At 36.7% G+C, this 72,089-nt stretch overlaps 1 protein-coding gene across 20 annotated transcripts; it reads left to right on the top strand.

Moving 5' to 3' along the window:
- The first annotated feature begins 18,919 nt into the window (after positions 1 to 18,919).
- GPR174 (G protein-coupled receptor 174) lies at positions 18,920 to 58,559 on the top strand. Of its 20 annotated transcripts, none has more exons than XM_070784524.1 (6): positions 18,920 to 19,377; positions 34,365 to 34,457; positions 50,996 to 51,102; positions 51,901 to 51,957; positions 53,008 to 53,042; positions 53,888 to 58,559. In XM_070784524.1, exon 6 carries the CDS (start codon positions 54,434 to 54,436, stop codon positions 55,433 to 55,435), a length of 1,002 nt encoding a protein of 333 aa, XP_070640625.1. In that variant the 5' UTR covers positions 18,920 to 19,377; positions 34,365 to 34,457; positions 50,996 to 51,102; positions 51,901 to 51,957; positions 53,008 to 53,042; positions 53,888 to 54,433; the 3' UTR covers positions 55,436 to 58,559. The 20 variants fall into 20 exon arrangements, with proteins under 20 accessions (XP_070640625.1, XP_070640620.1, XP_070640623.1 ...); XM_070784519.1 differs by having other exon boundaries at positions 50,977 to 51,102; XM_070784522.1 differs by having other exon boundaries at positions 50,977 to 51,102; positions 52,906 to 53,042.
- Positions 58,560 to 72,089: the final 13,530 nt, after the last annotated feature.

Here is a 72,089-nt window from a genome sequence, read left to right as displayed (position 1 = left end):
ACCCTCTCCAGCATTTATTGTTTGTAGACTTTTGCATAGCAGCCATTCTGACTGGTGTGACATGGTACCTCATTGTAGTTTTGATTTGCATTTCTCTGATAATGAGTGATATTGAGCATCTTTTCATGTGTTTGTTAGCCATCTCTATGTCTTCTTTGGAGAAATGTCCATTTAGTTCTTTGGCCCATGTTTTGATTGGGTCATTTATTTATTGAGCTGCATGTGCTGCTTGTATATGTTTGAGATTAATCCTTTGTCAGTTGTTTCATTTGCTATTATTTTCTCCCATTCTGAAGGCTGTCTTTTCACCTTGCTTATAGTTTCCTTCATTGTGCAAAAGCTTTTAAGTTTAATCAGGTCACATTTGTTTATTTTTGCTTTTATTTCCATTACTCTGGAAGGTGGGTCATAGAGGATCCTGCTGTGATTTATGTCAGAGAGTGTTTTGCCAATGTTTTTCTCTAGGAGTTTTATAGTTTCTGATCTTACATTTACATCTTTAGTACATTTTGAGTTTATTTTTGTGTATAATATTTGAAAGTGTTCTAGTTTCATTCTTTTACACGTGGTTGACCAGTTTTCCCAGCACCACTTGTTGAAGAGATTGTCTTTTCTCCATTGTATATCCTTGCCTCCTTTGTCAAAGATAATGTGTCCATAGGTGCATGAATTTATCTCTGGGCTTTCTATTTTGTTCAATTGATCTATATTTCTGTCTTTGTGCCAGTATCATACTGTCTCGATGACTGTATCTTTGTAATATAGTCTGAAGTCAGGCAGGTTGATTCCTCCAGGAAGAAATAGAAAATCTTAACAGACCCATTACAAGTCTCTGCTTTTTTATATGTTGTCTAGGTTTGTTATGGGTCTTCCCAGTTGGTGCTAGTGATAAAGAATCTGACTGCCAATGCAAGAGACATAATGAGATGTGGGTCTGATCCTTGGATTGGGAAGATCCCTTGGAGGAAGGCATGGCGACCCTCTCCAGTATTCTTGCCATGGATAGAGGAATCTGGGGAGCTACAGTCCATAGGGTGACAAAGATTTGAATACAACTGAAGTAACTTAGCTCACACACATGCTAGGTTTGTCACAGCTTTTCATCCAAGGAGCAAACATCTTTTAATTTTATGCCGCAGTCACCATCTACAGTGATTTTAGAGCTCAGGAAAATAAAATCTGTCACTGCTTCCATTTTTTCCCCCTTCTATTTGCCATGAAGTGATGGGACTGGATGCCATGATCTTAGATTTTCAATGCTGAATTTTAAGTCAGCTTTTCAACTCTCTTCTTTCACCCTCAAATGGCAAGAAATTATTGTGCTATTGTTGGATACCTGAAGTTCGTAGCCATACTCTGAGAGTACTCTGAGAGTGGGCTTAGAACTTATTACAAATTATCATTGTGACTTCGTATAATAATGTTATTGATAATAATAATAATAGCTAACATAAATTTAATGCTTACTTAGTACTTTGCTTATATTAACTTTTCATACTGTTCATGGGGTTCTATGAACAGTAATAAATATATTAACTTAAATATGCCTCACAATATCCCCATACAGTAGACTCTATTATTATCCACCTTGTACAAATGAGGACATTCAGACCCTGGGAAGTTAAATTGTTTGTCTAAGATTACAGGTGGATCTCTAGAGACTTTGGTTTTAATTATTGTACTATGTGATCATTGTACCTCAAGTTTGGGAAGGATCAGAAGAATTAGTGAGCTCAACAATTTTTTCCAAATGTTTTTAAAGCTTTCAAATTATTTATTTAAATCACTTTTACATAGGAATTATATATATATAACATTTTAACATGGAACTCTTTGAGTTTTTTTTTTTTTTTTTTTTGCCAGTGTTCCTGCATTTCCAGATTCCTTCAAAAAGTGAAAATGAAAAAAAATGATAGAAGGGTTTTTAAAAATATTTTGGAATCTTTGACATGGCATAAGTTTTCTTCATGTGCTTAAAGTCTTCTGCAGCATCTCTGCTTTAGTAGGCTTAGGCTGACATAACAGAATAGACTGGGTGTCTTAAAAAACAGAAATTTATTTTGTCATAGTTCTGGAGCCTGGAAAGTCCCAGGTCCAGATTCTGGCAGGATTTAGGATTCAGTTTCTGGTGAGAGCTTTCTTCCTGGTTTGTAGATAGTTGCATTCTCACTGTGTCGTCACAAAGGGAGAGAGACGGAGACAGAGAGAAACAGAGAGAAAGGGAGAAGGTACTCTGGTAGCACTTCCTCTTTTTATAATGTCACCAGCTCTATTGGTGGAGAAGGCAATGTCACCCCACTCCAGTACTCTTGCCTGGAAAATCCCATGGGTGGAGGAGCCTGGTAGGCTGCAGTCCATGTGGTCACTAAGAGTCGGACACGACTGAGCGACTTCACTTTCACTTTTCACTTTCATGCATTGGAGAAGGAAGTGGCAACCCACTCCAGTGTTCTTGCCTGGAGAATCCCAGGGACGGGGGAGCTTGGTAGGCTGCCGTCTATGGGGTCACACAGAGTTGGACACGACTGAAGTGACTTAGCATAGCATAGCTCCATTGGATTAAGGGCCCATATTTTTAACTTCATTTAACTTTTAATATCCCCATCACAGGCCAGCCTCATCTCCAAATGTTATCACATTGGGGACTATGACTTCAACATAAGAATTTTGTAGATGCTTTGATTCACTGCACAGCAAATCCCATTATGAATATTCTAGCTTCTACTTTCATAACTTCTGGGGGACAAGGAACTCATTTGCTTGCCTAGGTTGTCTTTTTAAATTTTGACATAAATAACTGCTTGAATGTTTCTTTTTCTAACATTTAGGAAGCATATGTCTCTTGGAAATCTGCATTTATGGCTTCCTGATCTCCCTTTAGAATTGTGTTAATCAATCTGCTTATGTAAATAGCTTGGTTCTATAGCTGATGTATAGTGATTTCTGAATAAGATATTGTTATTCTTTTGTATAACAGCCATTGACTTATTTTAGGATAGAGGGCATGTGCTCCATTCCAAATTCCCAGATTCTGCACACTAAACTTCCTCAGTTCTTTCAACTGTCTTATCTGGTACCTTTTTATTTTGATAGATGTTCTCTTCTTATTGTAGTCTCGCCTCAAATTGGGGCCACCTGAACTTTATAAACAGTAAGTAGAGTTGACTAACTCAGAGTAGAATGTAAGTATCACCTCCATCATTCTAGATAGTTTATTTTCATTAATTCAGCCTAATATGGAATTTATTTTTTGCTATTGATGATGATTATTGCTCACTGCTCACTGATCCTGTGCCAAGTGTCAGCTGAAATTCCTCAGTCTTTTCTTCATATGATGCTACTTAGCCACGTTGCTCCTTTTCTCTAAGTGATTGATTACAATTTTGGATATAGAGTAAGGCAAGGGACTTTTCCTATTTAAAACTTATCTTATCAGAGCCATTCCTGTTTAGGATGCTCTTGGATCTTCAGTGATGAGCCTTTTCTGAAGCTCAACCACAGTTTCAAGTTTGCAGTAGGCATCTCATGCTATACAGAGAAATCCTGAGCCAAAGTGAGATATATATATATATATATATATATATATATATATATATATATATATATATATATATGGTTTCCTTGTTACATGATGCTGTCAGGTTATATCTGCCTACATTTAGTTACTTAAGCAACAACTGAAGTAAAACGTACGTCTAAAATGATGTGAAGTGTCTGATACAGTCCCATATTTAACTAGCTTTGTGACTTTGAGCGATTCTCTTAGGTATTTAAATCATCTGTGGTTCATTTTCCTCATGTATAAGAGAGTATAACAATATCAGGGCTTCCCTGGAGGCTCAGTGGTACAAAACCCATCTGCCAATGCAGGAACCATGAGTTCAATCCCTGGATCAGGAGGATCCTCTGGAGAAGGAAATGGCAGTCCACTTCAGTATTCTTGCCTGGAGAATCCCATGGATAGAGGAGTCTGGTGGGCTGCAGTCCATAGGGTCACAAAAAGAGTCAGACATGACTTAGCAACTAAACAACAAATAATAATACCTGCTCTACTTATCTTCCAGGACTATTATGAATATAGCATATCACCACTTGTGGATAGCCTACCTAAGAATAAAGCCAAATCAGAGGAAATAAGAGTTTAGATATGACAAAAAATATCTCTGCTTTGATAGTCTGAGAACCTAAGTGCAGCAATGCTTGAAGTCCTGGAAATTCCAGGTACATAAGCTAACACATTTTTTAAAAATCCAGTTTAATTGGGTTTCTGTCCCTTACATATGAAAGTGTCCTGAATAAAACATGTAGGGTAGGGCAGAGGATGATTTGATAGAGATAATAATTGAGATGATAATCCCTGAGAGTTCAAGTGTCTATGCTTCTTTTCCTTAGTCAAGGCATATGGAAGGTAGAGGAAAGGAATAGCAATGAGACACATGTGGAGGCTCCAGAAAGGGGGAAATGACTTTGAATTCATCTATTGAGTATTCTATTAATTACTTGACAGGGAGCATGGCCTTTTGGGACAGGGGACCAGGGATTCACCTTCTCCCTACATAGTGGCAAGGGGAGCAGCTTTTCACTACTATTCATTTACATTTTACAAAGTCAAATTTTTCATACAGAATGCCATATTCTCTAGGTTGAAGAATCTGTGCTTTATTCAACATTTCCTTTCCCTTTTTGTCATCTCTCCTCTTCTACCATTACTCATATCTGAAAGTACCAGCATAAACCTGAATTCAACACACTGAGGACCCCCTTTTTCACCAGTGACCCTCAGAAAGATAACATTGAGGGAGATAGAGATTAAGAGAGATTTATTTCTCATTCAGATCAGATGAGTCGCTCAGTCATGTCCGACTCTTTGCGACCCCATGAATAGCAGCACTCCAGGCCTCCCTGTCCATCACCAACTCCCGGACTTCACCAAGACTCACATCCATCGAGTCAGTGATGCCATCCAGCCATCTCATCCTCTGTCGTCCACTTCTCCTCTTGCCCCCAATCCCTCCCAGCATCAGAGTCTTTTCCAATGAGTCAACTCTTCACATGAGGTGGCCAAAGTACTGGGGTTTCAGCTTTAGAATTATTCCCTCCAAAGAAATCCCAGGGCTGATCTCCTTCAGAATGGACTGGTTGGATCTCCTTGCAGTCCAAGGGACTCTCAAGAGTCTTTTCCAACACCACAGCTCAAAAGTATCAATTCTTCAGCACTCAGCCTTCTTCACAGTCCAATTCTCACATCCATACATGACCACAGGGAAAACCATAGCCTTGACTAGATGAACCTTTGTTGGCAAAGTAATGTCTCTGCTTTTGAATATGCTATCTAGATTGGTCATAACTTTCCTTCCAAGGAGTAAGCGTCTTTTAATTTCATGGCTGCAGTCACCATCTGCAGTGATTTTGGAGGCCAGAAAAATAAAGTCTGATACTGTTTCCACTGTTTCCCCATCTATTTCCCATGAAGTGATGGGACCAGATGCCATGATCTTCATTTTCTGAATGTTGAGCTTTAAGCCAACTTTTTCACTCTCCACTTTCACTTTCATCAAGAGGCTTTTGAGTTCCTCTTCACTTTCTGCCACTTTCCGCCAAGAGTGGTGTCATCTGCATATCTGAGGTTATTGATATTTCTCCCGGCAATCTTGATTCCAGCTTGTGTTTCTTCCAATCCAGCGTTTCTCATCATGTACTCTGCATGTAAGTTAAATAAGCAGGGTGACAATATACAGCCTTGACGTACTCCTTTTCCTATTTGGAACCAGTCTGTTGTTCCATGCCGAGTTCTAACTGTTGCTTCCTGACTTGCATACAAATTTCTCAAGAGGCAGATCAGGTGGTCTGGTATTCCCATCTCTTTCAGAATTTTCCACACTTTATTGTGATCCACACAGTCAAAGGCTTTGGCATAGTCAATAAAGCAGAAAGAGATGTTTTTCTGGAACTCTCTTTCTTTTTCCATGATCCAGTGGATGTTGGCAACTTGATCTCTGGTTCCTCTGCCTTTTTGAAAACCAGCTTGAACATCAGGAAGTTCACGGTTCACATATTGCTGAAGCCTAGCTTGGAGAATTTTGAGCATTACTTTACTAGCATGTGAGGTGAGTGCAATTGTGTGGTAGTTTGAGCAGTCTTTGGCATTGCCCTTCTTTGGGATTGGAATGAAAACTGACCTTTTCTAGTCCTGTGGCCACTGCCGAGTTTCCCAAATTTGCTGGCATATTGAGTGCAGCACTTTCACAGCATCATCTTTCAGGATTTGGAATAGCTCAACTGGAATTCTATCACTTCCACTATCTTTATTCATAGTGATGCTTTCTAAGGCCCACTTGACTTCACATTCCAGGATGTCTGGCTCTAGGTCAGTGATCACACCATTGTGATTATCTGGGTCATGAAGATCTTTTTGGACATTTCTTCTGTGTATTCTTGCCACCTCTTCTTAATATCTTCTGCTTATTTTAGGTCCATACCATTTCTGTCCTTTATCGAGCCCATCTTTGCATAAAATGTTCCTTTGGTATCTTTGATTTTCTTGAAGAGATCTCTAGTCTTTGCCATTCTGTTGTTTTCCTCTATTTCTTTGCATTGATCACTGAATAAGGCTTTCTTATCTCTTCTTGCTATTCTTTGTAACTCTGCATTTAGATGTTTATATCTTTCCTTTTCTCTTTTGCTTTTCACTTCTCTTCTTTTCACAGCTATTTGTAAGGCCTCCTCAGACAGCCATTTTGCTTTTTTGCATTTCTTTTCCATGGGGATGGTCTTGATCCCTCTTTCCTGTACAATGTCATGAACCTCATTCCATAGTTCATCAGGCACTCATTAGACTTAAAATAATTTCCATGGAGCTCATCCTGATTATACTGTATTGGATGAGATTTTTAACTCTCTTGGCTTTAATTTCCTCACCTGTAAAATGAGGAGTTTGGACAGTTTAGTGGCTTGTAACCATTTTGGGGGATTACTATCTGAAAACTCTCAACTCACTAAGCTTTTCCTGCCAGGATGAACTTCCTGAGAGCAGATAATCCAAGGTGGCCCCAGTCTCATCCAAGTATCAGATTAAAATATGGACTTTCTCCCCACAAAGTTGCATGTATGTTTACACACAAAAATTTTATAAATACTTTCAGAGAATCCAGAACTTTCTGAAGTTCCTGCATGGCCCACCAGTAAAAACTCATGCACAGAAAGATGTCTAAGAATTCTTTTACTCCAATACTTTTTCTCTTAAGTGGTCAGCATGCTTGGCCCAAGGCAAAATTATGTGTGGACATAATTTCCATTCCTTTTCAGTCTTCCTTTCCTGTTAATTGTCCTGAAACTGCCAGGGTCTCTACTTAGAACAGATTTGCTTGACTAACCTACACAAAGTATGGAATATGAGGCTATCTATACATGTTATGCTTCTCAACAGAGTTTGCTTTTGCAAAAAGGACACAGAAGAGGAACAACAACAAAACATTTCTGAAATACTGACTTATCAGACCTGGTGGCAGATTTGTGAATGGGCTTTTGAGTGTTATAATATTTGCACAGAGTTTTACATTATACAAGATAAATGACTTTCTAGTCTGTTTATGGATAAGTGTGTTTCTTTCTCTGTTAGTCATTGTCCATGTGTGTATGTCTGAATACAGGCTGTATAATGTGATCTTGCTGGGCTTCAGCTGAATCCCTTATTACTAAAGGTCTAGTACAGTAGATATCCTTCTTAACTGTGCATGCATGTGTGTTCAGTTGCCTCAGTCATGTCTGATTCTTTGCGACTTCTGTCCATGAGATTCTCCAGGCAAGAATACAGGAATGGGTTGTCGTGCCCTCATCCACGAGATCTTCCTAACCCAGGGATAGAACCCAGGTTGCCTGCATTGCAGGTGGATTTTTTTACCATGAGCAGGTGGGGAAGCCCACCCTTCCTAACTACTTATGATAATTATAAGGACTTAAAATAAGAAACAATAAAATCACCTTTGCTTTGGATTCTGGTTAGACTGTAGATCTTTTACTATGTTCCCTTGGGTGCTGTTCTTATTGGGAAATCCAATGCTCGTTTACATCTAAACTGTTGATTTCAGTATAATATTCTTGGATATTTTCAAAGTAATAAAATAGGCTCCCTTCAGGCCCTAAACATGTCTTAATACATGATAACCACTATTACTTTTAACACTGTGTTCTGGATCATATATCTTTATTATCTAGATAAAGGATGAAAATTCAATGAACAAATTAAACTTTACTACTTTGGTTTTGTAAATGAGTATGATCTTGAATAAATTGGCTCTTATTATTTATTTCTCTGGAATAGAAACAACTTTCCACTAACTCCCCTCTACTTTTTTGCTAGATTCAGTAAACTGCTATAATGTGAATACTGTTTTATCCTCTTCTTCCATGATTAAATAAGAGACTCTACCCCAAAGAAACACAAAGATACAGGTATCTGATATAAATGAAAACTTTGGCAAAAAAGGAGGGAGTTGAGTAGATTATCTACCTTAAGACTGCTTGAAATTTTGGTATTTAGAGATATATTTCAGTCCATTTAGAATGACTTGGGAGTTCCCTAAATATGGAATCTCCTTTATGCTATAATCCCATAACACCTAGACTATGATAATTTTTCTTTTGGCCTTGAACATCTCATGAATGTGCACTTATAAGTACTTTTATTGTCTCTATATTTATAATAATTAATAGAATTTGGTTTAAATATTATACTTTGCCGACAGGTACCACTATATCCTGAGAATCAATAATGATATTCTCTCTCCTGAAATCTTAATTTCAAAACTCCAAATCAATCCTCAGCATTTCTTGACTATCAAAACTGTGTAACTTGGGGAAAGTTAGTTAACATCTCTGAACCTGTCTTTTTCCAATTATAAATTGGGGACAAATAGTACCTAAAATATAAGGTTGTTTTGATAAGTAAATAATGAATCTAAAACAGGTATTATAGAGCCTGGAACACTGCCAAACCTCAGATCATGAAATATCCTCTCCTTTCACACCAAAAAGTGTTTTACTTAAAGTAGGAATGAGTATAATTAGCATTTTAACTGATAACTCCCCCAGGAAAATAATTTAGGTACCTATTTTTAATATATTTAATCTTTTAATTGCAGATTAAAACACATTTTACTTATACATTTATAAATGATGATGTGTTATTTTCATGAATTATAATGTGTTAATTCTATAAAATTACATAAAAAGGCATAAAGCTTTCTGCAGAATATACAATGCTAAAACAAATGCTGGCAATGAATAAATCACAACCAATGAAAGTTTAAGCTAATGAAAAATCTTAGAAAGGGAGAACCTTTGGTATTTAAAATTGCAGATATGAAAAACAGATATTATATTAATGATAATCTATATTATACCATGTAATATTTTATGTACAACACAACAAAAATATTAAATTGAAATTTAGTAATTCTAGAATTGTGAGGTAAACTACCTCACAATGAAATATTTATTAAAAAGAAAATTATTTCCTTGAAGTAATCATAAAAGCTCAAACCTTTACTTCCACATTACTATATTTTATATTTCAAAATTAAATTTTTGAGAATGAATAAAGAATTATCTTGATCTGTAGATCTGTATCCTTAGTTTGAATGAGCTTGTCTTTCTTTAAGTAAATCTAACTCAAAATATCCACTCCTTATATGACTGAGTGACTAACACTTTCACTTTATATGCACACACACACATACTTACACACACATGCAAATACATAGTTGTTACTCAGTCAACAAGTCATGTCCAACTCTCTGGGACCCAGTGAATTGCATCACACCAGGCCTCCCTATCACTCACCATCTCCCAGAGTTTGCCCAAGTTCATGTCCATTGAATCAGTGATGCCATTCAACCATCTCATCCTCTTCTCCTCCTGCCTTCAATCTTTCCCAGCATCAGGGGCTTTTCCAATGAGTCAGTTCTTCGCATCAGCAAAGACCATAGCCCCAACTATACAGAACTTTGTCAGCAAAGTGATGTCTTTGCTCTCTAATACACTGTCTAGGTTTGTCATAGCTTCCCTGCCAAGAATTAATTGTCTTCTAATTTCATGGCTGCAGTCACCATGTGCAGGGATTTTAGAGCCCAAGAAGAGGAATCTGTCACTGCTTCCACCTTTTCCCATTCTATTTGCCATGAAGGGATGGGACCGGATGCCATGATCTTAGTTTTTTTAATATTGAGTTTTAAGCTGGCTTTTTTACTCTCCTCTTTCACTCTCTTCAAGAGGCTCCTTAGTTATTCTTCAATTCCTGCCATTAAAGTGGTATCATTTGCATATCTGAGGTGGTTGATATTTCTCTCGGCAGTCTTGATTCCAGCTTGTAACTCATCCAGCCCAGCATTTTGCATGATGTGCCCTGCATGTAAGTTAAATAAACAGGATGGCAATAAACAGTCTTTTCATACTCTTTTCTCAATTTTGAACCAGTCACTTGTTCCATATAAGGCTCTAACTGTTGTTTCTTAATATGAATACTGGTTTCTCAGGAGACAGGCAAGATGGTCTGGTATTCCCATCACTTTAAGGGTTTTCCAAAGTCTGTTATGATCCACACAGTCAAGGAAGGACTTTAGCACAGTCGACGAAACAGAGGCAATTTTTTTTTTTTAATTCCCTTGCTTTCTTTATGATCCAGTGAATGTTGGGAATTTGATCTCTGGTTCCTCTGACTTTTCTAAACCCAAATTGAACATCTGGAAGTTCTCATTTCATGTACTGCTGAAGCCTAGCTAAAAGGATATTGAGCATAACCTTACTAGCATGTGAGATGAGTGAAACTGTCAGGTAATTTGAACATTCTTTAGTTTTGCCCTTCTTGGGAATTGGGATGAAGATTGACCTTTTCCAGTTATGTGGCCACTGCTGAGTTTTCCAAATTTGCTGGCATAAAGAGTACAGCACTTTACCAGCATCATCTTTTAGGATTTTAAATAGCTTTGCTGGAATTCCATCATCTCCACGAGCTTTGTTGGCAGCAGTACCTCCTAAGGCCCACTTGACTTCACACTCCAGAATGTCTGGCTCTGGCTGAGTAACCACACCATCCCGGTTATCCAGGTTAACTTTTTTGTACAACTGTTTTATACAGTTCTTCTGTGTATTCTTGCCATCTCTTCTTGATCTCATCTTCTTCTATCAGGTCTTTACTGTTTCTGTCCTTTATTGTGCCCATCTTTGGATTAAATGTTACTTTGATATCTCACATTTTCTTGAAGAGATTTCTAGTCTTCCTCACTCTGTTGTTTTCTTAATTTCTTTGCATTGTTCATTAAATAAGGCCTTCTTGTCACTCCTTGCTATTCTCTGGAGCTATGCATTCAGTTGGGTTTACCTTTCACTTTCTCCCTTTCTTTTGGTTTATCTTATATTCTCAGCTGTTTGTAAAGCCTCCTTAGACAACCACTTTGCCTTCTTGAATTTCTTTAACTTTGGGATTTTTTTTTTCACTGCCTCTTGTACAATATTATGAATCTCTTTCCATAGTTCTTCAGGCACTCTGTTTACTAGATCTAATTCCTTGAATCTATTTGTCACCTCCACTGTGTATTCATAGGGGATGTGATTTAGGTCATATATGACTGGCCTAGTGGTTTTCCCTGCTTTCTCTAATTTAAACCTGAATTTTGCTATAAGGAGCTGATAATCTGAGCCACAGTCAGCTACAGGTCTTGTTTTTACTGACTGTATACAGCTTCTCCATCTTTGTCTACAGAGAATGTTCAGGATGGGGAACACATGTATAATTTTTTTAAAATTAAAACTGAATAAAAAAAAAAAAGAGAGAATGTAATCGATCTGATTTTGGTATTGACGGTTTGGTGATGGCCAAGTGTAGAGTCATTTCTTGTGTTGTTGAAAAAGGGTGTTTGCTATCACCAGTGTGTTCTCTTAGCAGAATTCCCTTAGTCTTTTCCCTGTCTCATTTTGTACTCCATGGCCAAAGTTCCCTGTTATTCCAGGTATCTTTGGACTTCCTACTTTTCCATTCCAATACCCTATGATGAATAGGACATCTTTTTTGGTGTTAGTTCCAGGAAATTTTGTAGGTCTTCATAGAATTGATCAACTTCAGTTTCTTCAGCATCCATGGTTGGGGCATAGACTTGGAATACTGTGATATTGAATGATTTGCCTTGGAAATGAACAGAGATTATTCTGTCATTTTTGGGATTACGTCCAAGTACTGTACGTCAGACTCGTTTGTTGATTATGAGGGCTCCTCCATTTCGTCTAAGGAATTCTTGCCCACAATAATAGATATAATGGTCATCTGAATTAAAATCACCCATTTCCATCCATTTTAGTTCACTGATTCCTAAGATGTTGATGTTTACTCTTATCATCTCCTGCTTGACTATGTCCAATTTACCTTGATTCATGAACCTAACATTCCAGGTTCCTATACAATCCTGTTCTTACAGCATTGAATTTTACTTTTATCATCAGGCACATCTACAACCGAGCATTGTTTTACTTTGACCCAGCTGCTTAATGCTTCCTGGAGCTTTTACTAATTGTCCTCCTCTCTTCCCCAGTAACCTATTGGACACCTTTCCATCTGGGAGGCACATTTTTCAGTGTCTTTTTTTTTTTTTTTTTTTTTTTTTTTGCCTTTTTATACAGTTCATAGGGTTCTTATTGCAAGAATACTGGAGTGGTTTGACATTTCCTCCTCCATACTTGGAGTAACAGGAAAATTTGGCTTTGGAGTACAGAATGAAGCAGGGCAAAGGCTAACAGAGTTTTGCTAAGAGAATGCACTTGTCATAGCAAACACTCGTTTCCAAAAACACAAAAGAAGACTACACATAGACATCTCCAGATGGTCAATATCAAAATCAGATTGATTATATTCTTTGCAGCCAAAGATGGAGAAGCAAAACAAGACCAGGAGCTGACTGTGGCTCAGATCATGAATTCCTTATTGCCAAATTCAGACTTAAATTGAAGAAAGTGGGGAAAACCACTAGACCATTCACGTATGACCTAAATCAAATATCTTACAATTATACAGAGGAAGTGAGAAATTGATTCAAGGCATTATATCTGATAGACAGAGTGCCTGAAGAACTATGAATGGAGGTTCATGACATTGTACAGGAAACGGTGATCAAGACCATCCCCCCAAAAAAGAAAAGCAAAATGGTTGTCTGAGGAGGCCTTACAAATAGCTATGAAAAGAAACGAAGAGAAAGGCAAAGGAAAAAAGGAAAGATATACCCATTTTAATGCAGAGTTCCAAAGAATAGCAAGGAGAGATAAGAAAGTCTTCTTAAGTGATCAATGCAAAGAAATCGAGGAAACGAATAGAATGGGAAACACTAGAGATCTCTTTAAGAAAATTAGAGATACCACGGAAACATTTCATGCAAAGATGTGGTCAATAAAGAACAGAAATGGTATGGACCTAACAGAAGTAGAATATATTAAGAGGTGGCAAAAATACACAGAAGAACTATACAACAAGATTTTCACAACCCAGATACACACGATGCTATGATCACTCATCCAGAGCTGGGCATCCTGGAATATGAAGTCAAGTGGGCCATAGGGAAGCATCAATATAGACAAAACTACTGGAGGTGATGGAATTCCAGTTGAGCTATTGCAAATCCTAAAAGATGATGCTGTGAAAGTGCTGCACTCAATATGCCAACAAATTTGGAAAACTCAGCAGTGGCCACAGGACTGGAAAAGATGTTTTCATTAAAATCCCAAAGAAAAACACTGCCAAAGAATGTTCAAACTACTGCACAATTGCACTCATTTCATATGCTAGCAAATTTATGCTGAAAATTCTCCAAGCCAGTCTTCAACAGTACATGAACAGTGAACTTCCAGATATTCAAGCTGGATTTAGAAAAGTCAGAGAAACCAGAGATCAAATTGCCAACATCCATTGGATCATGGAAAAAGCAAGCGATTTCCAGAAAACCACCTACTTCTGTTTTATTGACTATGCCAAAGCCTTTGACTGTGTGGATCACAACAAACTGTGGAAAATTCTGAAAGAGATGGGTTACCAGACCACCTGACCTGTCTCCTGAGAAATCTGTATGCAGGTAAAGAAGCAACAGTTAGAACTGGACATGAAAAAACAGAATGATTCCAAATCGGGAAAGGAGTACATCAAGGCTGTATACTGTCACCCTGCTTATTTAACTTATATGAAGAGTACATTATGACAAATGCTGGACTGGATGAAGCACAAGCTGGAATCAAGATTGCCAGGAGAAATATTAGTAACCTCAGATATGCAGATGACACCATCCTTATGACAGAAAGTGAAGAGGAACTAAAAAGCCTCTTGATGAAAGTGAAAGAGGAGAGTGAAAAATTTGGCTTAAAGCTCAATATTCAGAAAACTAAGATCATGGCACCCGGTCCCATCACTTCATGGCAAATAGATGGGGAAACAGTGTCAGACTTTATTTTTCTGGGCTCCAAAATCACTGCAGATGGTGATTTTGGCCATGAAATTAAATACACTTACTCCTTGGAAGGAAAGTTATGACCAACCTAGACAGTGTGTTAAAAAGCAGAGACATTAGTCAAGTCTATGGTTTTTCCAGTAGTCATGTATGGATGTGAGAGTTGGACTGCAAAGAAAGCTGAGCGCTGAAGAACTTATACTTTTGAGCTGTGGTGTTGGAGAAGATTCTTGAGAGTTCCTTGGACGGCAAGGAGATCCAACCAGTCCATCCAAAAGGAGATCAGTCTTGGGTGTTCACTGGAAGGACTGATGTTGGAGCTGAAACTCCAAACTTGGCTACCTGATGTGATGAGCTGACTCATTTGAAAAGACCCTGATGCTGGGAAAGACTGAGAGCAGGAGGAGAATGGGACAACAGAGGATGAGATGGTTGGTTGGCATCACTGACTCAGTGGACATGAGTTTGAGTAAACTGCAGGAGTTAGTTATAGACAGTGAGGCCTGACATGCTTCAGTCCATGGGTACACAAAGAGTCGGACACGACTGAGTGGCTGAACTGAACTGAATATTTCTTATTGAAATCCTGCCATTCTTAGTAGACTCAGCCTACTCTCTCCTTCCCCTGTAATACTTTCCTGAGTTCCATCCTGAATTTCCATTTCTCACTCCAGTCATTACCTTACTTCTGCTGTGAAATCTTGCAACCTTAAATGTGACATTATTAGACCCTTATCACATATATGTTGCTTCATATTTGTGGCAATTGCATAATGTCTTGTCTGGCTAACTAGATGCTAAAAATTTGTTCGGACGTGGTACCCTGCCCTTTGCTATCACTTGTTTCCCACACTTTCCCCCTCATTCTCTCCTCCCAAGCTGCATTTGATCCACTTGTCTTTCATTTAGCAATTTTGAAAATATTTGCTGAATGGAGTATGAGAGGGAAAGAGCATCATAATAAACTCTAGAGAAACCCAAAGCAAATAGAAACTTTTTAAAAAATAAACAAACACAGCATTACCCCCATATTCTGCCAGACCTTGGAGTACAGAATAAAAAGAAAAAGCAGGGGTAATATATTTTGGTCTATTGTCAGCATACCTGACTTAAGGAAAATTTAGATTAATTTACTCTCCCCCCACCTTTATTTTTCCCCAACTAGCTCAGGACTATTCTCACCATAGGTATCATAGTGTAAATTCATTAAAGACTATTTTTGGAAGCTTAGTTTTCCCATCCTGGAATCTCTTCAGTTTTCCTTTATGACTTGTTCCCACTATCTACTTCTGTCTTTTCAATTCTAATTAAATCATTTACACTAAGATTTTAAGTAAGTACATTTTTAAGTGAGCATCAGAATTGGAAAATCAACTTTAAAAAGAAGAAATGCTTACCTCCAAAGGGCTGGTGTTTCAGACATTAGTGAAGGAAGCATTTTAAAGTAGAGCCCTACAGGTTCTCCATATAGTATATCACACAGATATGTCCTGGTGTGAGACTGGACCTGCACTAACATACTTCTTTCTCCTATGGCCTACATGAAAAATGCCCTCTCTCTGATCTAAAAATCAAATCTTGGGAAGTGCTTTTAGCTGTCTCTTGTTCATCTTCCAGTGGTTCTAATGGTGGTAATGTGGTAGGGTGTGTGTGTATGTTCATTCACCAAGTCATGTTCAATTCTTTGCAACCCTATGAACTACAGCTTGCCAGGCTCTTCTGTCCATGGGATTCTCCAGGCAAGAATACTGGAGTGGGTTGCCATTTCTTCCTCTAGGGGATCTTCCCAACCCAGGGATAAACCCACATGTCCTGCATCTCCTTCATTGGCAGGTAGATTCTTTACCACTGAGCCCCTGGGGAAGCCCAGTGGTAAAGTATTAGGTGCCTAATACAGTATGGTGCTAAACTCTGGGGCTCCAAGGTTCCATCTTCAAGAGATTGTGGTTATGAATATTGGCTACAGGAAACAAGCCTCTTTTCACTCAGTCCTCCCTAAACTGAAAGGAAATGAGTGCTTACCTACAGTTCCTGGTCACAAAGGTTCTGAGGGAAATGGGGAGTGGGTGGACAGGATATGGTGAGTTAAATATCTCCAAACCTCTTAAGTAGTAGGGTATTTATTTCATTGTTAAGACTTTGAAGATTTAAACATAAAAGAATACTCTAGGCAGAGGTCATCCCTAGCTTGACCTCTCCTATTTCAAGCTACCTAAGGGACATCCTCTTGAAGAGATCTCTACTATTTCTCATTCTATTGTTTTCCTCTATTTCTTTGCATTGATCACTGAGGAAGGCTTTCTTATATCTCCTTGCTATTCTTTGGCACTCTGCATTCAAGTGGGTATATCTTTCCTTTTCTCCTTTGCTTTTCGCTTCTCTTCTTTTCACAGCTATTTGTAAGGCCTCCTCAGACAGCCATTTTGCTCTTTTGCATTTCTTTTCCATGGGGATGGTCTTGATCCCTGTCTCCTGTAAAATGTCACAAACCTCCATCCATAGTTCATCAGGCACTCTATCTATCAGATCTAGTCCCTTAAATCTATTTCTCACTTCCACTGTATAGTCATAAGGGATTTGATTTAGGTCATACCTGAATGGTCTACTGGCTTTCCCCACTTTCTTCAATTTATGTCTGAATTTGGCAATAAAGAGTTCATTATCTGAATCACAGTCTGCTCCTGGTCTTGTTTTTGCTGACTGTATAGAGCTTCTCCATCGTTGGCTGCAAATGATATAATAAATCTGATTTCAGTGTTGACCATCTAGTGATTTCCATGTGTAGATTCTTCTCCTGTGTTGTTGGAAGACAGTGTTTGCTATGACCAGTGTGTTCTCTTGGCAGAACTCTGTTAGCCTTTGCCCTGCTTTATTCTGTACTCCAAGGCCAAATTTGCCTGTTACTCCAGGTGTTTCTTGACTTCCAACTTTTGCATTCCAGTCCCCTATAATGAAAAGGACATCTTTTTTGGGTGTTAGTTCTAGCAGGTCTTGTAGGTCTTCATAGAACCGTTCAACTTCAGCTTCTTCAGCATTATTGGTCAGGGCATAGACTTGTATTACCGTGATATTGAATGGTTTGCCTTGGAAACGAACAGAGATCATGCTGTCATTTTTGAGATTGTATCCAGTACTAACCCTAACCCTGCATCTTGAGAAACCTGTATACAGGTCAGGAAGCAAGAGTTAGAACTGGACATGGAACAACAGACTGGTTCCAAATAGGAAAAGGAGTACGTCAATGCTGTATATTGTCACCCTGCTTATTTAACTTATATGCAGAGTACATCATGAGAAACGCTGGCCTGGAGGAAGCACAAGCTGGAATCAAGATTGCCAGGAGAAATATCAATAATCTCAGATATGCAGATGACACCACCCTTATGGCAGAAAGCGAAGAAGAACTAAAGAGCCTCTTGATGAAAGTGAAAGAAGAGAGTGAAAAAATTGGCTTAAAGCTCAACATTCAGAAAACTAAGATCACAGCATCTGGTCCCATCACTTCATGGCAAATAGATGAGGAAACAGTGGCTGACTTTATTTTTCCGGGCTCCAAAATCACTGCAGATGGTGATTGCGGCCATGAAATTAAAAGACGCTTACTCCTTGGAAGGAAAGTTATGACCAACCTTGATAGCATATTAAAAAGCAGAGACATTACTTTGCCAACAAAGGTCTGTCTGGTCAAGGCTATGGTTTTTCCAGTAGTCATGTATGGATGTGAGAGTTGGACTATAAAGAAGGCTGAGTGCAGAAGAATTGATGCTTTTGAACTGTGGTGTTGGAGAAGACTCTTGAGAGTCCCTTGGACTGCAAGGAGATCCAACCAGTCCATCCTAAAGGAGATCAGTCCTGGGTATTCATTGGAAGGACTGATGTTGAAGCTGAAACTCCAATACTTTGGCCACCTGATGCAGAGAGCTGACTTATTTGAAAAGACCCTGATGCTGGGAAAGATTGAGGGCAGGAGGAGAAGGGGACAACAGAAGATGAGATGGTTGGATGGCATCACCGACACCACAGACATGGGTTTTGGTGGACTCTGGGAGTTGGTGATGGACAGGGAAGCCTGGTGTACTGCAGTTCATGGGGTCACAAAGAGTGGGACACGGCTGAGTGACTGAACTGAACTGAAGTGAAGGGACATCCTTAGACAGGGTGTGTCCACTTTGGTACTTGAACACAGTAGTTGAGGGTCTGTGAGAAAAGATAGTAGTAAAGATTACAGTCATCCACTATCTATGCATGTGGCCAAAGGAAACCTAGTTTCAGAAAAAGGCTGCATTCACAAATAGGCTGTGTATTACCACAGTCTCAAAGCTGAGTGCAACCACAAGATTGAAAGACAATGCACTGTGGTCCTATAAATAGAAATGAGAATTTCTCCGTTAAGTGTAAAGCTTTGCAGACTGTATGTGTAGCCCATAGTGTTAGTCCTGCATCATTAATTAGAGAGAGAGAGAGAGAGAGAGAGAGAGAGAGAGAGAGAGAGAACATGCACAAATGTTAGTTCAAGCTGCCCGTGGAAAACGGAAATGTTCAGTGTTCAGAGTGGCTTGCATATTTCACTCTGACATCTCACTATCATGTTTTTCAATATGATAGTGGTTAGGCAATGCAGATAATTTTTTTCTTTTTTCTCTTGCTTTCTTCATTTTTCTTTTATTTTGTTTTCTATTTATGCTTTCTTTCCAACCTTTATCCCTCCTTTGTTTCTCTTGTGTCTTTCTTTCTTTCTTCTTTTTTTTTTTTTTGGTAGGGATTTGTAGTGAAGAAAGATTGGATTAGTTTTTCTCAGAACAAAGAGAAACGCTTAAATTGATCAGTAGCATCCATGTTGGAGTGGTTCATACATGAATTATTTGGATATCTCTGGAGAAAACAGAAAGAAGTTGAAATGGTAAGCTCCACTTTTTAAATGCATATTAGCTGTTATCTGTGCCTTTCACCTTTGATCTCTTCGACTGACCTCTTTACACCAGATTCTGGGCAAACTGTCAGATCTAAGGGTGGCATGGATGTAGTAAACCTGGACCATCCTTGTATGTCATTTCCTTGGTATTTGCACAAACAAAAATAATTGTACAGTTGGCTACCTGAGGTGGGAAGGAGGAAGAATCTTTGAACTTGGAGAAATATAAGTTTGACATAGAGAGGTTTTTCATAATGTGTTTCCATCAGTTGATACTGAATAAAAATAGCCTTATGGACATTCATGATTTAATCAACTCTGTATTAAGTAGAGTTGCTTATATGAATGTTCAGGATTGTTTTTATCTACTCTTTGCTATAACTCTTTGGAGATGATATTTTTACCTGCCAAAATATTACATTTGTGTCTTTTTCAAAATGAGCTATAATAAGAAAACAAGAAGACCCTTATCAACATGAATGTGTGTTCCTATTAGCTTGTACAAGTTACATATTTTCACTCTAAATTATAATTTAAATTATAATAAATGTTAGCTATAGAGAATTCTCTTTCAAACAAAACATTTCAGTAAGAAAAAACATATCTCTAATGAGAGGGGAAATAAGAAAGATAACAGACACAGTTGCTCATACATAAGCTGTATCTATGAGAATAAATAATCAGTATATTTATAAAGTCAACAACAGATAAAATAATTTTGAATTAAGTTTGCATTTTATACATTTATAATTGACAACTTATTTTGAAAAAATGTAAGTGAAATTGTTTTCTAGTATGCATGTTGTTTTTCTTTTATGCTCAAAGAGAAAATATTAATGAAGATACCTTCAAAATTTCAAACTCCCTGGGTTGGGAAGATCCCCTGGAGAAGGGACTAGCAACCCAAACCAGTATTCTTGCCTGTAAAATCCCACGGATGGAGGAGCCTGGCAGGCCCCAATCCATGGAGTCACAAAGAGTTGGACACGACTGAACAACTAACACACTCACACTCAAATTTTAAGTGATGAGTCTATCAATAGCATGTAACCACTAGAAATTGCATCCCAAGATTAAAAGAAAGGAAATTATATATTCTTATGGTGCAACAAGACCCAAGATTAAATTCCAAATGGTTTTCCTTCTCTCTTCTCTGCTGTTGACAGTTGTGTGCAAGGGCTTCATATTATAATGCTATAATATTTCCAAGGAAGAAAAAGGTTATAATTTTATTCAACTAGCAAAGCTTACATTTATTTTTTAGAAAGCTTTCTGTCATTCAGCAAAGAGTATATATTTCTGAGTGTTTTAGTTGCTGTAAATCTCAGATATGGTGGCAAAAGCACCAATCTCATAGATGGGATTTAAATTTTTTAGCCCAGGGAAAGATTCCATACTAGTGAATATTTGGAATACATAAATGCCATCCTCCAAGAAGTCTATGCCAGAGGAAGATTTTTTTAATTACAAAAATTTTCTTTGCACTTGTGAACACATGTACCACTCTGCCTTGCTAATGTTTACAATAACATTTCTGTGAGACAGGAACCATCTAGTGTATCTCTTCTGTTGGGGCCAGCAAATATAGTACAGAACATTGTAAAGGTGAATAAACACATGAGGGTCATTGACTCTTCCAAAAAGTTCACTGAATTTCCACCTAGGGATTCTTAGGAATGAATGAACTCAATTATCCCCTTTAACACTAGGTTCAGTTCAGTTCAGTCACTCAGTTGTGTCTGACTCTTGGCGACCCCATGGACTGTAGCATGCCAGGCTCCCCTGTCCATCACCAACTTCCAGAGTTTGCTCAAATGCATGTCTGTCGAGTTGGTAATGCCATCCAACCATCTCATCCTTTTGTCTTCCCCTTTTCCTCCTGCCTTCAATCTTTTCAAGCATCAGGGTGTTTTTTAATGAGTCAGTTCCTTGTATCAGGTGGCCAAAATATTGGAACTTCAGCTTCAGCATCAGTCCTTCCAATGAATACTCAGGACTTATTTCCTTTAGGATTAACTGGTTTGATCTCCTTGCACTAAGATAGCTGAAATTAAAAGGAGAAACAAGCATGCTTTCTGTCTTTCTCTGATAGACACTTTTGGCACCAATCAGATACCTAAATCCCTTTCTTAATAATTGACAATATATTTGTTTCTTCCAAGAGATTTTGCTCTGCTGGAAAATGAATGCTATTCACAATATGGACTGATTTATTATTTATCTGATTTGTTTCATTTTTAAAAAAAATCAATTTCAAAACTGCAAAAGGACATGTTTTCTTGATATTTGTAATTAAGGTCACATCAATGGATATAATTAAGCCATCTTGATTACAAAGATGAGTAAGACAGTGGCTCCAAACTACAGAAAAAATTTGTGTTCTAAATTTACTATAACAAGTTGAAAATCTCTTTCTCTCTTTTCTTCTTGTAAAATGAAATTGTTGAAACTAATGAACATTCTTGGCAACTTGACAATAATATATTGTGATACTAGTGAATCAAGGATATGTACTAGACATTCTTGTAAAGAATCTGAAACAAAAGACTGGTGTTATCTTTAAACACAATGATATGACAAAGTTAGATAACTTTTATTAAAATTCTATCAGAGGTACTCTAAGATAAAGTTATGCTTATACATGCCTCTCACAGTGGAAAGTTAAATAATTATCTAAATAATTCAGTTAATGTTGATAAAGGAAGATCATAACTTGGGTCCAATAAGCAAACTTTTCTTTAGTAGACACAGTGTTGTTCTCTTCCTGTTTTTGTCCAATATACTAGGTTAGTTTAAATTTGTAAGTATAAAAATAATTTAGAAATTTCTATTTTTTTTCTTGGGTGGTAGGGATGTGCAGAGGGGATTTTAAAATCTATGTTATCCTGCTCCTTATTAATTTTTATAACCAAGAATTTTACTGATTTAATATTCTAAAGATATATTTGCCATTTTCTCCATATTTCCATAATAATAATGTTAATAACATCTGTTTCTATCTCTTTTGATTCAATTTTGATTGGTATCTAATTTTTTTTTCTTGTTTTGTTGTTGGTTAATCATTTTTTCCTTTCATCTTAATATTTTTTTAATTCTAAAAGTACAAGTAGACCTCTTTTTTCTAAGAATGCTAAGCATAAAACTGGGTAGTACTAATTTTATTTAATATAATAAGGGAAATTTCAGTCACTTAACCTAGCATTAATCTCTCTGTGGAAGAGCCACTGATGATAGAAATACCCAGTTTGATTATCAAAATCAAGCACAGTCCATGTCAAGACATCAGGTACAGTAATGTCTTTCCCTCTGAAAGTCTATGACTTCCAAATCTTATCAGGTCTTAAAAAAATGAATTGTTTTAATTTCACATCAATGGATATGATAAATTCACTCTATTTATGCTCTACCTAGCTGAAGCACAATAAGAATATGACATACTGTGAAGCTATCAATTAGCTTCACAATTAGGGTTAATTAGGGAAAGTAGATTTTTGGGACTGAGTTATACAGAGTGTGTGATCATACTCTGAATTTTGAGTTGCTCAGCTTTTCTCTGGCCACTTGCTAGAAGAGCCTTTTGGTCACAGAAAATAGTGTAAACTTCATTCAATTTTGGACCATGAAATTTGACTAATCAAAGCACTGTAAAGACATTTTGCAATCAGCAGAGACAAGAGTGCTATTTCTCAGAATTCACAGAAGATGGCTTGGAATGTATTTTACATAGAATTACTTGTTAATAAGCATCTTGATTCAAAATTACAGTTGTAATAACTGAACATTAAGAAATGTCACCTGTGTATCTGAGTCTTTTCTAGGGGAAAAAAATCGCTGAGGAAATTTAAAGCTCCTTGACCTCTGGGAATCAGTAAATTGAAAATCCCTGTGATATCATTCAATAAGGAAGAGATGTTAAGGTTGATTAACCTGGGTTATAAGTTGCTCCTTGACTGGGACTTGGGAAAAACATATAGAGCCAGAATAAAAACTTATACTAAACAAATATCTGGAAAATATGGCATTATGGTTAATCATGCTGGCTCGTATCCAAATGCAGTGTGATCCCCAATATGCAGGATGCTTTAATACATTGGATAAAGATGCAGTCTTTTCCCCAGCCTTTTCATTTAGTCACATATTTGTGAACTTGAAGCAAATATTTTGATATGAAATGTAAATGAAAGGTGAATCATCCTAGTAAACTCATCTCCAAAGAATTATGATACTGCCTTGGAAATTTTAATTCTAATCTAGTAATGAATTCGTGCATTAACTCTCTTGTCATATTAGGCCAAAGAATGGACAATACTCTTATGCAATGATAGTTTATTCTCTTTTCCCATGAAGTTTTAACATTTTCATTAAAAAAGATGGATTGTCTAATAGTGTGTTTTCAAAATAAGATTTTAATTTCACATTACCCTTTTTTAGATTTGAAAAATTCATTTTGGAATATAAGTTAATTTTGATTTGCTCAATCTCACTCTTAAGCATGTTGATTTCATTATCCTCATGAAAAATTCCGAGTCTTTCTCTTTCTTCTATTATTACAATTCTGGGAGACCAGTCTAGTTTTTATAAGAAAGGAAAAATAACTAGAATTTTCCAATATGATTTATGAGTTTAGATATACATTTAGTGGTTCCAAAATCCTCCTCAAAGCTCAAGCTGTGAACTCTGTGGTCTAAGGGTCAACATCAAATTCAGGCTATCCTTGAGCTGTTTTCTCCCCAAGGAACTAATGCCCTAATCAAAATCATGTATCTTCCTAGTAATGACTCCAGAAAAAACTGCTAAATAATTAATAAGCTACCTATAGCCTACGATTAACCAATTTTTAAAGCCTATCTACTACAAGCCCTAACTTTGCTTTTGAGTTCTATACCATCAAAAATAAAAATGATTATTATTTATTGTGCACTTATGATGTGCACTAAGCATTGGGCAATAACTCTTACTTCTCAATAATAACTTTATTATCTCCCCCCATCTTATAGATGAAGAAAAGCAATGTGAAAGAAATTAAATAACTTACTCAACGTTTTACAACTGTCTTGTTCAGATGGTAACGACAACCCTGTATGCGAGACAGCAAAAGAGACACAGATGTATAGAACAGTATTTTGGACTCTGTGGGAGAGGGAGAGGGGGATGATTTGGGAGAATGGCATTAAAACATGCATAATATCATATAAGAAATGAATCGCCAGTCCAGGTTCGATGCAGAATACAGGAAGCTTGGGGCTGCTGCACTGGGATGACCCAGACAGATGGTATGGGGAGGGAGGTGGGATGGAGGTTCAGGATTGGGAACACGTGTACACCCATGGCGGATGCATGTTGATGTATGGCAAAACCAATACAATATTGTAAAGTAAAAAAAAAAAAAAATTAAAATTAAATGTTAGTTAAAAAAAAATTTCAAACCCAATTTTGTTGGTTGTCAAAGCCTTTTCCATTACACTAGGCTGTCTCTATATGACAATGTCACATCACACTATTTTGACCCTTTCCATTTGAAATCAACAGAGTTTATAGCAGAAGGAATCAAGTTGTACCAATTTTGAAATAGGTTGTCCTTTTATTAGGTTTGGGCTGAGTAAACTAGGAAATAAGAGAGTATAACACATAAAATGAGAAATAAAAATGGATTAAAAAGGGCTGTCATATCTAAGCTAGCCACTTTTATATATGCATATATTTGCATTTCTGTCAAGTCCTTATGAGATAAATGAACAGAGCAAATGTTGTGTTTTAGGGAAAATACAAATCACAGGAACCTATAAAGTGGAGCAAAAGATACTTTAAAAAGGTGAAGTTTTTTGACCTAAAATTTATTTCTAATTATGCACTATTATACATTGTGTAGGTAGTAGGAAAAAACAGCTTAACCATCTTTGTGTGGTGTGTGTTCATTTCCTTTTTTAAAATCTTGAATCAAACAGTTGGTTATTTGACACTTGCAAAGTAGATTATTGTAATTTTTTTTTTTTTGCTTTAGTACATTTAAATGTAATTTTAGTCCTAAAGTAGCAAGGATTTTTTTTTTTAAACTTTACATAATTGTATTAGTTTTGCCAAATATCATAAAGTAGCAGGGATTATAAGCAATAACTTCGTGACTGACCTTGTTTTTATGTGATCACAATGTAAAACCAGACGTTTCCAGGTTCATTATTTAATCTGTGCCTCCTCATCACTGATGGCCTTATAACCTTCCAAAATGACTCCCAGCAAGTACCATGACCAAGGACCAAACTGTTCTTTATATACTTTATATATTTTGTATGATTCTTTTATTTTTAAAGCAAATGATTACCTATTATTTTTAAATGGTTATTAGCAGTTTCAGAACAACGAAAAACTACAGTCCTGTTGTCAATCATGTTTCTAATGTGAAGGAAAGAATATCTGTATATCCTCATAATAACATAGTTTGTCCCCTACCAGCACTCTTAAACGTACAATATTCCATATATTCTATCAGCTGCTTCATTGTAGAAGCAATATTTATTTTTGTTTGATAATGTTTTCTAGTCTTAAACTGTACTCTGGAAAAAAGAAATTTTAGATCTGAGCACATAAATGGTACTCCATCCCAGAGTTTGTCTCTGGAAATGCGAAGGTAATTTAAGATCTAGTCCTGCTTAACGGAGCTCAGGGTCTAATTGGAGGGCTAATAAGCAACCATTGAGTACAGTATTTACACAGTATTTACAGTATTCTATGACTGAGTTATTTGCAAAGTACTCAGAGTTGAGAATTGTGAGAAAGGAGTTCATTCTGCCCAGAGGAGGCTTCACCTTCAGGAGCAAGTAGCAGCTGAAGATGGAGAAGGAAGTCTTCCAGGCAGAGCACAGCAAGAGCAGAAGTGTGGAGGTGCCAGGGTGTGTGTGGTTGGGGTAGGGTGGGGGGTGTTAAAACAGAACCCAGATGTAAATTTTAGTACCTGCCCCACTTCTCCCCATGAGCAGCAAGTGGGTGATTCAGTTGGACCTAGAGGAGATCCTCCTCTATTTCCAAGTATCTCTTGACTTTTTATTGTTATTATGGGATGCAGGGTAGCAATGTGCTGTGCATAAAACTTGCAACATCAGGCCCCTGCATTCTAGTCTTGGTCCACTGGGAACCAGCTCTGTGACCTTGGGCAGGTCACTTAGCCTCCCAAAGTCTCCATTTTGTTATTTTTTACGACTTTGTTATTTTTTTTGTTAGGGCAGTTCTAGGTTCAGAGAAAAAATTGAGAGGAAGATACAGAGATGTCTCATACCCACCTTGCCCTGAGGCATGCCAGCCTCCCCAATTCTCAACACCCGCCCCCCGCCCCCCGCTGCCAGAGTGATACATTTGTTACCATCGGTGAACCTAAATTAATGCATCATTATCATCTGAAGTGTGGAAACAAGAAAAAGATCAGTGAAGGAGTGAGGAATAGTAGGCAGAGCACAGAGGATTTTAATGGCAGTAAAAAAATTTTTCTGTATTGATACTATCATAGTGAATACATGTCATTATACATACATTTGTCCTAATCCATAGAACGTACATAACCAAAAATGAATACTAATGTAAACCATGGACTTGGGGTGATAATTTTGTCATTTTTAAAATAAAGAGATTTTACTAAAAAAAAAAAAAAAAGAGATCATAGAAAGTATAGATGAAGTACTTTAATTCTCTTTAACCAATCTATATGGTGTGATGACTACTTTTTCAGTGTAGTATGGATAATAATAGGAGTCATATAAGATAAAGCTTCTGCCCTCATGGGGCTTATTTACTTGAGGGAGATAAAATAGCCCACACTAAACCTGAATATACAAAACCGATTTAGAAAATACATTGTGTTTTGCATTAAACAGAGACTCACTATCCACATTTACATTTAAGCTGATGTGACACAAAAAGTATTTTAGCCTGGTTAGGCCATTCCTATGTGTCTGAGTCTTTCCTAGAAAAAAAAAAAAAACACCCTGGAGAAGGCAATGGCAACCCACTCCAGTACTCTTGCCTGAAAAATCCCATGGACGGAGGTGCCTGGTAGGCTGCAGTCCATGGGGTCCCTAGGAGTCCGACACGACTGAGCAACTTCATTTTCATTTTTCACTTTCATGCATTGGAGAACAAATGACAACCCATTCCAATGTTCTTGCCTGGATAATCCCAGGTACAGATGGGTCTGGCAGGCTACATCCATAGGGTTGCAAAGAGTCAGACGTGACTGGAACAACTGTGCATGCATGCACCAACCATCGGAAGAAAAAGTAGAGCTATATTTATATTAGTGAATCATTTTTTTCCTTAAGATCAAGGCTTTGGTGTTACAGGATGTATGTCCCAGATTCAGAGCACAATCTATGGCTATATTACAGAAAGAATTAGTTGTAATCTAACATATATAAGTTTAGAAGTTCAGTGGTATAATATCTGACCCACCAGGTTACAGAACTCTGTGTAAAAATCATTTTGATATACGGCAAAACCAATACAATATTGCTTCTGTTGCTGTGTTGCTTCAGTCATGTCCAACTCTGTGCGGTCGACCCCATGGACTGCAGCCTACCAGGCTTCTCCATCCATGGGATTCTCCAGGCAAGAACACTGGAGTGGGTTACCATTTCCTTCTCCAATATAATATTATGAAGTTAAAAAAATAAAATAAAGTTTAAAATAAACAACAATAACAAAAAACAAAACAAAACAAAATCAGAGGAACAAAGTTTTAAGATAGTTCATCTCCTGATAATGTTGGTTATCCCCTCATGTCTTTCTTATCTCTGCAATGCCCCCTCATCCCCCACCCATGTCTATGTTTCTTTATCCAAGAAGAAACAAAAGAAAGAACTTAAGACATCTACACCTGATTTAGAACTCTAAATCATACTTTCTGCAGGCACCAGTTACATACATGAGCTTCAAGGTGTGCTCCTTTGGGACTGGTTTGGGGTATAACCTGAACAAGACAGCAAAATTTCCTGTTTTCAGTTTCTCTGTCTGTAAAAGCCGTGTGATAAAGGGTACCTCTTTCTATAGAGTATGAATCATCACGCTAATGCTTAATAGATACTTTGCATTCCTCTGGTCAGAGTTCCTCTACACAATTTGTAAAAGTGCCATGTGTGCTTGGATTGAAATCACACTGGGAAAATTAGGTTGCACCTGTCTTTCATCTGACAGATTTCCTTCAGCACATGAGAGCATTACATTTGGTCAAGTTTGCAGTTTGAAATGCTTATAAGAAGGATAATAGCTATACACATTAGAGCAGAATAAATGAGAAAGAGAAGTGTAGTAAGTCCCCTATATACAAACGAGTTATTTTCTGAGAGCACGTTTGTAAGTCCAATTTGTTTGTACATCCAACAAAGTTAACCTAAGTATCCAACTAACAGAATCAGCTAGCTATATAGTACTTTACTGTAATAGGTTTATAATACTTTTCCCACAAATAATACATAAAAAAACAAACACAAAAGATAGAGAAGACATTTTCAATCTTACAATACAATACCTTGGGAAGAACAGTAGGACAGTACAGTAACTGTCATACAGGGGCTGCCATCAAGAGAACAGGTAAGAAGAGTTACTGACTGGAAGAGGGAGAGAAGGTGGAAGATGACAGAGCTGAAGGATCTTCAGCAATATAAAATGGAGGGCAAACCTCAATTTCACTCATGCCTGATGTTGTTGGAACACATGCTTGCATCTTTGAAAGTTCACAACTTGAAGATTCATATGTAGGAGACTTACTGTATGAGTTTTATGGATTGGTGAAATCACTGCTTTTAGAAATGCCTTGGGCTTCCCTTGTAGCTCAGTCAGTAAAGAATCTGCCTGCAGTGCAGGAGATCTAGGTTTGATCCCTGGGTTGGGAAGATCCCCTGGAGAAGGAAATGGCAACTCACTCCAGTATCCTTGCCTGGAAAATCTCATGGACAGAGGAGCCTGGAGGGCTGCAGTCCATGGTGTCGCAAAGAGTTGGGCACAACTAAGTGACTAACACTTTCTTACTTGTGGTATCAGAAATAGAGACACGGATGGAGAAGAATACCTTATGGAATGGCCTAACCATGCTAAAAACTATTGTGGGTTTGTACCCTAAATATATGGCAGATTTTACATAGCTTGACATTTGAATTGCTCAATTTAGTATTTGATTTTACTAATTTCTCTTGTTTTGTTTATCATGTCACTGCTACCAGTCTACAAGCTTTTGAGGAGAGAGACTGTGTCTCCTTTCTTTTTATCTCCAGTGGCATCTAGCATGGTGACTTGACTTACTTTATGATATTGCTCATCTCATTGCTTAATTCCTTTTTCTTTGATAATTTAACAAATTATAGCATCAAGAAAGGCGCTAAAGAGGAAAAAAAGAACAATTGTCTCATTTTGGTTAATTTCTTCCAGTCTTGTATGTCAGCAGAAATGGATGTCTGAGTGTCTGTGTTTCTCTATGTGTGAGGAGTGGGATATGGAGAGAGATGAGAAAGAGGAAAGAATAGATGAGTTTTTGCATAAAGATCGCTGGTTTCCATGTCATTGCAGAAAGAAAAATGAGAGACATTTATTTCTGCTGATCTTTACATTCACCATTAGTTAGTAAGTTGGCAATCTTAATAATATACATAAAGTTTTCATTCAAATGATTAGACTGTATGAAGGGAAGAGAAATATGTGTGGATACACACATATTAGAGAATACACAGTTGAGAGAAAATGTGATGTAGATAAACACACACACACACACGGATTTTGAATTAAAACTTAAGCTGTAGTTTTGGCTTAGTTATTAGCTTCCTATGTAACTCAGGAAGAATCCCCTACTTCAGTTACCTTGTTTGTAATAGCTAAATCATTAATAGGGATTATTAGGTTATTAATAGAGATTTAATAAAGATTAGTAGTCTAATCTTTATTTTAAATGCTCAGCCTGCCAGAAATTTAAAAATTATAATAAGGCTCACTGAATCATTATGTCATCTTTGGGTGTATTGATGTAAACAGCATGGCGTTCCAAATGCTCAATAAATATTTGCTGTCTGAAATTGTTGAATTACTTACTCCATGTATAGGCTACTGAACCAGTGTTAGTGTAGGAAATAAGGGCTCTAACCTGATTAGCAGGTTTCCCTGTTGGCTCAGTGGTTAAGAATCTGCCTGCCAGTGTAGAAGAGGAACCTGGTGGGCTACTGTCCATGGGTGCACAAAGAGTTGGACACGACTTAGCTACTAAACAAAAAAGAGTCTAATTAAAACCTCTCCCTTACTCTCCACCTATGATACCACACTCATTTTGCTTAGGTCTGCCAAAATTTCCATGATTTAGTTAATAATAAACTGCTAGGAAAATGTCTGCATGTTTTTTGCGAAGGTCTTGGATAATGTCTTATAGTTCTCTATCATTAATGCACTAGCTTAATTTCTCAGCTTAAAAGCAGAGATAGTGACCCTATTTGTGACCCCATAGACTGTATCCCACCAGTCTCCTCTGCCAGTGGGGTTTTTCAAGCAAGAATGCTGGAGTGGGTGGTCATTTCCTTGTCCAGGGGATCTTCCCAATCCAGGAATTGAACCCACATCTATTGCATTGACAGGTGCATTCTTTATCACTGAGCCCCCAGGAAGCCCCTCGATGGGAATCAGTTCAGTTCAGTTCAGTCACTCAGTCGTGTCTGACTCTTTGTGACCCTATGAATCGCAGCACGCCAGGCCTCCCTGTCCATCACAAACTCCCGGACTTCACCAAGACTCAAGTCCATTGAGTCAGTGATGCCATCCAGCCATCTCATCCCCTGTCGTCCCCTTCTCCTCCTGCCCCCAATCCCTCCCAGCATCAGAGTCTTTTCCAATGAGTCAACTCTTCACATGAGGTGGCCAAAGTACTGGGGTTTCAGCTTTAGCATCATTCCTTCCAAAGAAATCCCAGGGCTGATCTCCTTCAGAATGGACTGGTTGCATCTCCTTGCAGTCCAAGGGACTCTCAAGAGTCTTCTCCAACACCACAGTTCAAAAGCATCAAATCTTCGGTGCTCAGCCTTCTGCACAGTCCAACTCTCACATCCATACATGACCACAGGAAAAACCATAGCCTTGACTAGACGGACCTTTGTTGGCAAAGTAATGTCTCTGCTTTTCAATATGCTATCTAGGTTGGTCATAACTTTTCTTCCAAGGAGTAAGCGTCTTTTAATTTCATGGCTGCAATCACCATTTGCAGTGATTTTGGAGCCCAAAAAAATAAAGTCTGACACTGTTTCCACTGTTTCTCCATCTATTTCCTATGAAGTGATGGGGCCAGATGCCATGATCTTCGTTTTCTGAATGTTGAGTTTTAAGCCAACTTTTTTCACTCTCCTCTTTCAGTTTGTGCAAATCAGGAAAGTCTGCCTAAGATTGTATATCTTGGATTGGATATGGAATCCAGGCAGGTAGGCTTGTGATATGAGGCCTCTTGATCAGACCTGAGGTGATGAAGTACTGGAAAGAAAGAACACAAATTTTCTTCTTATTTTTCCAATTTTTATTTAGAATTGAGGTAAGGTAAGGTAAGTCACTACAGTGTGTCTGACTCTGCAACCCCATAGACATTAGCCCACCAGGCTCCCCCGTCCCTGGGATTCTCCAGGCAAGAACACTGGAGTGGGTTGCCATTTCCTTCTCCAATGCATGAAAGTGAAAAGTGAAAGTGAAGTTGCTTAGTCATGTCCGACTCTTTGTGACCCCATGGACTGCAGCCCACCAGGTTCCTCCGTCCATGGGATTTTTCAGGCAAGAGTACTGGAGTGGGGTGCCACTGACTGAGTCTATCTGCCAAATCCAATTTTCTACTAGACTTATAATATCAGAACCTTAGGGATAATTCAGTCTCTCATTTTACACACAAAAAAAGATGAGTCCCAGAGATGGAAGGAACTTTCCTAAGATTATATCACTAATTACTGATATGGCCAAAACTAGAAGTCAGGAATCCAGTGCCTGGCCAGTGTTCATTCCCCTACATCCTGCTTTCTCTCAGCTTAAGTAACCTGTTCTGGGAGTTGAAAAATCCAGCAAGTAAAGCAGAATACTTCTGTAGTATATGGCTCTTTTAGAAGTAATCGATGAAGTGACTCCAAAGTAAAAATCCACTTGTTTATACCTTGCCTGACTCCTGTCCATGAAATACAATAATTTAAATGACTTTAAAAAATAGTTCTTGAGAATATTTACCATCTTAGAATCTACTTCTAGCCAGCTGGATTTTCTTGGTAGAGTTTATGATTAATCTGTGACTCTGCTCAGTCACTGAATTATGTCCCTATAGTTTGTCCTCAGATATCTGCCCCACTTTGGTGGTATAGTTGAACTTGGATAGCTCTTGTTTTACCTTCTAACAAAGTACCAGTAGAGATCATAACTTTGTAACTTCCTGTCCGGGCTTTGGTTCAAAGCCACCATGACAGACTTCTGTGGATTCTGGGGCATCTGAGAATGCATTCAGCTTACTCATTGTCTTCTCATGTCTATTTCTTTCACATTGTTACCTTCTTTTAATGACAAAGCAGTTTAGAAAAAACTTCAGTCTACTTTATCTACACTATTAATTTTCTTCATCAGGCCATTTTAAAGCCTATATTGAGGAGTTTCTGTGTGCCTAGCATCCTAATTACTATGTCTTAAAGGCAAGAAGAAAAAGACAAACAACATGCATTGGCTATCTATTGTGTGTCAAGCATACTCTTACTGACTTTTACTTGGTATACCTCATGTAATCTTAATAATATACCCCAGGAACAGGCATTATTTATTATACTCATTTTACAGAATGGAGAAAGAGGGCAAGAGAGAAAGAGAAGGAGAGAGAAAGAGAGAGAGAGAGAGAGATATTCCCCAACTGACCCTGGTGTTTGAACTCTAATATGTAGTCTCTTTGAAAGGATCCCCTTCCTGAAGGAACTGGCAATCTGATGAGAAAAGACTAGCTTGAATCAAACTTGTTTAGGTGGCAGCTGCTATGTTTATTGCCTACCTCTTGTCTTTCCTGCTCTCTCTTTCCTATTGTATAAATCTCTGCTAAAACTTCTGCAATCTGGCTTCTCAGGTAATCCTACTATATCGCACCATGTAAGGCTATCTGCCTCTGCATTCATTTATTTTCCTTCTTCTACCAAGTAAAAAAGTATACATATATATTTGTATTTCATCCAATTCACCTTTTATGGTGAAAACTAGCTTATCTGATTGATTAATCAGTTAATGTGAAAATCCTCCCTGTAGCACTTTTATTTTAATAGGAGATTGTTGGAGACAAAGTGCCCTAAAGGATAGCATCTATACTGGTGTATTTAAGGCAAAGTGGCAAGTCTGGGCAAGAAATCATTGGGTAAAGTGGAGCAGAGAGGAGCAGATGTGGAGTGTGGTTTTTTGATGCCTCTAAATCACCCTACGTAGGAAGACATCTATAATCATTGCAAGGATACCTGTAAGGTAGTTTTGCATACAAGTTAGTCTCTCTTCTTAGCACCGGCTGTGCTAACAGCCAGTGGCCAGCTTGGTTTCCTTATATGTGTATTCACTAATTAAACAGCTGTGGTCACGAGAACTCAGAAAAATCACTAACTGAGAAAAAGTCAGTTTCTACATTCCAAGTGTGCTGTGAGTTTGACTACAAGTTGTTGAGATTTTCCTGGGGAGCTCATCAAAATGAGGAGCTCCTTATGAACAAGGAAGGACTGTGAACCCAGCACTGACATCCTTATCCACTTATACCCTTTCAAAAAGCTACTAAGTCAAAAAGAGATGTCAGATGGTAGTAAATGGATTCCTGCTCGCTCTACTTTGCTGTCACTAAGGGCTAAGGTAACTCTTTTCATGCTCTCACTTGTCCACAGTAATCTAATTCTAGGTTCTAAGCATCCGCTTTCTGAAATTTGCCAGCCTTCTGTGAGAATGCTGTTCCCACTGTTTTTGACCATGGTTCTTCTATGTTCTTTCAGGCACGAATGAATCAAAGCAGCCGGATTCCCAATGGCTTCCTAAAGAGACCCTGTTGCTCTGATTAAAGAATTTTAATGGCACTGGAGAAAACAGTAGGTATTCAAACATTACCTTGACTTCTCTTTTTTCATCATCCTTAAAAGAGTGTGCTTACACTCTGTGGGCCCTGGAAAGGCACTAAGAGCCTGTCTCACATTTCCTGGTCCACTTGACAGATTACCAGGTGATGACCAGGTAAATTACATTTATCTTAGGCAATAAATGTAATCTTATAGAACATGAAAGGCCACAGTTTATAGAGTATTTGATAGAATGTTATTTTTATTAATAGTGTCCCATTGAGTCATATTGGAATCTGAGACAAAGGGAAGAATAAGTTTAAATTATATATATATATATATATATATATATATATATATATTTATTATTATTATTACTCAACACACATTGGCCACACTAGTCATACAATAGAGAATAATATGTGTGTGTTGAGAAAGAGTATTCCATTTGCTGGAAAGGAAGATTATAGTAGCTATAGGTGACTCACATACATATTAGGCAAACATCTATTCACTGATTGGTAAGCTTAAAATCAATAATCTTAGGCTAAGAACAGATTTTAGAGATGGGGGGGATTTGGTATGCTTCTATTGGCTTCTTTGTCTTGATGTCTATTCTTAAAAGAAGAGTATTACTGAAAAATCAGCCTAGATATCTAACAATCAGAAGTGAAAATATCTAATACTTAAGCTTACTCTAAAATATCATGAGTATAAACCAAATTGACAAACCTTAAGCTAGACATATCAAAAAAAGAGAGAGGGCTCAAAATATACGAAAGAGAAGTTATAACAGATGGCACAGAAAAACAAATTACCATAAGAGATTACTATGAAAAATTGTATGTCAAAATATTGGACAACTGAGAACAAATAGTAAATTCCTAGAAAAAATATAATCTTTCAAGACTGAATCATGAGAAAATAGAAAATCTGTATAGACATATTACCAATAAGGAGACTGAAGGATTAACAAAAAATCTCTGAAAAGGAAGGGTTAGTCAGGGACTTTGGAATTGACATGTACACACAGCTATATAAAATGGATAACCAACAAAGACCTACTATATAGCAGCGGGAACTCTGCTCAATATATGTAACAACATAAATGAGAAAAGAATTTGAAAAGGAATGGATGCATGCATATGTATAACAGAATCACTGTGCTGCACACATGAAATTAACATGACATTGTTAATCAACTATACTCCAACATAAAATAAAAAGTTAAAAATATCTCCCAATAAACAAAGGTCTAAGATTAGATACCTTTAATCATAAATTCTACAAAGCACGAAAAGAAGATTTAATACCTATCCTTCTCAAACTTTTCCAACAAATTGAAGAGGAAGAAATCCTTCCAAATGTATTTAATGAACTGAACATTACCCTGATATGACAACCAGACAAGGATACAACAGAAAAAGAAAACTACAGGAAAATATCTTTAATAAACATAGATGCAAAACTCAACAAAATATTGGTGAATCTAATTCAATAATATACTAAAAGGATTATATACCACAATTGATTAGGATTTATACTAGAGATTTAGGGATGTCTCAACACATACAAATAAATCAATGCAATTCATCACATTAACAAAGTGAAGGATAAAAATCATATGACGAGCTCAATAGATACATGAGTCATTTGAAAAAAAAATTCCACATACATTTGTGATTAAAATCTCAACAAAATAGTTAAAAAGGGAAGATAATGCAACACAATGAAGGCCATATAAGACAAAACCACAAGTAAAATCATATTCAATGTTGAAAGCTTTTATTCTAAGATTAGGAACAAGATGAGGATTCCATTTTCATCACTTTTATTCAACATAGTATTAGAAGTCTTAGCCACATCAATTAAGCAAGAGAAATAAATTAAATGCGACCAAATTGGAAAGGAAGAATTAGAGCTGTTAATATTTTCAGAAGAAATTATACTGTATATAGAAAACACTAGAGACTGCACCCCAAAATTTTTGGAAGTAAGTGAATTCACAAAAGTCACAGGATACAAAATCAATATACAGAAATCTGTGGTGTTTCTATATACTATTAATGAGCAATCAAAAAGAGAAATTAAGAAAACAATCTCATTTATTATTGCATAAAAATACTAGGAATAAAATTAACCAAGGACTTAAAATACCCATACACTGAAAATTATAAGACATTGATGAAAGAAGTGGAAGAAGATATAAACAAGTGAAAAGATATTCTATGCTCATGGAATGGAGGAATTAATATTGTTAAAATGTGCATACTGCCCAAAGCAGTCTACAGCTTCAGTGCAATGCCTGTCAAAATTTCAATGGCATATCTCATAGAACTAAAACAATGCAGTACAATACATAACTACAACAACTAATACTAAAATTTGTATCAAATAGAGGGTTCAGGATGGGGAACACATGTATACCTGTGGCAGATTCATTTCGATATTTGGCAAAACCAATGCAATAGTGTAAAGTTTAAAAGTAAAGAAAAAAAAAAAAAAAAACAAAACAGAAGATCCTGAATAGCCAAAATAACCTTGAGAAAGAAGAAAACTGGTGGCATCATGCTCCCTGATTTCAAACTCTACTACAAATTTATAGTGATTCAAACTGTATGGTACTGGTGTAAAAACAGCCACACAGATCAATGAAACAGAACTGAGAGCTAAGATATAAGCTCACACATATGGACAATTAATTCACAACAAATGAGCAAAACAGTGGAGAAATGACAGTCTCTTCAATAAATGGTGGTAGGAAAATTGGACTTTCACATGCAAACAAATGAAACCAGCTTACACAACATACAAAATTAACCCTAAATGAATTAAAAATTTGAATATAAGATCTAAAATCATCAAATTCCTAGAAGAAAACATAGGTGGTAATCTCATTGACATCAGTCTTAGCAATGATTTTGTTGATCTGACACCAAAAGGCAAAGGAAACAAAAGCAAAAGTAAACAAATGGAACTACATCAAGCTTACAAGCTCCTGTACAGCTAAGGAAACCATTCTCAAAACAAAAAAGTAGCCTACTATATGGGGGAATATATTCTCAAACAGTATATCTGATAAGGGGTTAATATCCAAAATATTTTGCTGACAAAGATCGATATAGTTAAAGCTATGATTTTCCCACTGTCATGTATGGATGTGAGAGTTGGACCATAAAGAAGGCTGATCACTGAAGAGCTGATGCTTTCGAACTCTGGTGTTGGAGAAGACTCTTGAAAGCCACTTGGATAGCAAAGAGATCAAACCAGCCAACCCTAAAGGAAATCAGTCCTGAATATTCATTGGAAGGACTGAGGCTGAAGCTGAAGCTCCAATACTTTGGCCACATGATGCAAAGAACTGACTCATTGGAAAAGACTCTGATACTGGGAAAGATTAAAGGTAGGAGGAGAAGGGGATCACAGAGGTTGAGATGGTTGGATGGTATCACCAGTTTGATGGAAATGAGTTTGATCAAGCTCTGGGAGTTGGTGATGACAGGGAAGCCTGGTGTGCTGCAGTCCATGGGGTTGCAAAGAGTCGGACATGACTGAGTGACTGAACTGAACTAAATCCAAAAGATATGGGCTTCCTAGGTGGCCCTAGTGGTAAAGAACTTGCCTGCCAATAGAAAAGACATAAGAGATGTGGGTTCAATCCCTCGGTCACAAAGATCCCCTGGAGGAGGACATGGCAACCCACTCCAGTGTTCTTGACTGGAGAAGTCCACGGACAGAGGAGCTTGGTGGGCTACAGTCCGTAGGGTCACAAAGAGTTGGACATGAATGAAGTGGCTTTGTACGCATGCTCCTATGGTCTATGTTCAATTCCTGTACCTTGTAGCAAACATTAATGGTTATAAGAAGGGAAGGAGGTTGGGGGAGTGGTTGAAATGGATGAAGAAGGTCAACTTTGTTGTGAAGGACGGTAACTAGACTTGTAGTGGTGAACATTTTGGAGTTATCCAAATGTTTGATTATAATGTCATATACCTGAAACTTACATAATAAAAAATCATGTGCAAAATGACTACACAGATCACTTAAACATGGATAAAAAAAAAAAGCCCCTAAATATGGTCGCTTTGGGTTATATTCCTAACCATGAGGTCAGTGTTTTAATAAATAATACAATACTTTGTAGTGAACATATCATTTGTATGTTAATGTGTGCATGGCTAACAAGTATTTAGTGTATGGATTTATGGATATGTGAAAGCCAACCTGAAGCCACTCCATCCTTGCTTTCTTGTTGTACTTTCTCATAAAAGGCGGAAGAGCCTCTTCTCAAGATTACTTGAGACATTTCCCCTGAGGTGATGAGCATAACTGGAGAGCTCAGTAAGACAAAGAGAAAAATTTAGGCAACTGTCCAAAATGTATAATGTTTGTAACAATCATAAATCAGTGACTAGTGATAGGTTGAGTAGGTTACACCGCTACTGATATATTTCTATTGTCTTTTGTGAAATAAATATCTGTTGGCTCAATTAATGGACCATACTTCCATGGGAAGTATTACAAATGAAAGTGCTGCTTTAGCCTGAATTCCAATCATGATATAAAATTCAAATTAACTAAGGACAATTCAAATGCATTTTCATTTCTGAATAACCATAAAAGTCCATAAACAAGATATAACCTCAGGCTCAAGAGAGAAAAAGAGAAATACTCAACTACTACAATTAGCAAACAAACAAACAAAAAGCTAAATAAGACAAATAACAATAAATTCTTTGTATTAATAGGTATGTAGTTTGAAATTTGTATTAATAGGTATGCAACTTGTAATTTATGTAATTTGTTTAAATGATTTCCTCCTGGAGACATTAGCTAGCATTTGGTTTTTGGCCACACATTTATGAATATTTATAATTATTTTACACTGTGTAATGCTAAGAATTTGTTCATTTTATTTAATATATTTATATAGCACTTGGTGTAGAATCTTAGAAATATCAACTCCTCATACCCATAGAGAAAGGCATTGTTATCTCATTTTACAGATGAGGCAATTGAAATGTAGAAATCTTTGTGTTACTTGCCCAAATTCAAGAGCTAGTCAGTTGCAGAGCCTCAGTTTGGAAACACAAAGACTGGCTCCAGAGTCCATTTTATTGTCAACTACAAATGATGCCTCATTATTTGTAAAATATTTACATATTGTGCCATAATTATATATGCATGTACATGAAAACACGACTCAGCCTGTAAAGAATCTGCCTGCAATGCAGAAGATCCCAGTTCGATTCCTGGATTTGGAAGATCTTCTGGGGAAGGGATAGGCTATCCACTCCGTATTCTTGGGCTTCCTTGGTGGCTCAGATGGTAAAGAATCTGCCTGCAATGTGGGAGACATGGGTTCAATCCTAGGTTTGGAAGATCCCCTGGAGAAGGGAATGGATACTGACTCCAATATTCTGGCCTGGAGAATTCCATGGACAGAGGAGCCTGGCAGGCTACAGTCCATGGGGTCACTAAAAGTCTGAATGATATGACTAACACTAACATGAAAACATATATATATGGCATAGAATGCCAGAGCTATTTAAAATCCAGAAGTAAGGGAATTCTCTGGTGGTCCACTGGTTAGGATACTGTGCTTCCAATGCAACAGGCATGGGTTCAAGCCATTTTCAGGGAACTAAGATTCCAAAGCATGTGGTGCAGCCAAAAATAGTAATAATAATAATAAAATAAAATTCAGAACTAAAAGGACAACATACTAGTGCTAGAAGTGCTGTTAAACATTATTTGGCTTAACCTACATATTTCAAAGAAAAAAATGGAGGCCCAGATAAATTGACTTGCTCAAGGTCACACAGATATTCAATGGCAGAAGTGAAACAAGAACTGATGTTTTCTCACTCTCAATCTGATATTATTTTCATTTCACTAAGTTACCTTTGCTATTATTAATTTAAGGAAGTATATCATCATTTATATTTTTAATGAGTATCACCTTCAGATCTTCATTTTTCAAAGCTATATGCTTATAATCTTTGCGACCCCATGGACTGTAACCTACCAGGCTCCTCTGTCCATGGGATTTCCCAGGCAAGAGTGCTGGAGTGGATTGCCATTTCCTTCTCCAGGGGATCTTCCCAACCCAGGGATTGAACCCAGGTCTCCTGCATTGTAGACAGACACTTTACCATCTGAGCCACCAAGGAAGTCCTAATAGTGATGTCGTGTTTCACCAAATAGTCTTATAACTTATTCTTTGAAATTATCTTTGAGACTGAGTTGAGCTAATTAAGAAAACTGAGTCTTAATACACTGTGATCATATCTTGTTTTTGGCCAAAAAAGGCATTTTTAACTTGATCCTTAAACTTCATTCTTCAGACTTATTTCTGAATAACTTTTAACTGTTTCCAAAATTCAACTACCATTAAAAGACAAAGACTTTTCACCACAGGATTATTCTAAAGTATGTGGGGCAAACTCTGAGTGTAATTCTAAAGGAGAGTTCCAAAATGTTCCTGAGCAATAGGAATGTAATTGGAATAAGCATATAACTTTTCAAAGTGACAGCCTAGGAAAGACAAATTCAATTGGTTGCTTGCTTACTGATAAATTTGTTTGTTTGTTTTGAAACATATTGTTCCATCTATTTAAGCATTTTAATTTCTCGGCAACATCTTATAAATATTAGTGTACAGCTTTTTCACATCACTTGCCAGATATATTTCTAAGTATTTCATAATTTGATGGTATTATAAACATTATTTTCTAAGTTTCAGTGTCCAACTGTTCATTAATAGTACATAAATATAAACGGATATCTCTTTATTGACATGTTTTCTGGAAACCTTGCTTTATTCATTTTTTTAACTGGCAGTTTTTTTTACTGTATTTTTAAATAGACAATCATGTCATTTAAAAACAAAGATTATCTTGATTCTTCCATTCTAGTCTGAATGCATTATTTTCTTTTATCTTGCCTGGTTGCATTCGCAAGTTGTACAATGTTGTATAGAAGGAAAGAGAGCAGACATTATTTACTTACTCTCAATCTTAGGAGGAAAGAATTCAGTCTTTCACCATTAAATAAAATTTTAGCTGTAGGATGTTCCTAGATGTCCTTTATTTTTTATTTTTATTGAAGTATAATTGGTTTACAATGCTGTGTTAGTTTCTGGTGTAAAGCAAAATGACTATGTGTGTGTGTGTGTGTGTTTTCAAGTTATTTTCCATTATAGGTTATTATAAGATATTGAATATAGTTACACTTTGTTGTTTGTGATAACTTTATTTTTAAAATATATTACCACTGTAAGGAATCCAAAGTCTTAAATGTTAAAAGCATGCATGTGCTGCATTGTGTTTCTTGGGTTACTTTTCCCAGATAAATAAGTTCAAATGGAGAATACCATTCATGCTCCCAGGCAAAGGAAATTTACTAGAGATGAATATATTGGTGTGTGGTATGTAGGATATGTTGATAATACAGTTGAAGATGTTGTGAAAGTAATGAGAAAGTCAGATAGAACTAGAAATAAGAAAAAAACAAAATAACAATGTGACAGAGAAGGTCAGATGAAGTAAGTTGCAGTCTAAACAGGGGGCAGAGAAGAGAAATAGGACAGAGTGAAGAAGGGGATTAAAGAAAACTTTAAAGTTTAAATTTTGAGTTATTAATGATATCAATGATCTGCCCAGTACTGAGAAGGACAAGGAAAAAGAAGGGTCCCAGTTTTAGATAAATTTGCTATTTAGGATTGCTAGCCATTTCTTCCTCTTAGCTTATCTGTGAAGTCTTGTCAAAATAATCGATGGGCAGTTAGATAAGAGGCCAGTCATGGAACTAATGATGGAAGCACATTAACACTTGATGAATATCTTAAAATGAAAAGAATCATATTTCTCATATTTGCAGTTCTCTGTCACTGAAGTCAATCACTGAAACAAACAATTGTTAAAATGTTGCAAAGAAAACAGGAAGAAAATGAAATGATTAAATTTAAATGAATATCAAGAAGTGGTGAGCCACTTAGTTTTCAATCCAGTGATATAAAGAGTCATCTCAAACCAGCCAAGCACTGAAAATAACACCATTCACTGGAAATAATCCTTTTATTTACTGTCACCAGTTTTGGTTTAGAAGTACCTTCTCTCTTTAGCCTTCCATAAGACACATTTAAGGGAAAGATATAAGAAATAAATAAAGAGCAAGCTTCTGCCTAAATTGCTTCTAAACTCACTCTAGGCCAAATTAATTCCCTAGGCATATAGGTATCCAGAAATCCAGCTGTACTCTGATTAGATAATGACAGAAATGTAAGCAATTGCCTTATGTCAGAAATAAAAGTGAGCAAGCCAGCAGGTAAATGTAATAGGGAAAAATATAATCTTTTCTCAACTGCAGGTTTTAGGAACAAGTGCTTGTTCAACACAGTTTCAGTACTTGGTAAGTCCCCTGGGTATGATGGGGGAGGGAGTTGTCATTTCCTGCCAAAAGAAAGCAGCAGGTGGTGGTTTAAAAAAAAATAAAAATAGCACCACATTACCACAAAGAAGTATGCTCTTCCATTCTGGTGTGTGTGTGTGTGTGTGTGTGTGGTAGGAGGGTAATATTTTTTAAACTTGAGTTGATTTTATTTGCATTTCCTTTAATTGTAATACAATTCAGCTGTTTAAATGTATACTGAAAGTTGAGATTTTTTAAAAAGGCACTAAGTTTGTTTTGAGTTCTGTACTCTGCCTCAGGGCTTCCCTTGTGGCTCCATGGTAAAGATCTGCCTGCTAATGCAGGAGATACGCTTTCAATCCCTGGATCAGGAAGATCCCCTGGAAAAGGGAATGGCAATCCAACTCCAATACTCTTGCCTGGAAAATCCCATGGACAGAGGAGCCTGGCGGGCTACAATCCATAGGGTAGTAAAAGAGTCAGATGTGACTTAGTGACTACATAACAACAACAATTCTGCCTTAGTTCAGAGGTTGCAGGTAAATATGGTAACATTGTAGCTGAATTATTTTTTAAATGATAGGTGAGCATGGAAGATTAGCCGGGTCACTGTTGCCATGAAGGAGGGATTTTCTTTTTGATTGTTTTTGAAATTTCTTCAATTTGATCTCCAAACACTTATATGAATATATTTGATTGTTTTGAGGAAACTGTGGATGAAATCATAATCAGTTCAATGGTATGGCATCCAGAACAATTATTTTATCCACTGAGAGATGACTAAGAAGGAAGAACAAATTTTCCTGCTATTAAAAAATTCAGATGTGATCCTCAGTAAATAAAAAAAGGAAATTCTTTAAAAAGAGGTTTGGTAATCTTCAAATGCTTTGCAGTAGCCACTATCAATTATTAAAACAATAGCTGGAAATCACTAAATATGTTTTTAGATTTTATAATTTCAAGAGCCTTTAAGTGACATACTTCAAAAATTATACAAAACTGGATAATTGGAAAAAAAAAATATCCTACAGCCATGCAGGAGAATTTGTATTCAAATTTAGTAGGCATCTACTAAAGGTCTGCCAATGAGCATTTAGTACTGGTCTAAGTGTTGTGAGAGTTGGACCATAAAGAAATCTGAGTGCCAAAGAATTGGTGCTTTTGAACTGTGGTGTTGGAGAAGACTCTTGACAGTCCCTTGGACTGCAAGGAGATCAAAACCAGTCAATCCTAAAGGAAATCAGTCCTGAATATTCATTGGAAGGACTGATGCTGAAGCTGAAACGCCAATACTTTGGCCACCTTATGTGAAGAGTTGACTCATTTGAAAAGACCCTGATGCTAAGAAATATTGAAGGCAGGAGAAGGGGGCAACAGAGGATGAGATGGTTGGATGGCTTCACAGACTCGATGAACATGAGTTTGAGCAAGTTCCGGGAGTTGGTGATGACAGGGAAGATGCTGCAGTCCATGGGGTTGCAAAGAGTCAGACACGACTGAGTGACTGAACTGACTGAAGTGTTGTGACAGATATGTGGATGATTAGGACAGAGTTCCTGTTCACAAAAAGCTAACAATTTAGCAGTTATATAGACAACTAACTATACTATTAGTCAGGCCCCATCAGAAGGTTTGTATGCATGCTAAGTCGCTTCAGTCATGTCCAACTCTTTGTGACCCTATGGATTGTAGTCCACCAGGCTCCTCTGTCCATGGGATTCTCCAGGCAAGAATACTGGAGTAAGTTGCCATTTGCTACTCCAGGGGATCTTCCCAATCCAGAAATGGGGTCGAACTCGAGCCTCCTGTGTCTCCTGCACTGGCAGTAGTGTTCTTTACCACTAGTGCCACCTGGGAAGGAGAGCTAATTCCAATCTGAATGACTCAGAGTCTTGGAGGAAGAAATGAAATTATCAAAATTCTCTTTTCTATCAAGATTTTTTTTTTTCAAAGTGGGAAAATGAGGGTGGGGGACTGGACCTTAAAAACTTTCAGACTAAATTAAAAGAAAGAGAGAGAGAGACATTAAAAGGTACACAATATATTCAAGGTCAGCCTGGCATGGTGAAAGCCTAAGACATTTGGAAGAGTATAATAAGAGATCATGCTAAAGAGACAAAATAGAGCTTTGAATGTCAGATATTTTAAACCATCAGTGTGAATATTTGAAAGATTTTGCATAAGTTCATGATTTGCTTTATCCTGTATCTGATAAAGATATCTGTAGAAATATGTTCATCTAAAATAAGAAAGGTGTGCTATTTAACATAATAAAAAGGAAGTTGGGCTATTGCTTATGCTAAAATGTTGTAAACAGCGATAAAATATGAATGTTTGTTCCTCCTGAAATACTGCTAAGTGCTACTGATACTATGCTAGAAAGGTACAAAAAGTTTGCAGCTGCTGGTGGGTATTCTTTATTTGCTTACCTATTCATTTTACGTATGAACACTATGTTTTGAGTCAAGACAGAATAGAATCTAATCATCTTTCTGTAATAACATCTGCAAAAGACTTTGGAAGAAGGGATTTTCAGGGTTTCTTTTTTATGCTTTTCAACTACTACAGACTGCTAGAAAACAGTGAATGCTATAGATCTGCTTTTAAAGCCAAAGAATAAGATTAATGAAGGACATTGACTTGTTCTTCATTATATACCAATCTTACAAATATTTCCACTCACTGAAAAATTACCTTATTTACTAACAGAGCATTATGAAATGAAAACAAATATACAAAATTCCAATCAACTATTGGCCATGCATCAAGCTCCAGGGGCTGACATAATCCCAGGCTTAACTTCAGATGGAGTCTGTGATCCTTCTAGGACACCTCAGCCCTGTCTTAGAGAAAAGTAAAATGTCTGGATATTTGTGAATTCAGTACTTTAAAGACTGGTGTGGGATGAAAAGAGTGTCATATGAAAGGGTTCTATATTACCCAATTTTCACTATTTGTTTTCAATCAACATATATATGATGCCATCTCCAACATATATGACAACAGTTCTGGTGAGGACCTACAGAATAATCTGATGTTTGATATTTTGTACCTGAGGCATCCTTATTCCAGATTTGGGCTACAGTGACCTCCAGGTGAATATGTCATTACCTTGTTCTTAGATCATGAGTAGAGTAGATTTGACACAAGAGTCTATGAGTTTGGTCTGGGACTTGCCCCACTTAACACCCCCATACTCTTCCTTTTGGAGACAAAGCAAAGGAAACATATACCTACTCTACTAACATTTTATATTCATAATTATTTTCTCAAATGTGGTGGCTTATAAAAAAAGAAGAATATGGGAAGAAGATGCATTAGCAGTTATGTGCCATCCTCTCTGCTTCCATCTAAAGCCAAGGGACATGTACCTGTCATAGCATTTCTGTCACTGTTAGAAAATTAGTCAAGGAATCCAATAATCTTCCTTTTCAGTGACACTTTAGTGTCAATAATTAGAAAGATATCTCTAAGAGCCAAGAGTTTCCAGAAGACTCAGTTTGTTGCTGCTGAAAGGAGAAGTGTAGGACCACAGTAATTGTTCCTGGTATATGGTCACTTCTTGGACAATATACATTATCTGCCATTTAAAATTCAAAATTAAGATTGCCCTTTGTCAGATTAATTGCCTTGTTCTTGGGATATCAAATGTTCTCTGGTAATTTTTCAGAGTAGTTACTGAAGTCTCTATGAGTACTTTTTAGGGCTTTTTACTGAGGGCTAACTAATTCCTTTTTGCCATTTGTACTTTAGTATTTAAAATTTAATTCTAAATAATTTTTCATAAGGATCCTTTATGAAGTTTCTGAAGACCCCAGTGTCTTCTGAGAAGCTTCCACATTTACTTTCCTTTTAATAAACAAAATACTATACACTTTGAATAATATAGTGTGGAGAAATGGCTCCAAATTACAAGTAAAACACAAGTAATGGTGGAAAGTTGAAATTACTAAGTACCAAGACCAGAAACATCAGATACACTGAGTAGAAAGGCAAAGGATGCAAAAGTTCTGAGGTCTATTACAACATGATCCAGAAATTCTGAGTTTGTATGAAGTAGTGACATTCCTCAAGAAAAGTTACTAGGTTTAAATTACAGGACTCTATCTTTAAAGGTGGGAGGCTGATATCCCAAGCCAAAACTCTCTGTATAAGGCAAAAGGCTTATCCTTAAGAAAAAGGAGTTTGGACTCCAGCCAACAAATGGGAAAGGGCTTTTTCTTTCTTCTTTCTTAAAGCAAGGAGTTTGGGCAATTCATGAATTTACATCACAGTAGGTAGTTACCTACATCTCAAAGCAAGGCCAACCCTGGACTGAGGTCCTGGAGACTGGTTTAATTTTCGACTTCATGCTTGCCCTTTTTACTAAAACTCATAAGGTTTGTTTCAGTTCAGTTCATTTCAGTCACTCAGTCATGTCAGACTCTTTGCGACCCGATGAATCGCAGCACGCCAGGCCTCCCTGTCCATCACTGTCCCTCCCTGTCCATCCAAACTCCCGGAGGTCACTCAGACTCACATCCATCGAGTCGGTGATGCCATCCAGCCATCTCATCCTCTGTTGTTCCCTTCTCCTCCTGTCCCCAACCCCTCCCAGCATCAGAGTCTTTTCCAATGAGTCAACTCTTCACCTGAGGTGGCCAAAGTACTGGAGTTTCAGCTTTAGCATCATTCCTTCCAAAGAAATCCCAGGGCTGATCTCCTTCAGAATGGACTGGTTTACTTATCCACTTTCACAGACTATTAATCATGTGAAGCACTGGATACTTTGTTTGGATACACTCTCAAACAGAAAATTGCAAGAAAGAGCTGCAAAAAAAAAAAAAAAAAAGGGGGGGTGGTGGGCAGAAAGACTTGATTATCTTGGACCTTAGTTTATTTTTTGGAAGCTTATAATTTTACTTAAAAAAAAAAAAACTTTCTTGCCCAAATGCTCATGTATGGCCTCAGACACAAGGTGAACATTCAAAAGAGCTGAGGAAAATCCCCACAGCCCTGTCAGCACTGAGAACAGGAAATACGTACAGTTTTCCCACCATAACAGCTTGTGATCTTCTCATCACTTCTATAAAACTGAAAATATTTTAAATGTAATGTGTAGAATTGAACTTTGTAAAATGGTTACTTGTATTTTAAATAGAAAGTTATATGCACTATGTTTGCCCAGGGATCATATTTTGAGAAGCTTTGTTTAAGAAAAAAGGAAAGACTAAACATAGACACCTATAAATCACGTGGATAAGAGCAAGACCCTAAGACATGAGAGCTGTCTAAGAAAAAACTAAGTTTTTTAATGAATGGCAGAAACAAGAAAGTGGATAGTGGCTAAACTAAGTTTTAATTATCAGTACAGATTTCAACACCTTCTGCAGTCCCCCAATCAAATATCAGTTGGTATGCCCTGGTCTCTAGGATGAGAAGTGATTGTGAACTAGGATATTTGAGAAAAAGCAACATGACTGGGCATTATCATTGGTGATGTGAAATTGAGTGATGACCTTCCCTCTTTCTCCAAATAATTAAAAGTGCACTACTCAGAGCAGAGGAACAAGATGCCCAATCTGCTGGAGAGGAACTGTGCTTCAGATCTGAAAAGAAACATTTAGACTTGGCTAAGTGAAACTTTCCAGTAAAATAATAACTGTAGATAGCTGCTTTGTCTGTCCACACAAAGATATTTCCTCCCTTCATGTATCTGGCCTATTGGGGAGTCATAGATGCCAGAGATAAGGGAAGTTGGGAACATGATTAGATATGGTATGTATACAGAATACCTCTTTCTAAAATAAAAATTCTGATGGAACATTCTCTCTAGAAGAATTAACCAGGTAAAGACTTTCTAAAAGTATTTGCTTACTGAACTGTATTCAGCTCTTAGACACAGTTGCTGGGCAGGTTTCCTGGAAATACTGTAAGCTATTTGACTCTGAAGATTTTCAAAAGTGAAAGTAGCAAGCACATTGCCTGGCAAATGATAAATGCTGAATAACTATTTGCTTAATAAATATTGGATGAACCCAATACATTCAAGACATAGTTCTAAGTGTTCCAGAGGATATAGAAGTACATAAGACTAAACCCCAGACTTCAAGAATTTTCTGGCCTTGTTGTGGTAGAGTGGGGTGAAAAGGGGCAGAGGCATAAATAAAACGAGTTACTAACCAAAAAGCAGAAGTATATGCTTTAATGGAAGTATAAATGGGGATTTTAAAAGGAGTTAGGACAACAACAATAAAGTTTCCATGAAGAACTGGAAATTTGAGAGAGGTCTTCATAAATAAGTAGGACTGCTATGCAAAACAAAAAAATGATATTCCAAGCTGGGCAACAGAATGAGCAAAATCTATTTGTTGAGGAAGAAAAAGTCAATTTGAATGGTATGGAGCTCAGTTTGGCTGGAGTTCTTGGCACATGAGAACACTGGAAGACAAAATTTTAAACGTTGATGGCACTCTATTGATTTCCAGGAAGCCATTGATTTCCAGACTATGTATTTTGTAATTTGTTGGGCAAAAGGAAGCCATTAGTGCTTTTTAAGGATCTCATTTAAAGGAAAAAGATAAAGGAAGAGGTAGAGAGATAAATTAATAAACCCCTGAACTAGAGTAAAAACAATGCAATTTAAGGAATAATATGATTATGAAAAATAATGCAGTTGCAGAAAGTAGTAAAAATAAGAATGTTGGTAATTAAGCACTTATGTACTATCAGTTCAGTTCAGTCGCTCAGTCGTGTCTGACTCTTTGCCACCCCATGAATTTCAGCACGCCAGGCCTCCCTGTCCCTCACAAACTCCTGGAGTTCAATCAGACTCATGTCCATTGAGTCAGTGATGCCATCCAGCCATCTCATCCTCTGTCATCCCCTTCTCCTCCTGCCCCCAATCCCTCCCAGCATCAGAGTCTTTTCCAATGAGTCAACTCTTCACATGAGGTGGCTAAAGTACTGGAGTTTCAGCTTTAGCATCATTCCTTCCAAAGAAATCCCAGGGCTGATCTCCTTCACAATGGACTGGATGGATCTCCTTGCAGTCCAAGGGACTCTCAAGAGTCTTCTCAAACACCACAGTTCAAAAGCATCAATTCTTCGGTGCTCAGCTTTCTTCACAGTCCAACTCTCACATCCATACATGACCACAGGAAAAACCATAGCCTTGACTAGATGGACCTTTGTTGGCAAAGTAATGTCTCTGCTTTTGAATATGCTATCTAGGTTGGTCATAGTTTTCCTTCCAAGGAGTAAGCATCTTTTAATTTCATGGCTGGAGTCACCATCTGCAGTGATTTTGGAGCCCCCCAAAATAAAGTCTGACACTGTTTCCACTGTTTCCCCATCTATTTCCCATGAAGTGATGGGGCCAGATGCCATGATCTTCATTTTCTGAATGTTGAGCTTTAAGCCAACTTTTTCACTCTCCACTTTCACTTTCATCAAGAGGCTTTTTAGTTCTCTTCACTTTCTGCCATAAGGGTGGTATCATCTGCATATCTGAGGTTATTGATATTTCTCCCGGCAATCTTGATTCCAGCTTGTGCTTCTTCCAGTCCAGCGTTTCTCATGATGTACTCTGCATGTAAGTTAAATAAGCAGGGTGACAATATACAGCCTTGACATACTCCTTTTCCTATTTGGAACCAGTCTGTTGTTCCATGTCCAGTTCTAACTGTTGCTTCCTGACCTGCATACAGATTACTCAAGAGGCAGGTCAGGTGGTCTGGTATTCCATCTCTTTCAGAATTTTCCACAGTTTCTTGTGATCCACACAGTCAAAGGCTTTGGCATAGTCAATAAAGCAGAAATAGATGTTTTTCTGGAACTCTCTTGCTTTTTCCATGATCCAGTGGATGTTGGCAATTTGATGTCTGGTTCCTCTGCCTTTTCTAAAACCAGCTTAAACATCTGGAAGTTCACGGTTCACGTATTGCTGAAGCATGGCTTGGAGAATTTATTATGTAGGGTGGCTCAATTATCACATTGACTCTCTAAGTTAGGTACTATGATTATTCTCATTTATCAATGAGAAATTAAAGAATTGGAGAAGTTTAATGATACAACCAAAGTTGCACAGCTATTAATTTAAAAAGCAAGAATTTAAACTCAAATAATTCTGACTCCTAAACATATGTTATTTCCCCCATAGTACACTATCTTCCCCTCAGGAACCAGTTTGGAAATGGAAAACAAATGACAACGAGTCAATGCCTCCAAGACTTTGAGACAACCTGGGAAAACATGGATGAGCTTAACAGCAGTGAAGAAGTCAGGAGTAAAAACTGGTTTGAAGTTTCGAGGGATGATGATTTTTGTATAAGATACATTGATGTTTATAGTCAAATGATTTTATTTACTGAAAGTATTTCATTGAATAAATACTGAGCACTTACTTGTGTTTTCCACAGTCCTTGGTGCTGTTTTAAGGCAAGTAAACAAAATATACAAGAATCCTTGTTATCTTGGACTTTGCATTCTAGTAGGGAAAATATATGAAAACAAAATAAGTAATAATCAAAGAGTATGGTAGTTATGACTGGAAATGAGTAAAATAAATACTAAAGGGAGATAGGAAGTGTTAGAGGTGAGCTTCAGTTTTAAATAGGCAGATAGGGGAAAGAAAAACTCATGAAAATGTTCCACTTGGGTAAAGATCTGAAGGGGGCAAGGAAGTAAGGCACATACATAACTAGGTTAAAGCATTTCAGGTACAGGAAACTGCCAATTCAAATGCTTTGAGATGAAAATATTATTGGTCTGTTCACCTCACAGCAAGAATGATAGAATTGCTGGAGCAGAGTTCAAAGGGGAGAATCATAGAAGGTGAGGTCAGAAGAGTAACCAGGGGCCAGATCGGATAGGTGACATAGGCTGTTTGTTGTAAGAACTTTTATTTTTTCTCTGAGTGAGATGAAAATACATTAGGAGATTTATCAAAGACACAACATGATCTGACAAGATATGCCATATTTCATTTTAGTACATATATAATGTTTATTGTAGACATTATACAAGAGTCTATAATAGCACCTATAGATCTTATAATAGGAACTACCATTATGTCCTCATCCAGGATCACTTCCCAGAAATAAGAGCTTCAAGAGCAAAAATTTGTCAACATTTTAAGATGGTAAGTATAATTAGACTGCTCTTTAGTCAATATTGGAAACTAAAATATTCACTAGGAATGTATAAAATAGTGCATTTGTACACATCCTTGAAGGAAATGGATTTTGTATAAATAGATATTGCTTCATTTTCATAAGTTGAATTCTGAGATGATGATAAAATGTCCAAAAGAAGAGGTGATATATATTCAGGAAGAGAGCGACTGCTCAAGATTGACATGTAGATTTAAAGCCACTGACTGTGATAGGAGAGGTGAATGTTCGTTAGAGGTTACTATATATATTTTTTAACTTCTGATTTCTAATCAGTGACATTAGCAGGTGATGATTTCTATATATGGGCTTCTCCAGTGGCTCAGTGAATAAAGAACCCACTTTCAATGCATTTGACACAGGAGATGCAAGTTCAACTCCTGGGTTGGGAAGATCCCCTGGAGAAGGGCATGGCAACCCACTCCAGTATTCTTGTCTGGAGAATCCCATGGACAGAGGAGCCTGATGGGATACAATCCATAGGGTTGAAGAGTTGGACACAATTAAGCATACATGCACACATGACTTTTATACATAAACAGTTAAAAGGAGGTTGAAAAACCAGGGTTTGTGATTTTTTGGTCGTCCACCTAATTTTGCCTGCCACATAATCAAAGTCACTACCTGTGAAAATATTTCAAAGATATATTTCAGTTTGGAGGCTAAACAATCTAATTTTAACCACTCTTTCAGCATCAACTTTTATTATTACAGTCATGCTTCTTTGTGTTTTATGACACCATCTCTCTATTTCCTTATATGAGAAATCTGAAGTATTTAACCTCATCAATCTGCATGCCTAGTTCATATCATTCATCAGGATGTTTAATTAAAGTATGTAACATATCTTGAACAAAATGTGCTGTTCTACTTACCAGGCAATTGAGGCAAAATAATAACAATAATAATTCCTTCAGGGGCTGAATCAAGCCTACTTCAAGCCACATGGATTTGATAATCCAAAGCAGGATGTTTTATAATTCCTATTTCATTTCTGTTCTTCCCTCATATCTTTAAAGTCAGTTACGTCCTCCTGGATTTCAGCAGCCTTGAGGTAACTATCCATGCCCTTAAGTTAAAATTTGTTTTAGAACAAAGATTGTGGACCTAACTGGGTCAACTTTCTGGAAATTTTGAATCTTTGTACTGATGTTGTCTTGCATAATTGAAAAGTGTCTTAATAACCCATGTTAATGGAAGTATTTAAAGAGAGGCTAGTTGCCCACTTATTTTCAGACATCTGGGAAATATTTGAACCAAATCAGTGGCCTCTGAATGATGATTCAAGGACAAATGCTGGGTTGGCTGTATCTTAATTATATAGAGATCTTTTAAAAATACAAATTCCAGGCCTTAAACACTGACTCAGAATTTCTGGGGGAAACACTGGGAAGTCTAAGGAAAGCTATAATTTTTTTTAAACTTCCCCAGGTGAGTCTGATAATCAGTGATGTTTGTGGTCTATATCAGAGCCTCTCAAATGTTAACATGCCTAAGAATCACTTGTGGTTCTTCTTAAATTGCTGATTGTTATGCAGCAGGTTCCAGGTAGGACTTGAGATTCTTCTGCATTTCTAATAAACTCTTAAGTAATGCTGAGTCATGTATCATATTTTGAGTAGTAAGGAGCTAGATTACTTCTCAGATTCCTTCTAGCTATACTCTCTTGTGATTCTAAAGTGCCTTATGGAACTTGTGTCTATCACCCTTACTCATGTCAGAACTTTCCATTAATGGTAATAGATTTTTCTACACATAAGCTTTTTTTGTTTTTGCAAAAACAAGATTTTTTAAATTAAATTTTAATTTTAATTAAATTAAAATTGTAATTAACTTTTAAAAATTTATTATTTTTGCAAGATAATAATTGGCTTTCTTTTTTTTTTTTTTCATTTGCAGTTCTGACTTTGTTTTCAACACATAACTGAGAAAGTCCCAGGAAGCTGACCCATCCAAGTCAATCATCTCTGAAGAGTTGCAGACACACTAAGTACTAGAGTAAACCTTTCTTCTATGTGAGCCAAAAAAAGAGAAAAACAACCTGCCAAACACCAGTAAAGAGATGACTATCATCGTATGGGAATTTGAAGAGCTTCTATATGGCACATTCATGATCCAAATGGGAGAGGATCAGCCCTCATAATGTCTCAGAAGGCCTTTTAACTGAGTAACAAGAAGGGGAAGTTATAATAGCTTGTCATCTGTGCTTGCACATTAGACTTCCAGGTAGTTAATGTAGACAAATTCAAAGCAAACATGCAGGTAGTTCTTTGAAAAGCCCCCAAATCATGTTTAGAAGCTCTGACCAATGCAATAAAAAGGAAGTTATTCTATATTCAGTTTCTCCAGCCCATCGATGATCAATCTTTCAGAAAGAGCAGTAGTAGATTGTAAATTTAGATTTTTAACCACCATTTAGCAAAGGCAGCTTCTCTAGAAACAAACATGACTGCTAATGACACGTGTGCTGAGATCAATAGAGACAACACAGATTCCCGATACTTCATCTATGCTGTGACATACACTGTCATTCTTGTGCCAGGTCTCATAGGGAACATATTAGCCTTGTGGGTATTTTATGGCTATATGAAAGAAACCAAACGGGCTGTGATATTTATGATAAACCTGGCCATTGCTGACTTACTACAAGTCCTCTCCTTGCCCCTGAGGATCTTTTACTATTTGAATCATGACTGGCCATTCGGGTCTGGCCTCTGCATGTTTTGTTTCTATCTGAAGTATGTCAACATGTATGCAAGCATCTACTTCTTAGTCTGCATCAGTGTGCGGAGATTTTGGTTTCTCCTGTACCCCTTTCGCTTCCATGACTGTAAACAGAAGTATGACCTATACATCAGCATTTCTGGCTGGTTGATAATCTGCCTTGCTTGTCTGCTATTTCCTCTCCTCAGAAGCAATGATGACACCCCTAGCCACAGAACCAAATGCTTTGTGGATCTTCCTACCAGGAATGTCAATCTAGCTCAGTCTGTTGTCATGATGACCATTGGCGAGTTGATTGGGTTTATCACTCCTCTTCTGATTGTCCTGTTTTGCACCTGGAAAACAGTTTTATCACTGCAAGATAAATATCCTGTTGCACAAGACCTTGGAGAGAAAAAGAAAGCCTTGAAGATGATTCTAATATGTGCAGGAGTTTTCCTAATTTGCTTTGCACCTTATCACTTCAGTTTTCCTTTAGATTTCCTGGTCAAGTCCAATGAAATTAAAAGCTGCCTAGCCAGAAGGGTGATTCTAATATTTCATTCTGTTGCCTTGTGTCTTGCTAGTCTGAATTCCTGCCTTGACCCAATCATATACTACTTTACCACTGATGAGTTCAGAAGACGGCTTTCAAGACAAGAGTTGCATGATAACATAAAACTCCATGCAAAATCACTTGTGAGCAACCACACCACATCAATCGTGTCAACTGAATTATGTTAAATTAAAAAAAAAATGGATGTGAACTGAAGTATATTAGAACATATTTGCAATACTCCTAGCTACTGGGAAGTAATCACAGCAAGCACTCAAAGCTTTTCAGTTATGCTCTATCTTATCTATATGAAGATTTCATGTCTTCATAACACAATCTATTTAGAGCATTATATTCCACTATCATTAATGTTGATATGTCCTTGTAGTAATTTATCATAAAGTCTTTAAGATTTAAGCTCTAAAATTTCAGTGACATACTATATGCACATGCTTTCAGCAGGAGTCAGTAGTTTTATCTGTGAACCTAAGATACAGAGAGATAATTAGCTTGAACTCATTTTAAGCACTTGGTTTTGTTACAATGGACACTGAATTTCTTTATATTTAGAAACAATGTAGTTGTCTATTTATACTAGTAATCACAGTTTATATCCCAATATCATGTTTTAGTTGTCTTTTTTTTCAGTTGTCTTTAAGTAGGATAGGCAATATATTATTTTGTGAAACAGTGTTATAAACATGGACCATTTTGATCTTCTATATGTGATTATACTCTTGAGTCTGAAGACTCAAATAGCTATTTCCTTCATTTAAGTATCAGTATGAAAAATCATCTATCACATCGATTAATAGAATGAAAATCTGAACTAAGGCCTCTGATATGTTTAAAATAAGAATAAGAAACTAATTCACATACTGTCTATGACTGTATAAATTGCCATATTTAATCTATCCAGGGCAGGTAGCTTATCAAAGTTCATATAATGTGACCCACATTGTCTTTAAAGGTCCAGGAGAAAGCATATGCATGATAATCACAGTTCTGATTCTCTTAAACTATTTCCAGACAGCACCTTTAAAGACATATATATCTTTCAAATAAAGAAAGTGTCCACTATGCTTCTAGAGTGACATTGAGATACCTGAGAGGCTACTGCACTTTCTGAGCCTATACAAGAAACAGTGCACTAAGTTTAGGCAAGAGCAAAAAGATAAAAGTTATTTTTTACTTTTAAGTGGCAACTATCAGGCTACATTCAGAAGCCAGAGTAAGATCTAGAAGCAGACAGGCATGTAGACTCATGCCTGTCTCAGTAATTTTTTTGATCCAGCTTTGCTCCAGTCATACTATTCTAAGGCCAGTACAGCCTCTTCCAAGGCAACTGGGAAAGTCAATTTCTCCCCTGTTGAGAAAAGTGCAGAAGATTAATTTTGGCGACATCGGGCACCTGTTAAAATGCCTTGCCTAGTAATACCTGTTTAGATCTAGTATGCAAGAAACAGACCTAGAATATGAGTAGCAATTAAACCTGAGGTCTTAAATATTAGAATACTTTGAAAAATATTTTGGCAAACAGCTCTAACTTTTAAAACATGCTTTAATTAAAATCTGTGAGGTATATAACACAGATAATTCTGGCCTGGAAGGAATGTGAAAATCAAAGAAGAGCTCCATCATATATACAGGAAAGGAGTTATTTTAGACACACAGTTATGCTATTAAGACTTTTGGGGGGATTAGTGAAATCAAAGTGAATTCTAATATCTTAGATGAATGGAAAAATTTCTAATCTTTTCTCTAGACAAGTGTTGATTTGCTTGTACTTTGTTATGAAAATATTATCCTGTTAGAAGACTGACTTTTTACTGCTAGCAATAGTGTATGTATCTATCTCCTAATTGTTCATGGTAAGGATGTGCTAAATGAGTTCTAAAAAAGTGGTAAATTGTGTTTTAAAATGAGTAACTGTAACTATGTCTAGTCTATTTGCTTTAAAGTGATTTGTGTTTGACCATAATTTAGTGTTGTAATGGGATCAGAAGTAATAATTTTGTGGGTACTTGTAATGAGAAACTTGTCTATATAATATGTGTTTACTAGTTTCTATATTATCATGAACTACACTTTTAGGGTCATTTGGGGGAGACCTGTGATTTAATTTCATTAATGTATTAATTTCACTTTAAACATACCTGTTATCTTAAAGAGGAAAAAATATTTCCAGGAGATTACTGAACTTCTTAGAGGAAATTTTGAGGTTAGAGCCCATTTATGAAGCAGTCCAGGAGTCCTTGAAAATTATTTATGTCATTTGAGAAAAGTACAGAGAGAACAAGTGTCCAGTGTTCTTATGCTGCTTAGCTAAGAACTACCACTTCTCTTCAGGTTTGCCCATCTAAGTTTGTATTTAATGTTGTGATTTACTTTATTAACCCCTTTTCACCATGAATATGCTTTGTCTTCTATTCCCTTGTTCTAGTCAGTAACTGATCAGTCTATTCACACTAAGGTACTAAGGACTAATGTTAGCTTAATATTAATTTGCCTAAAAATATCTGAATTCTAGGCCTTAGGGATGAATTTTATCTCAAAGTGTAAATATTTTGTTTTAATGGAGTGATTAAAAGCACTGAAACAGACTAGAAAGAACGATATTTTGAAGAAAGTGGGTCTTAGAGCAGTGCCTTTCAGATTACATATGGTAAATAAATACCTACTTTGCTTACCATGATGGGGATGCCATATATATATATATATATATATACATACATATATACAAATACCTATTTATTATACTAATACCTGGCCTATACTAAGTTTAGGCCAGAACAAAAAGATACAAGTTATTTTTTTACTTTTAAGTGGCAACTATCAGGCTACATTCACAAGCCAGAGTAAGGTCTAGAGGCAGCCAGTCATGTAGCCTCTAGAGTCCTCAGTAATTTTTTTGGTCCAGCTTTGCTCCAGACATACTATTCTAAGGCCAGTACAGACTCCACCAAGGCATCTGGGACTGATTGGAGTGATTTCCATGTTATTATTATTCTCATTATTGTTATTATTATTATATTAAAATGGTGTATACATTTTCATTGTCACTTGGTTAAGCAACTAATTCTGTTAACCTGTAATTCCATGAAAAGGAACCATCTGCCCTATGGACAACAGAACAAACTATATTGGTCTGAAAGGGTGCATAAGTGGAACTCTTGTGCAACTTCATTTTTATATCATCTTTTTGTTTTTATTCCCAATACACTGTGAAAATGTTGATTTGTAATGTATTTATATTTATAATTTATAATACACATTTTTATAATAAAGATGGTCTTTGTATTTGCATAAAAATTTCTGTCCCCAGAATTCCATGTATATATAGCCAGTTTTTCAGCAAACTGATGTAATTGAGAATCTTTGTCAGTATTCTCAACTACATGGATAGTAAGTTCTCTGAGGCTCTACTCTCCCTTTCTCTCTGGAGTGTTGCATACTATTTTCAAATGGAAAGATAAACCACTTCCCCAACCTACCTTACACTTGCCCTCCACTCTTCCCATAAACAGAATCTTTACTATCCACACTCTGCTAAGATTATTCCCTATCCTCACTTGTTGACCAAGTTATTCTAATGACTTAAATACTTGTACTTGTTAGAGTATAGTCTTTTGGGAAGAAAAGGAGATGAGGAGAAAGAAAGAATGTTTTCTATTTAGTTTTAAGAGTTTTTAAGACTCAATATTTTGATTTTCCGTATAGTTTAGCAGAGGAAAAGCTATCATTCACTGTATCCTTCTGCTCTTAGCAAAACATATTTCCATAAACAATGAAATAAAACAAAAAGTGAAGTCAGGGCAATTGTCTCTGGCTCTCCTCTCATCTTAGTTATCTTCCTTCCACTTTAGCAACTCTTTCATCTCACTATATTCCTTTCAGGAGGCCCAAGTGTCTTCTGAAATAACAAAGTTGTTATAAATTACACATTTTGACTGCTGCAGAGAAATTTTCCTAGAAAGTGGTAAAGGATTTCCCAAGAAGAAATTTCTGATGTTTTAGTAGACTTCAAGAACATAATGGGATTTAAATATGGGATTTGCCCACACTTTAAATGTCCTCAAATAAAGTGCATTCCTCCTATGTGCCTTCCTGAAGCCAATTCAGAAGTGATCCCACTGCCATCACTGTACTATATTTTGAGGGGAAAAAAGTAAAAGATGAATTCTCAAGTAAGTGTGGCTCTTTCAACTTATTTATTCCTCAACAATTAAAGGATGTGATGTGTGTTTGAGGGGTGGGAGGTGAACTATAACTTTCTTGAACACAGACCATTTCTTCAGCAGTACTTCCTCAGTCTTAACCACTTACTTGATTTTTCCAAGACCATATTTCTTCTACTTTTTTTGGCTAGGTTCTCTTCATCTAATTCCTTACTGAAAATTTTCTGATTCATCTATAGTCATAGCCCTTATTTAAGGGCTTAAATTTGCCTTTTTGGACATCTTCAAGGAATAATAGAACAACTGCTCCTTCGTAGGGGTAGGCTATAATTAGGCTATCACTCTCACCCCAATATCTTTCTCTCAGCTTTGCTTCTGAAGCAAAAGAGAAGATCCTGCAAAAAAAAAAAAAAAAAAAAAAAAAAGAAGAAGATACTGGAGTATCAGCAGAAACTCTAAGGTCAGGAGTGAGTGGAATGATATATCCAATGTTGAAAGATAGAAATTGCCAACCAAGAAAACTTTATCTGACAATGGTATCTTTCAGATAAGAGGAAGAAATAAATGTTTCCCCAGTCAATTGCTGAGGGAGTTCACCACCACTAGACCTGCCTTGAAAGAAATGTTGAAAATTCTTCAAGCTGAAATGAAAAAACACTTATCAGTGGCAGGAAAACCTGTGAAAGTACATGACACACTGGTAAAGATGAAAGTCAGATTCAGAAAACCATAACTCTATATTAGGATGTTGTATTAATTGCTCAATTATAGTAAAAAAAAAAGGAAGAGAGTAGAAAAAATAACTATAGCTACCATAAATTGTATTATAAACAAATACATGGCATAAAAAGAAGTAAATTGTAACATCAATTATATGAAAAGAGTAAAAGAGTGGAGCTTTTATAGGCATGCAAAGATAAGTTGCTATTAACTGGAAATGGACTACTCAGAAACCTAGACTAGATCTACAAAAGACAAAGAAAGGGGAAACAAAGAATACCACCATGGAAACTAACCAATTTATAAAAGTATGTAGAGACAGAGAGAAAACAAAACAATGGAAATACAAAATAGTCAGAAAGTTATTAATAAGATGTTATAAATATGTTCTTACTTAGCAATAATTAGTATAAATATAAATGGATTGAACTTATCAATCAAAAGTCATATAGTGACTGGATGGGTTTAAAAAAGAAAAACAAGACCCAACTATATACTGCCTAAAAGAGGCCCATTTCAGATTTAAGAACACACATAAACCTGAAGTGAAGAGATTAAAAAAGATATGAAAGTGGAAACCAAAAGAAAGTGGGGTAGCTATACTTATATCAGACAAAACTGAGTTTAAGTAAAGAAAGGACATGAGACAGAGAAGTTAAGATATGCTTCATTAAAAGAATTAATGCATCAAGAAGATGTAATAATCATAAATATGTGCAAACCAAACATTGAGGTACCTAAATATTTTAAGTAAACACCAATAGTTCTGAAGAGAGAAATAGACAGCAATGCAATAATAGCAGGGGATTTAATTCATTGTTATTTAGTCCCTAAGTCATGGCCAACTCTTTTGCGACCCCATGGACTGTAGCCCACCAGGCTCCTCTGTCCACGTGATTTCTCAAGCAAAAATACTGGAGTGGGTTGCCATTGTCTTCTCCAAGGAATCTTCCCAACCCAGTGATCAAACCTGCATTGGCAGGCAGATTCTTTACCACTGAACCACCAGGGAAGCCAGGAAATGTTAATACCCTACTTTCAAAAATGGATGAATCATCCAGACAGAAAACCAAGAAAGAAACAATGGATTTAAACCATACATTATAGCAAGTGAACCTAAAAGACATTTATACATTATTCCATCCAACAACAGCAGAATGCATATTCTTCTCAAGTACACACAAGACATTCTCAGGGATAGATCATATAAGACATAAAATAAATCTTAGCAAATGTAAAAAGATTGAAATAATAATATCTAGTATCTTGTTTGACCACACATTTCTAATATGAAACCAGATATCAACAGGAAAACTGAAAAAATCTACAAATATGTGGAAACAAAGCAACACACTTCAAAACAACCAATAGGTCAAAGAAATCAAAATGAAAATCAAAGAATATCTAAAGTCATTTGAAAATAGAAACACAAATCACCAAAACCTAGGGGCATCGCAAAAGCAGTTCTGAGAGGAAAGTTTATAGTGACAAATGCATATATTAAGAAATTAGAAATATCACAAATAAAAAACCTAAAATTGCACTTCAAGGAATTAATAAAATTAGAGCAAAGCAAACCCAAAGTTAGGAAAGAGAAGGAAACAATAAAGATTGCAGTATAAAATAACAAAATGAAGATCAAAAAAGAGAGGGAGAGAGAGAGAACGTCAAAGAAACCAGTGAGACTACTATGAAAAGATATATGTCATCAAAGTAAAAAAAAAAAAAAAAAAAAAGGTAGATAACATGGAAGAAATGGATAATTCCCTAGAATCATAAAGCCTGTCAAAACTGAACTAGAAAGAAATAATATGAACAGACCATACAATATTTGTCCAATACACAAAGAATTGAGTTAGTAATCAAAAACTTTGAAAGATGAGCAACAATGTGTCAACAAATAGGATCACCTAGGAGAAATTGAAAAATTCTTAAAAAACATACAACTTATAAAATTGAATCAGGAAGAAATAGCAAATTTGAATCTACCATTTACTCTTAAGGAGATTGAATCATTAAACAAGTCTCTCAGAAAAGAGCAGAATCATATTGCTTCAAAGATGAATTTTAACAAACATATAAAGAAGAATTAACACCACTATTTCTTAAACTATTCCAAAAAAAAAAAAATCATAGAGAATGAAACACTCCCAAACTCATCTTATGAGTTTAGTATTATCTCGATATCAAAACCAGAACACTACTAGAAACAAAAATTATGGGTCAATATCCCTGGAAAATATAGATGCAAAATTTTTCAATAAAATACTAACAGATTGAATTCAGTAGGGCATTAAGAGATCATTCACCATGATCAAGTGGGACTTACCCAGAGATGCAAGTATGCATCAATATATGCAAATCAAAAAATGGGCCAAAGAACTAAACAGACATTTCTTCAAAGAAGACATACAGATGCCTAACAAACACATGAATAGATGCTCAACATCACTCACTATCAGAGAAATGCAAATCAAATCCACAATGAAGTACCATCTCACGCCGGTCAGAATGGCTGCTATCAGAAAGTCTACAAACAATAAATGCGGAGAGGGTGTGGAGAAAAAGGAACCCTCTTACACTGTTGCTGGGAATGGAAACTAGTAAAGCCACTATGGAGAACAGTGTGGAGATTCCTTAAAAAACTGGAGGGATGGTACGGGGAGGGAGGTGGGAGTGGGGTTCAGGATGGGGAACACGTGTATGTCCATGGTGGATTCATGTTGATGTGTGGCAGAACCAATACAATATTTAAAGTTAAAAAAAAAAAAATATATATATATATATATATATATATATATATATTCTTTACTAAAGCAGTTGTCAAATTTTTGACCTTAAGACCCCTTTCATTTATTAAAAATTATTGAAGATGTCAAAGCACATTTATGTAGATTATACCTGTTGTTATTTACTCCTTTGGAAATTAAAACTGAGAAACTTTTGAAATGTTTAATTTACTAAAATAAAAAAAAATAAACAGATTGCATGTTAAAAAAAAAAAAAAAAAACTATAAATAGAACTGCCTTATGACCCAGCAATTCCACTGCTGGGCATACACACTGAGGAAACCAGACTTGAAAGAGACATGTGTACCCCAGTGTTCATCACAGCACTGTTTATAATAGCCAGGACATGGAAGCAATCTAGACATCCATTGGCAGATGAATGGATAAGAAAGCTGTGGTACATATACACAATGGAATATTACTCAGCTATTTAAGAGAATGTATTTGAATCAGTTCTAATGAAGTGGATGAAATTGGAGCCTATTATACAGAGTGAAGTAAGTCTGAAAGAAAAACACCAATACAGCATAATAATGCATATATATGAAATTTAGAAAGATGGTAATGATGAACCTATATGCGAGACAGTAAAAGAGACACAGATGCAAAGAACAGACTTTTGGACTCTGTGGGAGAAGGCAAGTGTGGGATTATTTGAGAGAATAGCATTGAAACATGTATTTTATCATATGTGAAATAGATCCCCAATCCAGGTTCGATGCATGAGACAGGGTGCCCAGGGCTGGTGCACTGGGATGACCCTGAGGGATGGGATGGGGAGGGAGGTGGGAAGCAGGGTCAGGATGGGGAACACATGTATACCCATGGCTGATTCATGTGCATGTATGGCCAAAACCACCACAATATTGTAAAGTAATTAGCCTCCAATTAAAAAACAAACAAACAAACAAACAAAAGAAACAGACGTGGCCCATCCCAGAGCTGGCATCTAGTGAAGGAAATCAATACTATATATATATATATATATATATATATATATACACAAATCAATTAATACCTCACTTTAACAGAATGAAAGGAAATAGTTATATGATAATCTCAATAGATGTAAAAAAGTCTCTCAACAAAATTTAACATCCATTCCTCATAAAGACTCTATAAATTTGGCATAGAAGGAGCATACCTCAATAGAATAAAGACCTTATATGACAAATGCACAGCTAACATCATACTCAATGGTGAAAGAAGTACAAAACAGTGGTGCATATTCTCACCACACCTATTCAACACAGTATCAAAAGTCTTAGCTGGGAAAATCACAGAAGAAAAAAGAAATAAAAGGCATCAAAATTTGCAGGAAATAAGTAAAATATTCTCTATTGGCAATGATTTATATATATATATATATATATATATATATATATATATATATATATATATATATTTATAATAGCACCAAGAGTACACAGAAATATATTTACCTAAGGAGATAAAAGATCTCTAATCTAAAAACTACAAGACATTGAATAAAACACAAAAAAAGGGAAAGATACCTAGGTCCAGGAGGAATTAATATTATTAACATGCCTATTCTATCCAAAGGCATCTATGATTCCAATGCAATACTTATCAAGATAGAATAAAGACCTTATATGACAAATGCACAGCTAACATCATACTCAATGGTGAAAGAAGTACAAAACAGTGGTGCATATTCTCACCACACCTATTCAACACAGTATCAAAAGTCTTAGCTGGGAAAATCACAGAAGAAAAAAGAAATAAAAGGCATCAAAATTTGCAGGAAATAAGTAAAATATTCTCTATTGGCAATGATTTTTATATATATATATATATATATATATTTATTTATAATAGCACCAAGAGTACACAGAAATATATTTACCTAAGGAGATAAAAGATCTCTAATCTAAAAACTACAAGACATTGAATAAAACACAAAAAAAGGGAAAGATACCTAGGTCCAGGAGGAATTAATATTATTAACATGCCTATTCTATCCAAAGGCATCTATGATTCCAATGCAATACTTATCAAGATTCCAATTAAATATTTATAGAATTAGAAAAAAAAAAACTCCTAAAATTTATGTGTAATGACAAAGAACCCTGAATAGCTAAGGAAATTCTGAGAAAAGAACAAGGCAGGTGTCATCACACTTACAGATTTGAAGCTATACTCTTAAGGTATAGTCATCAAAAGAGTATCAGATCAGATCAGTCACTCAGTCGTGTCCGACTCTTTGCGACCCCATGAATCGCAGCACGCCAGGCCTCCCTGTCCATCACCAACTCCCGGAGTTCACTCAGACTCATGTCCACTGAGTCAATGATGCCATCCAGCCATCTCATCCTCTGTCGTCCCCTTCTCCTCCTGCCCCCAAAATAGTATGGTGCTATTATAAAACAAACAGATGAGTGCAACAGAATCAAGAGCACAGAAATAAATCCGACTATATATAGTCAACTGATATTTGACAAGAAAGTTGAGAATACTCATTGGAAAAAATGATAGTTTTTTCATTAATCGGTCCTGGGATATTCACATGTATAAGAATGAAACAGAACCAATATCTTACAGCACTTGCTAAAATTAACTAAAATATATAAAAGAATTAAATGTAAGACCTGAAACAACAAGACTGCTTGAAAAAGCAGGAATAAAGCTCTCTGACCTGGATCTTGTAATGTTTTTTTATGACACCTAATGTAGAAGCAATAAAATAAAAATAAACAAGTGGGACTACATTGAACTAAAAAGATTATGCAAAGCAGAAGTGGTCATCAACAAATTGAAAAAAGAAATTGCAGAACGGAAAAAAAATATTTGCAAACCACATAGCTGATAAGGGGTTAATATACAAAATATATAAGGAATACATACAACAAAAAACAAGCAAAAAAAGCAGACAAAAATATCCCAATTTAAAATAATAGAGCTAAGAACCTGAGTATATATTTCTCCAAAGAAGATATATGAAATGCTATTAGGTACATAAAACGATGCTCAACATTACTAGTCATTCAGTTCAGTTTAGTTCAGTAGCTCAGTCGTGTCTGACTCTTTGTGACTCCATGAATCACAGCACGCCAGGCTTCCCTGTCCATCACCAACTTCCAGAGTTTACTCAAACTCACGTCCATCGAGTCGGTGACGCCATCCAGCCATCTCATCCTCTGTCGTCCCTTTCTCCTCCTGCCCCCAATCCCTCCTAGCATCAGAGTCTTTTCCAATGAGTCAACTCTTCTCATGAGGTGGCCTCATTAGGATAGAGCAAATTAAAGCCACAATGAGATATCACCTCAGTCCTGTTAGAATGGCCTTTATTAAATAGACAAGAGAAAACAAACGCTGGCATGGATGTGGAGAAAAGGGAACATGTGTGCACTATTAGTGAAATTGTAAGTTGGTGCCGTCACTATAGAAAACAGTATGAAGGATCCTCAAAAAAAAAAAAAAAAAAGAAAGAAAAAGAAAACAGAACTGTTATATGGTATGATCTGGCAATTCTATTTCTTAGAATATATCCAATGAAGATAAAAACAGTGTCTCAAAAAGATATCTGCCCTCCCATGTTAATAGCAGCATTACTTACTGCCGGGGTCCAGCCCCGGCTGATCCAGGATATTCAGAGAGATGGCATAGGTGACCTATTTATTTAAATATTTATCAAAGATATAAAGAGTAATAGAATGAGGATAGCTCAGTGAGGAAATTCAGTGGAGAAAAGAGGCTGAGTAGCTTGGTTTACGTGGGAGACCAATAAAACTTCAAGACAAGAAGTTTGCACCACTTACATCGGCCGCAGGTGTCCTTCCTTCTCCCGAAGGAGAGGAGACACTGAGGCCTCCCCGGTCGGGTCTTAGAAGCCCAGGCATAATTAGCAAGCATGGAGGGTTCCGCGCTCCAGATGGAGACTCAGCCAGAATTTGAGAGAGAGTGACATGGGGAGACCAAGTTTTGGTGAACAAGGCCCACACTTTATTTTCCAAAGTAGTTTTTATACCTTAAATTGTGCATAGAGGATAATGGGGGAAGGGGTGGAGTCATGCAAGGACAGCAGCTCCTGGTCCTAATCGAAGCCAGGCTTTCAAACTTATCATATGCAAAAGTTCAGGTGAATTACATCATCTTCTGGCCAGGAGGCCTGTTAACATTTTAAGAAACTTATCTTTCTCTAAAGGTGATTATTCCAAAGTCAGGCACCAGCCTCCAAAAAAAGCATTGGACAAAGCTGCATTCCTATAGGGCAAAGGTGAGGTGGGCTCAATCAAGAAAAGAATTAACTCAAGGGTCCAAGGTTACAAACATTGAGGCTACTACTTACATTTCTATACACCCATTATATCAATCAATACACTGCCAAGGACACAGTAGGTAAGGAGTATGGAGACTTAGCAGCAAACATTGGCCCAATAAGTAAGTGAAAAACCCTTCACCAATACAATTTCTAATCAATCTTTTAACTACTCAAAGGACTCTGTGTTTAGACAGTTTAGAACATCTCCTGCCTCTCACAGTTGGGAGGCTCTGAACAATCACATGTGGCCGGAAAAACCTATTCAGGCAGGCAAGAGGATTTCCAAAGTAGTTTGTAGGTTAAACACTGTCACACCCAGGAATTATTAACTGGAGCTGTAAGCTAACTCTTTTTTCAGAGAGAGGTAGTGGGGGACAACCCCCCGTAAAGTCATAGGTGTAGGTGAAAGCACAAAGCAGAAAGTAGGCAGACTCTGGTTTTGGGGGTAAATGCTTGAGAATTTCCAGGGGGACTCCTGAGGCTCGATCCCGCCTTTGCGTTTGCCGAGCCTCCTTCCTCATGACCTTTGTCATGGGTGGAGTTCCTCACACTGGCTCCCGGCAGTGATAGAATTCCAGTTGAGCTATTCCAGATCCTGAAAGATGATGCTGTGAAAAGTGCTGCACTCAATACGCAATATGCCAGCTCCCGGCAACTTACAATAACCAGGACAAGGAAATAACCTGTGTCCACTGAAGTGTATACTGATAAAGAAGTTGCATTATATATGTGTAAAAATTAATACCAGTATTTTTCAAAATCTTCCAAAAAGTCTAAGAGGAGGAAACACTTCCAAATTCATTCTATGGGGTCGGTATTACCCAGATAACAAAGCCAGATAATCACACTACAAGAAATAAGACTATAGACCAAGATCAGTGATGAACACAGATGAAAAAATTCTTAATAAAATATCAGCAAACCAAATTTAAGAACTCATTAAAAGAATTATACACCATGCTGCTGCTGCTAAGTCACTTCAGTCGTGTCAGACTCTGTGCAACCCCATAGATGGCAGCCCACCAGGTTCCTCTGTCCCTAGGATTCTCCAGGCAAGAACACTGGAGTGGGTTGCCATTTCCTTCTCCAATGCATGAAAGTGAAAAGTGAAAGGGAAGTCACTTAGTCGTGTCCAACCCTCAGCGACCCCATGGACTGCTGCCCATCAGGCTCCTCTGTCCATGGGATTTTCCAGGCAAGAGTACTGGAGTGGGGTGCCATTGCCTTCTCCATTATACACCATGACTAATAGTAAATGTGATACACCATATCAGTAGAATGAAAGACAAATTTTATATGTTCATCTCAATAGAACAGAAAAAATTTGACAGAATACACAATTCTTTTATGATAAATATTCTCAACAGATTGGGTAGAGAAAGGACACATCCTAACACAATAAAGGTCATAAACTACGAACACATAGCTAACATTATATTCAGTGGAGAAAACTGAAATCATTTTCTCTAAGATCAGGAGCAAGTAAAGGTGCCTTCTCTCTCCATTCTTATTTAACATAGTACTAGAAATCCATGCTAGAGCAATCAGCTAAGACAAATAAATATTATAAAAGGCATTTGAACTGGAAAGAAAGAAGCAAAATTGTCACTATTTGCTAATGATATGACTTTATGTTGAAAATCCCCAAATATCAACTAAAAGCATATTGGATATAATCAATGGATTTTTGCAAACTTGCAGGATGTAAAATCAATACACAGAAATTAGGTGATTGTGGAAACAGTGTCAGACTTTATTTTGGGGGGCTCCAAAATCACTGCAGATGGTGACTGCAGCCATGAAATTAAAAGACACTTACTCCTTGGAAGGAAAGTTATGACCAACCTAGATAGCATATTCAAAAGCAGAGACATTACTTTGCCAACAAAGTTCCGTCTAGTCAAGGCTATGGTTTTTCCAGTGGTCATGTATGGATGTGAGAGTTGAACTGTGGAGAAAGCTGAGCACCGAAGAATTGATGCTTTTGAACTGTGGTGTTGGAGAAGACTCTTGAGAGTCCCTTGGACTGCAAGGAGATCCAACCAGTCCATCCTAAAGGAGATCAGTCCTGGGTATTCATTGGAAGGACTGATGCTGAAGCTGAAACTCCAATACTTTGGCCACCTCATGTGAAGAGTTGACTCATTGGAAAAGACTCTGATGCTGGGAGGGACTGGGGGCAAGAGGAGAAGGGGACGACAGAGGATGAGATGGCTGGATGGCATCACTGACTCGATGGACGTGAGTCTGAGTGAACTCCGGGAGTTGGTGATGGACAGGGAGGCCTGGCGTGCTGCAATTCATGGGGTCGCAAAGAGTTGGAAATGATTGAGTGACTGAACTGAACTGCACTGAACAATAAGAAATCTGAAAAATAAAGTTTTAAAAATATCCAATTCACAATAGCATTAAACACAATGAAGCATTTAAGAGTAAAATTATCCAAGGAATTGAAAGATCTGTGCAATAAAAACATATGAGACCTTCTTGAAAGAAATTGAATAAAACACAAAAATGGAAGGATATTCTGTTTTCATGGATTGGAAGAGTTAATATTGCTGACTCAAAATGTCCTTGCTACTAAAGTCATCTATAGATCCAATGCAACCTCTATCAAAGTTCCAATGATTTATTTTATAGAAATATAAAAACAATTGTAAAACCCATAAGGAAGCACAAAGGATCATGAATAGCCAGAGCAATCATAAGAAAGAATAAGAAAACACAAGTCATCACTCATCCTGATTTTAAACTACTAAAGTCATATGGTACTGGCAAAAAAAAAAAAAAAGAGACACATAAATCAATGGAACTTAAAAGCCCAGAATTAAACCCCTACATAAATGGTAAGCTAATATTTGATAAGGAAACCTGGAGCATCCAATGGGGAAAGGACAGTCTCTTCAAGAAATGGTGGCGGGAAAACTGGCTAACCAACAGAAGGAAAAATGAGTTTGGGTCCTTATATAACTCATTCAAAAATATTAAATCAAAATGGATTGAAGACTTAAAACATAAGGCCTGAAAATGTAAACATTTTAGAAGAAAACAGGAAAGACTCTCCTTGACATTTGTCTTGAAAATGTTTTTTTGGGTACAGCACCAAAATCACAATCAAAAAAAAAAAATCACAATCAAAAGAAAAAAGTCAATAAATGGGACTACATCAAATAAAATTTTCTGCAAAATGAAAGAAACAATATCAAAATGAAAAAGCAACCTGCAGAACTGGAGAAAATTTTTACAATGAATTGAATCAGGAGTTAATATCCAAAATTTATAAAGAACTCATTCAATTAATTCATTATAAAAAATCTGATTCAAAAATGGGAAGAGGAGATATACTTTTGTCCAAATGGCCAACGAATATATGAAAATGTGCTTAACCTTGCTAATCATGAGGGCAATTAAAATGAAAACTTGGATGAGATATTATCTCAGACCTGTAAAAATAATGATTATCATGAAGACAAGAGAAAACAAGTATTGAATAGCAAGGATGTGGAGAAAAGGAAATCCTTGTACACTGTTGGTGGGATTGTAAACTGATTTAGCTACTTTGGAGAACAGCATTTCTATGCCTCATAAACTAAAAACACAACTACCACGTAATCCAGCAAGACCACTTCTGGGTTTATCAGTTCAGTTCAGTAATTCAGTTGTGTCCAACTCTTTGTGACCCCATGGACTGCAGCATGCCAGGCTTTCCTGTCCATCACCAATTCCCAGAGCTGTCTCAAACCATTGAGTCGGTGATGCCACCCAACCATCTCATTCTCTGTTATCCCCTTCTTCTCCTCCCTTCAATCTTTCCCAGCGTCAGGCTCTTTTCCAGTGAGTCATTTCTTCACATCAAGTGGTCAAATATTGGAGCTTCAGCTTCAGTATCTGTCCTTCCAATGAGTATTCAGGACTGATTTCCTTTAGGATGGATTGGTTGGATTTCCTTGCAGTCCAAGGGACCCTCAAGAGTCTTCGCCAACACCACAGTTCAAAAGTATCAATTCTTAGGTGATCAGCTTTCTTTATGGTCCAACACTCACATCCATACATGACTATGGGAAAAACCATAGCTTTGACTAGACAGACCTTTGTCGGCAAAATAATGTCTCTGCTTTTTAATATGCTGTCTAGGTTTGTCATAGCTTTTCTTCCAAGGAGCAAGCATCTTTTAATTTCATTGCTGCAGTCACCATCTGCAGTGATTGTGGAGCCCAAGAAAATAATGTCTGTCACTGTTTCCACTGTTTCCTCATCTATTTGCCATGAAGTGATGGGACTAATGCCATGATCTTAGTTTTTTGAATGTTGAGTTTTAAGCCAACTTTTTCACTCTCTGCTTTCACTTTCATCAAGAGGCTCTTCAGTTCCTCTTAACTTTCTGCCAAAAGGGTGGTGTCATCTAGCTATATACTTAAATTAAATGATAATTGGTTATCAAAGAGACATACACAGTCTTATATTTATTGCAGCATTATTCACTATAGTCTAGATATGGACATAACTTTTGTCTGTCAACAAAAGAGTCAATAAAGAATGTGTATATATATATATATATATTATAAGCTGAAGAAAATGAGCAAGGCATACATATAATATTTACTTTTATGTTATTCTATTCTGGTATTAAAAATGGAAATTCTGCCATTTACAACAATGTGGATGGACCTTAAGGACATCATGTTAAGTAACACAGAGGAAGATTGATACTATGTGACTTCTCTTGTATGTGGAATTTAAAAAAAGAAATGAAAATAATTAAGTCAGAGAGCAAAATGTTAGAACCAGGAGCTGCAAGGTGGAAAAACAGGGGAGATGTTTTTTAAAAGTACATATGTGCAACTAGTAGATAAACAAGTCCTGGAGACCTAT

The sequence above is a fragment of the Bos indicus genome, chromosome X (assembly GCF_029378745.1).
Source record: "Bos indicus isolate NIAB-ARS_2022 breed Sahiwal x Tharparkar chromosome X, NIAB-ARS_B.indTharparkar_mat_pri_1.0, whole genome shotgun sequence".
Taxonomy (NCBI): Eukaryota; Metazoa; Chordata; class Mammalia; order Artiodactyla; family Bovidae; genus Bos; species Bos indicus.
This window is presented reverse-complemented; position numbering and strand designations above follow the sequence as displayed.

Bases quoted from the DNA above. Each gene is read 5' to 3' on its own strand.
- GPR174 (XM_070784528.1), top strand. From the start codon at position 54,434: ATGACTGCTAATGACACGTGTGCTGAGATCAATAGAGACAACACAGAT.